The sequence below is a fragment of the Argopecten irradians genome, chromosome 15 (assembly GCF_041381155.1).
Source record: "Argopecten irradians isolate NY chromosome 15, Ai_NY, whole genome shotgun sequence".
In the NCBI taxonomy this organism is placed as follows: Eukaryota; Metazoa; Mollusca; class Bivalvia; order Pectinida; family Pectinidae; genus Argopecten; species Argopecten irradians.
The window spans coordinates 7,146,604-7,218,692 of record NC_091148.1 but is presented as its reverse complement, the minus strand read 5'-3'; the positions used below and the strand labels follow the sequence as shown (position 1 = coordinate 7,218,692).

General features: G+C 33.9%; 5 protein-coding genes and 1 long non-coding RNA gene across 8 annotated transcripts in view; 4 read left to right on the top strand and 2 right to left on the bottom strand.

Moving 5' to 3' along the window:
- The window catches only part of LOC138309217 (streptococcal surface protein A-like), a 5,340-nt gene extending 4,896 nt beyond the window's left edge, over positions 1-444 (top strand). Inside the window, exon 4 of the mRNA XM_069250372.1 lies at positions 1-444. This exon is cut by the window's left edge and continues 915 nt beyond it. The gene's annotated coding sequence lies outside the window, so the exon portion shown is untranslated.
- A 17,580-nt stretch (positions 445-18,024) lies between these two features.
- Positions 18,025-25,995, top strand: LOC138309084 (uncharacterized). The gene is made up of 6 exons (XR_011206194.1): positions 18,025-20,094; positions 21,279-21,323; positions 21,845-21,910; positions 24,249-24,362; positions 25,248-25,342; positions 25,780-25,995. It is a non-coding gene; the product is annotated as an uncharacterized lncRNA (long non-coding RNA).
- Positions 25,996-26,101: 106 nt separating this feature from the next.
- On the bottom strand, positions 26,102-30,994 carry LOC138309673 (uncharacterized). The gene is made up of 4 exons (XM_069250886.1): positions 30,952-30,994; positions 27,985-28,920; positions 26,274-27,575; positions 26,102-26,139 (listed from the first exon to the last, which is right to left on the bottom strand). Exons 1-4 carry the CDS (start codon positions 30,992-30,994, stop codon positions 26,102-26,104), a joined length of 2,319 nt encoding a protein of 772 aa, XP_069106987.1.
- Positions 30,995-42,372: 11,378 nt separating this feature from the next.
- On the top strand, positions 42,373-47,391 carry LOC138308987 (low affinity immunoglobulin epsilon Fc receptor-like). Its single transcript, XM_069250073.1, has 4 exons — positions 42,373-42,998; positions 45,311-45,432; positions 46,320-46,410; positions 47,034-47,391. The coding sequence occupies exons 1-4, from the start codon at positions 42,641-42,643 to the stop codon at positions 47,258-47,260; spliced, it is 798 nt and encodes a 265-aa protein (XP_069106174.1). The 5' UTR covers positions 42,373-42,640; the 3' UTR covers positions 47,261-47,391.
- Positions 47,392-49,844: 2,453 nt separating this feature from the next.
- On the top strand, positions 49,845-55,086 carry LOC138308986 (C-type lectin domain family 4 member M-like). Its single transcript, XM_069250072.1, has 4 exons — positions 49,845-51,500; positions 52,532-52,662; positions 53,924-54,014; positions 54,680-55,086. Exons 1-4 carry the CDS (start codon positions 51,140-51,142, stop codon positions 54,907-54,909), a joined length of 813 nt encoding a protein of 270 aa, XP_069106173.1. The 5' UTR covers positions 49,845-51,139; the 3' UTR covers positions 54,910-55,086.
- Positions 55,087-63,297: 8,211 nt separating this feature from the next.
- LOC138308980 (snaclec mamushigin subunit alpha-like) lies at positions 63,298-71,807 on the bottom strand. 3 transcript variants are annotated; one of them, XM_069250064.1, is made up of 4 exons: positions 71,474-71,807; positions 65,118-65,251; positions 63,999-64,089; positions 63,298-63,738 (listed from the first exon to the last, which is right to left on the bottom strand). In XM_069250064.1, exons 1-4 carry the CDS (start codon positions 71,736-71,738, stop codon positions 63,515-63,517), a joined length of 714 nt encoding a protein of 237 aa, XP_069106165.1. In that variant the 5' UTR covers positions 71,739-71,807; the 3' UTR covers positions 63,298-63,514. The 3 variants fall into 3 exon arrangements, with proteins under 3 accessions (XP_069106165.1, XP_069106164.1, XP_069106166.1); XM_069250063.1 differs by lacking the exons at positions 63,298-63,738; positions 63,999-64,089; positions 65,118-65,251 and adding exons at positions 68,431-68,776; positions 69,039-69,129; positions 70,132-70,265; XM_069250065.1 differs by lacking the exons at positions 63,298-63,738; positions 63,999-64,089; positions 65,118-65,251 and adding exons at positions 68,636-68,776; positions 69,043-69,129; positions 70,132-70,265.
- Between the last annotated feature and the right edge of the window lie 282 nt (positions 71,808-72,089).

Sequence of the window (72,089 nt, the reverse complement as noted above, 5' to 3'; positions counted from 1 at the left end):
TTACTATTGGCCATGTGTAGGACCTGTATGTAACAATACTTTATCACCAGTATTTACTTACTATTGGCCATGTGTAGACTGTATGTAACAATACTTTATCACCAGTATTTACTTACTATTGGCCATGTGTAGGAACTGTATGTAACAATACTTTATCACCAGTATTTACTTACTATTGGCCATGTGTAGACACTGTATGTAACAATACTTTATCACCAGTATTTACTTACTATTGGCCATGTGTAGACACTGTATGTAACAATACTTTATCACCAGTATTTACTTACTATTGACCATGTGTAGACACTGTATGTAACAATACTTTATCACCAGTATTTACTTACTATTGACCATGTGTAGACACTGTATGTAACAATACTTTATCACCAGTATTTACTTACTATTGGCCATGTGTAGACACTGTATGTAACAATACTTTATCACCAGTATTTACTTACTATTGGCCATGTGTAGACACTGTATGTAACAATACTTTATCACCAGTATTTACTTACTATTGGCCATGTGTAGACACTGTATGTAACAATACTTTATCACCAGTATTTACTTACTATTGGCCATGTGTAGACACTGTATGTAACAATACTTTATCACCAGTATTTACTTACTATTGGCCATGTGTAGACACTGTATGTAACAATACTTTATCACCAGTATTTACTTACTATTGGCCATGTGTAGACACTGTATGTAACAATACTTTATCACCAGTATTTACTTACTATTGGCCATGTGTAGAAACTGTATGTATACAATACTTTATCACCAGTATTTACTTACTATTGGCCATGTGTAGACACTGTATGTAACAATACTTTATCACCAGTATTTACTTACTATTGGCCATGTGTAGAACTGTATGTAACAATACTTTATCACCAGTATTTACTTACTATTGGCCATGTGTAGAACTGTATGATACAATACTTTATCACCAGTATTTACTTACTATTGGCCATGTGTAGACACTGTATGTAACAATACTTTATCACCAGTATTTACTTACTATTGGCCATGTGTAGACACTGTATGTAACAATACTTTATCACCAGTATTTACTTACTATTGGCCATGTGTAGACACTGTATGTAACAATACTTTATCACCAGTATTTACTTACTATTGGCCATGTGTAGACACTGTATGTAACAATACTTTATCACCAGTATTTACTTACTATTGGCCATGTGTAGACACTGTATGTAACAATACTTTATCACCAGTATTTACTTACTATTGGCCATGTGTAGAAACTGTATGTAACAATACTTTATCACCAGTATTTACTTACTATTGGCCATGTGTAGACACTGTATGTAACAATACTTTATCACCAGTATTTACTTACTATTGGCCATGTGTAGACTGTATGTAACAATACTTTATCACCAGTATTTACTTACTATTGGCCATGTGTAGACACTGTATGTAACAATACTTTATCACCAGTATTTACTTACTATTGGCCATGTGTAGACACTGTATGTAACAATACTTTATCACCAGTATTTACTTACTATTGGCCATGTGTAGAAACTGTATGTAACAATACTTATGTATTTACTTACTATTGACCATGTGTAGACACTGTATGTAACAATACTTTATCACCAGTATTTACTTACTATTGGCCATGTGTAGGAACTGTATGTAACAATACTTTATCACCAGTATTTACTTACTATTGGCCATGTGTAGGAACTGTATGTAACAATACTTTATCACCAGTATTTACTTACTATTGGCCATGTGTAGAACTGTATGTAACAATACTTTATCACCAGTATTTACTTACTATTGGCCATGTGTAGACACTGTATGTAACAATACTTTATCACCAGTATTTACTTACTATTGGCCATGTGTAGAACTGTATGTAACAATACTTTATCACCAGTATTTACTTACTATTGGCCATGTGTAGACACTGTATGTAACAATACTTTATCACCAGTATTTACTTACTATTGGCCATGTGTAGGAACTGTATGTAACAATACTTTATCACCAGTATTTACTTACTATTGGCCATGTGTAGACACTGTATGTAACAATACTTTATCACCAGTATTTACTTACTATTGGCCATGTGTAGACACTGTATGTAACAATACTTTATCACCAGTATTTACTTACTATTGGCCATGTGTAGACACTGTATGTAACAATACTTTATCACCAGTATTTACTTACTATTGGCCATGTGTAGACACTGTATGTAACAATACTTTATCACCAGTATTTACTTACTATTGGCCATGTGTAGACACTGTATGTAACAATACAATCACTTTTATCACCAGTATTTACTTACTATTGGCCATGTGTAGACACTGTATGTAACAATACTTTATCACCAGTATTTACTTACTATTGGCCATGTGTAGACACTGTATGTAACAATACTTTATCACCAGTATTTACTTACTATTGGCCATGTGTAGAACACTGTATGTAACAATACTTTATCACCAGTATTTACTTACTATTGGCCATGTGTAGACACTGTATGTAACAATACTTTATCACCAGTATTTACTTACTATTGGCCATGTGTAGGAACTGTATGTAACAATACTTTATCACCAGTATTTACTTACTATTGGCCATGTGTAGACACTGTATGTAACAATACTTTATCACCAGTATTTACTTACTATTGGCCATGTGTAGACACTGTATGTAACAATACTTTATCACCAGTATTTACTTACTATTGGCCATGTGTAGGAACTGTATGTAACAATACTTTATCACCAGTATTTACTTACTATTGGCCATGTGTAGACACTGTATGTAACAATACTTTATCACCAGTATTTACTTACTATTGGCCATGTGTAGGAACTGTATGTAACAATACTTTATCACCAGTATTTACTTACTATTGGCCATGTGTAGACACTGTATGTAACAATACTTTATCACCAGTATTTACTTACTATTGGCCATGTGTAGACACTGTATGTAACAATACTTTATCACCAGTATTTACTTACTATTGGCCATGTGTAGACACTGTATGTAACAATACTTTATCACCAGTATTTACTTACTATTGGCCATGTGTAGACACTGTATGTAACAATACTTTATCACCAGTATTTACTTACTATTGGCCATGTGTAGAACTGTATGTAACAATACTTTATCACCAGTATTTACTTACTATTGGCCATGTGTAGACACTGTATGTAACAATACTTTATCACCAGTATTTACTTACTATTGGCCATGTGTAGACACTGTATGTAACAATACTTTATCACCAGTATTTACTTACTATTGGCCATGTGTAGACACTGTATGTAACAATACTTTATCACCAGTATTTACTTACTATTGGCCATGTGTAGACACTGTATGTAACAATACTTTATCACCAGTATTTACTTACTATTGGCCATGTGTAGACACTGTATGTAACAATACTTTATCACCAGTATTTACTTACTATTGGCCATGTGTAGAACTGTATGTAACAATACTTTATCACCAGTATTTACTTACTATTGGCCATGTGTAGACACTGTATGTAACAATACTTTATCACCAGTATTTACTTACTATTGGCCATGTGTAGACACTGTATGTAACAATACTTTATCACCAGTATTTACTTACTATTGGCCATGTGTAGACACTGTATGTAACAATACTTTATCACCAGTATTTACTTACTATTGGCCATGTGTAGACACTGTATGTAACAATACTTTATCACCAGTATTTACTTACTATTGGCCATGTGTAGACACTGTATGTAACAATACTTTATCACCAGTATTTACTTACTATTGGCCATGTGTAGACACTGTATGTAACAATACTTTATCACCAGTATTTACTTACTATTGGCCATGTGTAGGAACTGTATGTAACAATACTTTATCACCAGTATTTACTTACTATTGGCCATGTGTAGAACTGTATGTAACAATACTTTATCACCAGTATTTACTTACTATTGGCCATGTGTAGACACTGTATGTAACAATACTTTATCACCAGTATTTACTTACTATTGGCCATGTGTAGACACTGTATGTAACAATACTTTATCACCAGTATTTACTTACTATTGGCCATGTGTAGGAACTGTATGTAACAATACTTTATCACCAGTATTTACTTACTATTGGCCATGTGTAGGAACTGTATGTAACAATACTTTATCACCAGTATTTACTTACTATTGGCCATGTGTAGAAACTGTATGTAACAATACTTTATCACCAGTATTTACTTACTATTGGCCATGTGTAGACACTGTATGTAACAATACTTTATCACCAGTATTTACTTACTATTGGCCATGTGTAGACACTGTATGTAACAATACTTTATCACCAGTATTTACTTACTATTGGCCATGTGTAGACACTGTATGTAACAATACTTTATCACCAGTATTTACTTACTATTGGCCATGTGTAGGAACTGTATGTAACAATACTTTATCACCAGTATTTACTTACTATTGGCCATGTGTAGACACTGTATGTAACAATACTTTATCACCAGTATTTACTTACTATTGGCCATGTGTAGACACTGTATGTAACAATACTTTATCACCAGTATTTACTTACTATTGGCCATGTGTAGACACTGTATGTAACAATACTTTATCACCAGTATTTACTTACTATTGGCCATGTGTAGACACTGTATGTAACAATACTTTATCACCAGTATTTACTTACTATTGGCCATGTGTAGAACTGTATGTAACAATACTTTATCACCAGTATTTACTTACTATTGGCCATGTGTAGACACTGTATGTAACAATACTTTATCACCAGTATTTACTTACTATTGGCCATGTGTAGGACTGTATGTAACAATACTTTATCACCAGTATTTACTTACTATTGGCCATGTGTAGACACTGTATGTAACAATACTTTATCACCAGTATTTACTTACTATTGGCCATGTGTAGAAACTGTATGTAACAATACTTTATCACCAGTATTTACTTACTATTGGCCATGTGTAGACACTGTATGTAACAATACTTTATCACCAGTATTTACTTACTATTGGCCATGTGTAGACACTGTATGTAACAATACTTTATCACCAGTATTTACTTACTATTGGCCATGTGTAGACACTGTATGTAACAATACTTTATCACCAGTATTTACTTACTATTGGCCATGTGTAGACACTGTATGTAACAATACTTTATCACCAGTATTTACTTACTATTGGCCATGTGTAGGACTGTATGTAACAATACTTTATCACCAGTATTTACTTACTATTGGCCATGTGTAGAAACTGTATGTAACAATACTTTATCACCAGTATTTACTTACTATTGGCCATGTGTAGACACTGTATGTAACAATACTTTATCACCAGTATTTACTTACTATTGGCCATGTGTAGACACTGTATGTAACAATACTTTATCACCAGTATTTACTTACTATTGGCCATGTGTAGACACTGTATGTAACAATACTTTATCACCAGTATTTACTTACTATTGGCCATGTGTAGACACTGTATGTAACAATACTTTATCACCAGTATTTACTTACTATTGGCCATGTGTAGACACTGTATGTAACAATACTTTATCACCAGTATTTACTTACTATTGGCCATGTGTAGACACTGTATGTAACAATACTTTATCACCAGTATTTACTTACTATTGGCCATGTGTAGAACACTGTATGTAACAATACTTTATCACCAGTATTTACTTACTATTGGCCATGTGTAGACACTGTATGTAACAATACTTTATCACCAGTACTTACTATTGCCATGTGTAGAACTGTATGTAACAATACTTTATCACCAGTATTTACTTACTATTGGCCATGTGTAGACACTGTATGTAACAATACTTTATCACCAGTATTTACTACATCCATTAGAACTGTATTAACAATACTTTATCACCAGTATTTACTTACTATTGGCCATGTGTAGAAACTGTATGTAACAATACTTTATCACCAGTATTTACTTACTATTGGCCATGTGTAGACACTGTATGTAACAATACTTTATCACCAGTATTTACTTACTATTGGCCATGTGTAGAACTGTATGTAACAATACTTTATCACCAGTATTTACTTACTATTGGCCATGTGTAGACACTGTATGTAACAATACTTTATCACCAGTATTTACTTACTATTGGCCATGTGTAGACACTGTATGTAACAATACTTTATCACCAGTATTTACTTACTATTGGCCATGTGTAGACACTGTATGTAACAATACTTTATCACCAGTATTTACTTACTATTGGCCATGTGTAAGACACTGTATGTAACAATACTTTATCACCAGTATTTACTTACTATTGGCCATGTGTAGACACTGTATGTAACAATACTTTATCACCAGTATTTACTTACTATTGGCCATGTGTAGACACTGTATGTAACAATACTTTATCACCAGTAACACTATTGGCCATGTGTAGACTGTATATACTTTATCACCAGTATTTACTTACTATTGGCCATGTGTAGACACTGTATGTAACAATACTTTATCACCAGTATTTACTTACTATTGGCCATGTGTAGAACTGTATGTAACAATACTTTATCACCAGTATTTACTTACTATTGGCCATGTGTAGACACTGTATGTAACAATACTTTATCACCAGTATTTACTTACTATTGGCCATGTGTAGAACTGTATGTAACAATACTTTATCACCAGTATTTACTTACTATTGGCCATGTGTAGAACTGTATGTAACAATACTTTATCACCAGTATTTACTTACTATTGGCCATGTGTAGAACTGTATGTAACAATACTTTATCACCAGTATTTACTTACTATTGGCCATGTGTAACAATACTTATCACATATTACTTACTGTATGTAACAATACTTTATCACCAGTATTTACTTACTATTGGCCATGTGTAGAAACTGTATGTAACAATACTTTATCACCAGTATTTACTTACTATTGGCCATGTGTAGACACTGTATGTAACAATACTTTATCACCAGTATTTACTTACTATTGGCCATGTGTAGAAACTGTATGTAACAATACTTTATCACCAGTATTTACTTACTATTGGCCATGTGTAGACACTGTATGTAACAATACTTTATCACCAGTATTTACTTACTTACTATTGGCCATGTGTAGACACTGTATGTAACAATACTTTATCACCAGTATTTACTTACTATTGGCCATGTGTAGAAACTGTATGTAACAATACTTTATCACCAGTATTTACTTACTATTGGCCATGTGTAGACACTGTATGTAACAATACTTTATCACCAGTGTTTACTTACTATTGGCCATGTGTAGGAACTGTATGTAACAATACTTTATCACCAGTATTTACTTACTATTGGCCATGTGTAGGAACTGTATGTAACAATACTTTATCACCAGTATTTACTTACTATTGGCCATGTGTAGACACTGTATGTAACAATACTTTATCACCAGTATTTACTTACTATTGGCCATGTGTAGACACTGTATGTAACAATACTTTATCACCAGTATTTACTTACTATTAGTGGCCATGTGTAGACACTGTATGTAACAATACTTTATCACCAGTATTTACTTACTATTGGCCATGTGTAGGAACTGTATGTAACAATACTTTATCACCAGTATTTACTTACTATTGGCCATGTGTAGGAACTGTATGTAACAATACTTTATCACCAGTATTTACTTACTATTGGCCATGTGTAGACACTGTATGTAACAATACTTTATCACCAGTATTTACTTACTATTGGCCATGTGTAGAACTGTATGTAACAATACTTTATCACCAGTATTTACTTACTATTGGCCATGTGTAGACACTGTATGTAACAATACTTTATCACCAGTATTTACTTACTATTGGCCATGTGTAGACACTGTATGTAACAATACTTTATCACCAGTATTTACTTACTATTGGCCATGTGTAGGACTGTATGTAACAATACTTTATCACCAGTATTTACTTACTATTGGCCATGTGTAGACACTGTATGTAACAATACTTTATCACCAGTATTTACTTACTATTGGCCATGTGTAGACACTGTATGTAACAATACTTTATCACCAGTATTTACTTACTATTGGCCATGTGTAGACACTGTATGTAACAATACTTTATCACCAGTATTTACTTACTATTGGCCATGTGTAGACACTGTATGTAACAATACTTTATCACCAGTATTTACTTACTATTGGCCATGTGTAGACACTGTATGTAACAATACTTTATCACCAGTATTTACTTACTATTGGCCATGTGTAGACACTGTATGTAACAATACTTTATCACCAGTATTTACTTACTATTGGCCATGTGTAGACACTGTATGTAACAATACTTTATCACCAGTATTTACTTACTATTGGCCATGTGTAGAACTGTATGTAACAATACTTTATCACCAGTATTTACTTACTATTGGCCATGTGTAGACACTGTATGTAACAATACTTTATCACCAGTATTTACTTACTATTGGCCATGTGTAGAACTGTATGTAACAATACTTTATCACCAGTATTTACTTACTATTGGCCATGTGTAGACACTGTATGTAACAATACTTTATCACCAGTATTTACTTACTATTGGCCATGTGTAGACACTGTATGTAACAATACTTTATCACCAGTATTTACTTACTATTGGCCATGTGTAGGAACTGTATGTAACAATACTTTATCACCAGTATTTACTTACTATTGGCCATGTGTAGACACTGTATGTAACAATACTTTATCACCAGTATTTACTTACTATTGGCCATGTGTAGGAACTGTATGTAACAATACTTTATCACCAGTATTTACTTACTATTGGCCATGTGTAGAACTGTATGTAACAATACTTTATCACCAGTATTTACTTACTATTGGCCATGTGTAGACACTGTATGTAACAATACTTTATCACCAGTATTTACTTACTATTGGCCATGTGTAGACACTGTATGTAACAATACTTTATCACCAGTATTTACTTACTATTGGCCATGTGTAGACACTGTATGTAACAATACTTTATCACCAGTATTTACTTACTATTGGCCATGTGTAGACACTGTATGTAACAATACTTTATCACCAGTATTTACTTACTATTGGCCATGTGTAGACACTGTATGTAACAATACTTTATCACCAGTATTTACTTACTATTGGCCATGTGTAGACACTGTATGTAACAATACTTTATCACCAGTATTTACTTACTATTGGCCATGTGTAGACACTGTATGTAACAATACTTTATCACCAGTATTTACTTACTATTGGCCATGTGTAAGAACTGTATGTAACAATACTTTATCACCAGTATTTACTTACTATTGGCCATGTGTAGACACTGTATGTAACAATACTTTATCACCAGTATTTACTTACTATTGGCCATGTGTAGACACTGTATGTAACAATACTTTATCACCAGTATTTACTTACTATTGGCCATGTGTAGACACTGTATGTAACAATACTTTATCACCAGTATTTACTTACTATTGGCCATGTGTAGACACTGTATGTAACAATACTTTATCACCAGTATTTACTTACTATTGGCCATGTGTAGGAACTGTATGTAACAATACTTTATCACCAGTATTTACTTACTATTGGCCATGTGTAGGACACTGTATGTAACAATACTTTATCACCAGTATTTACTTACTATTGGCCATGTGTAGAGAACTGTATGTAACACATACTTTATCACCAGTATTTACTTACTATTGGCCATGTGTAGACACTGTATGTAACAATACTTTATCACCAGTATTTACTTACTATTGGCCATGTGTAGAACTGTATGTAACAATACTTTATCACCAGTATTTACTTACTATTGGCCATGTGTAGAACTGTATGTAACAATACTTTATCACCAGTATTTACTTACTATTGGCCATGTGTAGACACTGTATGTAACAATACTTTATCACCAGTATTTTACTTACTATTTGGCCATGTGTAGAACTGTATGTAACAATACTTTATCACCAGTATTTACTTACTACTTGGCCATGTGTAGAACTGTATGTAACAATACTTTATCACCAGTATTTACTTACTATTGGCCATGTTAGAAACTGTATGTAACAATACTTATCACCAGTATTTACTTACTATTGGCCATGTGTAGCACTGTATGTAACAATACTTTATCACCAGTATTTACTTACTATTGGCCATGTGTATGAACTGTATGTAACAATACTTTATCACCAGTATTTACTTACTATTGGCCATGTGTAGAACTGTATGTAACAATACTTTATCACAGTATTTACTTACTATTGGCCATGTGTAGACCACTGTATGTAACAATACTTTAAACACCAGTATTTACTTACTATTGGCCATGTGTAGAAACTGTATGTAACAATACTTTATCACAAAATCACCTTGTTATTTATTACTTACGTAATAGACTGTATGTAGGACAAGTGTATCACCTTTTTTTTCTTCTTTTTTTCATTTAAAAAATACTGGTTGCCACTTTACGTTCCCGCGAAGTCATGCGTCAGCTACTGGTTTACAAAAATGATTTTCAGTATTATCAAATACTATAATACATTTGCTTGGCACTTTGTGTCTGTCTGTACCCGCTAATTGCAGGAAATTATACGAAGTTCATATATAAAAATCTGTAAAGTAACCGTGTGTTATTAGCAGTATTTCACTCCTCTGTTGATTACGATATTTTTGCTTAAGTGTTCAATTAAAAAAGTATGAAGAAATGAGCCTTTTATGTTTTGTTTTATTTCTTAATTTTGAAACTACCGGTTACAAAGACCCAGTAAGCACTTTTTGAGACCGATTAAATAAAATATGATATACAACTCAACACCCATCAATATATAATTCACACATAACAATATATGACCTACCATTTAAATGAACATGATTTCGTAGTCCCAACACGTCTAGGTCAACGAGAACTACTCGATTGTAACATGTCAAAATGTTCGAAGTCACATTGTTTACTGTTGGCTTGTTGTGATTTTTATGCCTTTCGTATTTGGACAACGACAAAGATAAATTTTTTTTTCAATTTCACAGAAAAAGAAATTAAAAGTAATAAGAAGTTTCAAACAATAAAAACAAGCAAAACAACTGTTTGTTATAATTTGCTTCGTAAACTAATTAGCAGGGGAATATATAATTGTATATGTATATGATAAATTTAAAGAAAAATCCTTACGGACGAAATCTATAAGAAATAAAAAACAATAACGACTGACTAGTGAGCGCTTTCGCCCCATCAAGGGAGCTCTTCAGACTGTTTATTGAAGACGTATTATGACGTCATAATTCATGACGTCATTTTGCTAAGAGACATGATATAAACAAACAATGAGGAAGAATACAAAGAATACAATGTCGGATTACATAAAAGACAAAACATGAAAAATATAAAAATATTTCCTGTGCTCGGTAGGATTCGAACACGCTAAGTGCTGAGCAAAAGACAGGGCATTACCGATTGAGCTACATCTACATATAAAATACTGCATTCTCGAAAAAAAGTACCATCAAGTATATATACTTATAAGGATCTTGCGAAGGTACATGTTTAAAAAAATCTGTATATATATATATATTTAGTGACCACTTTACGCATAAGAAAGTATGTACTTTAAAATAACATACCAATTTCAAATGTTAAAAAATTGTTTTAAAATTGAAATGGATGACCATAACAAAAGTTCCCCTAACGCTCTAACAGTCGTACTATTGCGTTCCATATTCCACGAAATCACTATGTATACTTCTGCAAATCTACAAGTCTAGATATCTAGATTTTGACAATTCGGAAATTCTTGGTTTTTTAAGTGAAGCAACAGTGGATTAAAATGTCATATGTACCTTTTTTTCTGAATCCAAATGATATATCAAATGTGACAAATTAAAAGTAAGGAATGACGATCATGTTGTTGACGATTGAGGACAATATTATGTTATATTGTTTGAACGATTATAACAAATTACAGATGACGAACTCATTATACATTTTTGTATTGCTTAACAGAATCAAAGTTGCTTTATAAAAAACCAGTATTCAGAATTAAACAATAAGTGGTCAGTGTGCTAGTTTTTCTGTTGAGTTTCAAGTTTTATTTTTTCGAATTTCTTTAAAAACATTCAACATGTCTCAACTACACTAAATTGTTAAAATAAAGGTAGAAAAGAAATGTAATATTTTGATACTCGAAAACGTAATATTGTCATCAGAGTTACAAAGATTTTCAGCAGAAATTAACTAAATATAGCTAAAACGCCGTCATAATAGCGATTTTATTGGCAATACTGAAGTAAAACTGGTTATTTCTCACAAAAAAAGCAAATTGGCCGTCAAATAGGGCATTTTCGAATATAAACAGTACAAACGGTTACCTTAAAGGAGACATTTTTATATGAACACTTGTTACGAATAAAGCATAAATGAAAATGGTTACATGTTTTTGTCACCTGGAAAGTGTCAGCAAAGTAAACATTTATCATGGGGTAAAGCTTGCCAGCCAATTATATAGACACTCTAATATTTATATCTTATATAATGGTTTTGCAATGCGCATTATGATTGGTCGACATCATTAAAAACATAAATCTCAACCATTACCTCTGTCAATGAGACTGCTTGTCACAAAACATATATATACTAAGAACTTGGTACGTACCCCTAACCAACAAAATATCAGTCTATAGTTCTGTTTACAGGTTTAATAAATGACGTCTTAGTCATTAACTCTTGTCCGCCGTCAATATGAAGGGAGAATAAGTCAAGAGACGTCAGACGGATGAAGTCAACGCTAAACTTAGAGTTGTATAGGCGGAGCTGAAAACAACAAAACGACGACATGACTTTTTTCTAGGAGTTGATAAAATAATGTTAACATCAGTAAAGACCTTTTACATTTAGTTACAAATAATAAACATCTCCTAAACATGTCACGGGCTATCATCAGGTTACAAATTTGTCAGGTCATTGTTTTTTTAATCAAATATACTTTGTAATTTCATCTAATAAAGTGAAAACAGCTCAATTATAATGTATATACAATGCGATAGTAACACGGAATCTGAAGTTTTTTTTTTTTTTGTCCAGTTTTTAATCTTTTACAATTAACGTTACTGAAGCATAGATCATTTAGAGTCCTCTTATATACTCTTTAAGTTATACGCTCTTCTCCAGTACGGTAACATACTATCGTGGCTATCATCAGGTTAATGTTTATTTATTAAAAAAGTTCTCATCAGCTAATATTTTCATTCGAATATTTCTAAACATTTAATATACGAGATATGTAAACATAAACTTATATTGAATCACATACTGAAATAGATATGTTTTGTGTCAATGATTTAGGATTAGCTGTAATTAATAGATTTTTAATGCTATTGAGATATAGCAAAGAATAATTAGTATATTTAAAAAAAACAGCGAAGCTGTGCATGATGAAAGTACACTCGCAATTTTGTGTTTTATCACCATGGAATAAATAATGCATCCAAGTTAAGAATATGTGTAGTTCTCGTGGTAAAGAGTGAGGCAGTATGTTGATTTTTTTCATAGACAGACGCTTCGTGAGTTTGGACAGTCGGAACCGGTCAAGCTCTTCTCAGAAGCATTTATAATGACACAGCGGATTCTTGATTAATTACACCCCCATCTATTTCTGAAGTATCCAAGTTAAACCTTATAATGCAATTTACTAAAGAAAGTCTCGTCGAATTATTTTTCTTTTTCAGTTGAACCATAACGCCATCATCTCAATGGAAATCAATGGTGCAAACTGCGACGGCAATTTTCCATATTAAACTATTTTTTACGCCAATGAAAATTCTCGTTGCAAGCTAAGTTTAATTATTAACACAGATATTTAAAATTGAAACATATTGGTTCAGTACTCTTTATAATTTGTTCCATTATAAGGAGAATTCATTAAAACCATTACATATTGTTCCGGGTGAGATACATTGCTAGAAATTTCATATTTTTCTTTTTACTCTATGCTAAGTATTAATCTAGTTTAGAATAAGATATAAATGTGCGCCTCAGCTTTCTGGATTCATGTACGATGTTAAACGAGATCTGACTAATAAGATGAACATGGAATTTCCGACTTTCAAGCACTTCAACTTACAACGCTGTTCAACGCTCGTCGGTCTCACGATATAATAGAGAGCAACCAACTAAATGATTTTACATAGACCACTGTGTTAAACTTTGTTAAAGTTTTGTACTGTATTATTAAAACAAAGAAATATTAGTTAGGTATTGTGTTCTATAATTAAAGTCTAGGTTCTCATATAACACTAGATAGAAAAAAAAGTTTGGGTCCTTCTGCTCAAACTCCAACCAGGGTAGCTTTATATTGAAATCAGGCGCATTTTGCACTAAAATATCCGGAAATTCTAATGTTTTTACCTATTCATTATCAAAATTGATATTTTGAACCTAAATCTCAATACGAATTTCCAAATTGATATTATGGTTATCTAGGATTAATTACCTTTTAGAAAACATTTTTTACTTTTGAAATCCATAATTAGCCAGCCAATCAGCGGCCGGGTTAAAATCCTATCCTGGGCTCAATCTTGTATACACAGGGGCCATTTCAAAGGTCTTTTTTATTTAGTTGGTTGATCCTAATAGCCTTGAAGTGTTTCTCTATGCTCAGATTCAGCATTTGTAGAACATGTTATGTATCGTTTAAGGAATAATTGTATATTTTTGTGTAATATTAAGCCCGAGATATTCTGGCCCCGAAACCAGACTTAGATAATATGACAGATAGATATCTGATCTGTCATGATGGCTAAGTCTGGTATCAGGGTCAGAGTATCTCGGGCTATTTACTAGTGTGTAAACTGCATTTGTTGGACAAATATTTAAATGACGCGCGTCAGCAACAAAAATGCAAATAATTCCTTACATTTACATTTCAACCGGCTAATTCTTTTAAATGTAATGTTCCGATAAAATAAAACGTCGAGTTTTCAACGTTATCCGAGTGATGTAACAGTCGCTTAATTAATGAAATCTCTTTTTAAGAGGTCTTGATAGATCTAAGTTTACCTTTAGTTTGTCTTGTCATTTGTGTTAAGTGAAATACCACAAAACTTTTTTAATATTTTGTTTTATCAAGAGATACCTATTTGTGTTAGTTCTACACTGTCAATGCTATGAAGGGAAATACCTATTGGTAGATTAGAATCATTGTTTAAAAAAACCATCTACCCCATCACATGTAAGTGGTCAGTATTTATGTTTATTTTTACGTTAACACGATATATATCTGAGTGCAATGATTTATGTGTTTTAAGATAATTAGTCAAATTAGTCCAACGTGTCTCTCTAAGATCGCATGTGCATATTGTGTTGTTTATAATATTTAAAAAATGAATCGAAATCAATGAAAAATACAAATTATACTGATAAGGATAGAAGTAAGAGATGTATAGGCGGAGCTGTAGACAACAAAACGACAGAACGACGACATGAACGTTTCCTCGAATGTTGATATAACTAAAATGTTGATATAACTATACAACAAAGAAGAAATATTGCGTTAAGTTACAAATATTCATTATTTTATTAATATATCTCTTTCAGCAATATCCATTTCCTCATTATTTTTAAATTCAAACATAAAAGAATACTTTGATATCAAAGTGTTAAAACCAGTGACAACTCAATTATTATATACATACATCGTGAAGTGATGGGATTGAAGTTCAAGTTTTACATAAACATTACTTAACTGAAGATAGAACAATTAAATGCCTCTTGTTAAACAATGGTAGATGGAGGAATGAGGACGAGATTTTTGTTTCTTTACATAAGTATACCACTTATCCAGTACATCCTTTATACTGTTTAATGACAGATCGCGTTACATATTGTATACACTAAAAGGCTTGCCGATTGGTGAAGTATTACTTTGGTTTTCGATTAAATGAAATCATATAAGTGTTCATTGTCTGCAGTTTTATCATATATAAACGTTAAGAATATAGAAGTGACATCACACGAGAATTAAAGTAAGACACATTAAGGAAACTACGACATCAACAGTAATTTATAGCTTATCAGAGCAATGTATCCGATGTACACATTGATAGTGGTAATCCTACTGATCAATATCACTTACCAACAGAGTGTCAGCCAAGAACGTAAAAAGGAGTTTTGTAAATCGATACAGACTAATGACGTGTTAGAGAAGGCATTGCCTTTGATTCGGCGTCACGTTGAGGCCGAGACCCAAATATGCAGACAGCGAATGGATGGAGTCAATGTTTAACTCAGCGTTCTGGAAGCAGAGCTGGAAAGTACGAAAATCCAGATTCAAGAGCTGAAAGAAGGTATTGCCTCTATTACCCCATACGGTTAGCATTCATTTGGAAATGACATTATTTCACCGAACTACTGTCAGCGGTTTGAAATGTCTCTATTTTCCCGTAATATCGTCAGTGGGTTTGGAATGTCTATTTTCTTGTACTATTGTCCATGGTTTCTGGAACGTCTCTATTGTCTCATACTATTTACAGTGGGATTGACATGTCTCTATTTTCTATACTAATGTCTGTTGTTGAAATGTCTCTTTTTCCCCGTACTATTGTCAATGGCTTATGGAACGTTGCGATGCACCGTACTACTATCTGTGAGTTTAACATATGTCTGTTATCACGTACTATTGTCATTGATTGTCTTCAATTTCATTACAAGTAGCTTGTCTACACATATACATGCATGTTTATATGAAATTATGTTAAAGCGACATGAACTTTAAATAAGTTATTCTGTATGCTTATATATGGTTTTCAGATGTTTATTGAATATTTTATTACAACGATTGGTTATCTAAATCGACAGGAAAACATGGGTGATTTCTACCTCAAAAATGATAAAAATAGACCGTCATATACTATTTTTGGAACACAAAACCAAAGCTGGCTGAATGCGAGGTTATAATGAACAACAAACTTGCTGACATGACAAGGGATATTTGTTTTCCACATTTTAAGATTATTTTCTAATTTACGATGGTTGACAAATGAAGCTTAAGCCATATTTGTTATAAAACCATTTGTATTTAGCGTAAGAATGATAAGTCAAAAGTCAAACGAGACTTTTCATTCGACAGGGCACAGCGAAGTGAGGTTCCTGACTTATTGCACATATGTACATCGCGCAAGTATAAAGTGGGGAGTTGCTCCCGTCTCTTGCATTTCAGCGATCCATTTACATTTACCTACTTTCCAAATCGCGCACGTAACTGACTATTGACGTACACTGTTTTCTATCAGAATTCGTTTGTGTTCGCTTCACCCACGTTTTTGACCCACCATTTTGTTAACATTTGTGCAGTGCACTGTGGGAGGTCACTGAAGTTGAACACTACTATAATATGGTTACAAAATTCGACCGGGCAAATTGATGATGATAAACAATTTACGAGCCAGTAAAATTACGAGCGTTAGCGCCCCATATTGAATATATTCTTAGAGGAATTGCTCCATACAAGCATTGTTAACATAAAAACGAAATCCAATCCCTATATTTACACTCACACGACTTTTTATTAATATTTCATGGAATAAAATTGTCATTTGAAAGTGACGTTATTATTCAATAAAAGTCGGTCAAAAGTGGGAGGAGCTTACTCAATTGAACAGTGAAAGATGACGCTTCACGTAAGGTAGAATTATTCATCCGCGACGACAAAAAAGTTCAATATTTTAGTGTAAAATAAACATGACAAACAAAGTAAATTTCAGAGATAATTTTATTTAATCAGATCAGAACTTTAAATAGGTATTCAATTTTGCTAAAAGTTCATATATAGCGTAATAACATAAAGTATTTGTTCACGGCCACATATGTGAACTCGGTGACCGTTATTGTGCAGCGAGGCGAGGCTGACGCACGCTTACACACTGGAGTTTTCCGAAGTTGCCAAAACACCAGTGTTCAAGTAGCTAAATTTGTTTGAGATTGTCGTCTGACTTGACGATATTACATCCTTCGGAGCCATGTGATTATATAATCTACGCTTAGATTCATCGCCATCTATGGAACAACTTCACTTGTATGTATTTGTGGTGACGCGGAACTGTCAACACGTGGATTACTAGCGGTGCATGTTTTATAATACACATGATTAAATTCTCAAAGAACAAAGACAAGAGGATATGTTTATAACTGACCTCTATCAGAGGGTCTAACGCCCGTCCACAACAAAGACTCGATCGTAGGACGAACATAGGCACAGAGGTAATGTTTACATTTGACACCCATCATTTTTAACAAAAATGAAAGCACGTCGGCCCGGTCGGGATATTTTTCCGTTTCTTTATACAATTGTTAATTTAACAATTGTTTGAATCATATATAAATATAAAACATGTATATATTTGTAACGTTCGCTCGACCCAGCTACTCCTGTGGGCGAGTTGTCCGTTATCATAAATTTATAAGGTCCGTTCCCAGCCTAGCACTCGTGACCAAAAGTAAAACCAGCAACAAACAAGATAAAGTTCAACATTTTATTTACAATTGTCAAAGTATTCAACAATACAGTTACATAAATGAGGGGAGCTAAAAAAACTCCATGTACAAAGAATGATTATCTATCTTAACTCGTTCCCAAATATGGGAACGCCTATCCTGTTCCCGTATGTGGAGCAAACCGTACTTGTTCCCAAATGTGGAGCAACTATCTTTGTTCCCAGATATGGAGAACTATATTTTTCCAGATATGGAAATTATGAAACTTTATAAAAGTTAGATTTGTATGACACTTGACCAAATATAGTTAGTATAATGAAAAATACTCTTAAATGACTATAGCAAAAATTGCTTTACATCAACGGTGACACTTGGAACATTCAAACATTCCCGCCCTGGGGAATTTCTCCAGTGGGTTAAATCCGTAATACATATAGAAAAATGTATTTCCCCACTATAAGCTTGTTCAATATGTGTACACCGGGTCATCCGCCCCAATTTACTCTGCTATAAAGCTTACCAAAGTTTCCATTATGGCAATTGGGTTGAAGGGTCAGTGGCCTCCGGACGTTATGTATAACGAATGACGACATTTGTGAGATTTTCAGGGTTTATATAGTATTCGGAACAGGAGCGCGTGCAGACATCTCTACTGAGAATGAATCTGCGCCGCGCTTCTATCCGCCTTCGGCATATTAACCAATCAGCGCCGTGCTTACAAACGTAATGCTTTGTTATAGCCGATGTCGAAAGCTGTGCAACATGCTGTCAACACAGACTAAATATATTCATTTCTAGCGTAAATAATCATGGATTATACCTAAATATAACACGATTGACAACTAAAGAGACTACATAGATGAGGTAAATACTCTATCGTTCATGTTAACCGTGAATTATACCGTTATTTTTGTAATATTGACATCGATGATTTGATCGTGTTACAAATATGGCGAACATCTGTTGAATCCAGTCCAGTGGGTCTGGTCGTCTGCTCTTCTCTTCTGTCTTCTATCTTCATAAAGAATCCCGGTATAGATTTATTTATCAATACCTTAGCTTGTAAATCGAGCATATGTCCAGCTCGTAACATTACCCCCTTCCACGTAAAGCATTTCGTCCCGAATGCTAATTAATTAATCTCGAATTTACAAGATAACAGGTGCGTGTCACGTGCTCCGCGCCGCGTGACTATAGTAATCCGAGAAAGTATTTTTGGGTTCGCTAGGCCCGTATACTGACTCTGCAAATTCTTCCTTGAGATTATTAATAACCGAATATAAGATGGGAAGTATCCTTGGAATTTTATTCCAATATACTATTTTCCCGTTGGTGTGGTCCATACCGGATTCAACATGATTAAACATATTGTTTACTGAAGTTGACTCAGCCATCCAGCTGGGTTCCCGCCATCCCAACAATTTAGTAACGTTGAAGTTAATAATGATATGCATGTTGTACAAGCTTCGTGAAGTATTTCCATCATCTCGAGCCATCCCCAGTTGGAACTGGATTTGAGGTACCGTATGTATTTTTTTTCAATGAAGGAACAAACAACTTTGTAAAGTTAAATTCAGAGTTTATATATTATCATATTGGAATTTTATCATCACATCATTTTTATCAGATACACAGTTTGTAACTATTAATAAAATTTTAAGACAAATTATTATGTAAAATTATTTCATCTTCACAATCAATGTATTACAACAGTTTCTATAATTGAGCCTCGTGTAATATTTTAAAATGGATAACTTCTTAGAAATTCTACAATTTGTCAAACAATATGATTGAATGTAGTTAATAATTTACACAGCGTAGTTTTCGATTTGATGTACAAAACAAGAGTCTTCACATTATTTTTTTTTTTCTGAATATTAACAATATATTGAACAATTTAAGAACTTGTAATAAAACTGTATCAATTCGAATCTTGATAATATTAACTTGTACCTTCTCATTTATAGAGAAAAATTATTTACATATACACAGTAGTATTGGTAATACAGTGTACAGCTGTACAACTGCAGTTTGAGCACAAAAATGCTGTCTATCAATATAAAGACAGGTACAATTATAAAAAATAGTTATGCAGTTTAGTTATAAACTCCAAGTACAGCAGTACCTAATGTCAATTCACACACAAATGTGCTTACTATTTACAATATTTAAATAATTAGGATAATTGATCCTTCCCATGTACAGCGGTACAAAATGGGTAATCCATACACAAGTGTTTTCCATATTTACAATATTTAAATAATTTGGATAATTAATCCTTCCCATGTACAGCGGTACAAAATGGGTAATCCATACACACAAGTGTTTTCCATATTTACAATATTTAAATAATTAGGATAATTAATCCTTCCCATGTACAGCGGTACAAAATGGGTAATCCATACACAAGTGTGTTCCATATTTACAATATTTAAATAATTAGATAATTAATCCTTCCCATGTACAGCGGTACAAAATGGGTAATCCATACACAAGTGTTTTCCATATTACATTAACAGTATGATTTAACTTCATTAAATAATTAGGATAATTAATCCTTCCCATGTACAGCGGTACAAAATGGGTAATCCATACACAAGTGTGTTCCATATTTACAATATTTAAATAATTAGGATAATTAATCCTTCCCATGTACAGCGGTACAAAATGGGTAATCCTTATCAATTTCTATTTCCATTTCAGTATACACTCCTGCTGAAAGTGTTTTTGATACAGTGAAGATTACAGGTAAGTATAATTATTTCCAGGTAAGTATAACAATACAGAAATAATTGTTCCCACAATATGTAATGAAGATACTATAAGATAACGTAAATTTTGAAATTTGTAAAAAATCAATATATTACTTGTGTACATACACAAACTCTCACTTGTAGGACCATGTTCAATTTGTACTCCTTGAATAAGATTAAAAGTATTGGCATTTCAGATTCATCTATTAATATTAAAATACTAGATCCTTATTGACCAATAGGTAGGCAATATATATATTCTATTCTATATTATTGAGCTACAATGCTCTTAAATTTTGTAACATTTGAAAATCCTCAAGACCTGACTATTAAAAATGGAGAGTTATCTCCCTTAGACTACACAGGTCTCTTCTGATAATATTGGTGAGGATAATACTTGTAAAAATATTTTAAAAAATTTTGGAATGGTCTTGATTATGATACTCTATACCTTGTACTTTACCCCCTTCCACGTAAGAATTTGTCCCGAATTATGTTTTCTTAATTAAATTTCAGCATGGGTCCACGAAGGCAGTATGAATCTGAATAATGTCCAGCCTTCTTATGTCGAGCCTTCTTAAGGTATGTATTTCCCACTATTCTGACAATGAACATTTCCATGTCAAAATTAATAATATTATCATTATTATTTTTAACTATAAAGAAGACCATTCTGGTTATATTACTTTTTAGGATATACAATATCCAAAGTTATCTGATTAAAACAAACATGTAACATTAATAAACAATACATAGGATTACCCTTTTCACGTATTACAGTATACATATATAGATTTAAGGGTTATGTGTGCCCCTAGGGTAAAACACTAACTACATATATTATGTCCACCCCCCATCCCCTTTAATTCTAAACCTAATAGTTCCCCAGTTTTTCTTCAACAATCTTAACTAATCCTGTTAACTCATAATACTTTGATTCTATCAACAGCTCTTCAAGCTCACGAAATCCATTTGGCAAGGTCCTATGTGAAGGTGCCCCGGTCTTGTTTCGTAGATAGTTGAGGATGGTCCTGAAATGTTTTCCATCTCGGTCGAGAAAGTAAGCGAACTTACTGGCCGTCTCGTATGGTTGGTGAGGGGAATCTTTCTGTACCATTCGACAAAGGAGTCCATCCTCGGCCATAAGGGTGGCCGCGCAAGTCGCAAATCTCTCACCTCCGAGATTGAGAATTAGCCTCTGTGACTGGTTTATGGCATTTTGGAGGAGTTTCTTGTCTGATGGATGGTAAGTGACTGGAGTGGAACTGACACTGTATCCATCGTCAGTTTCGGGTTGGCTAGGCTCAATGACTTGAGAACCTGCTGTTGTCTGGCCCTCCGGTTCCTGGTGAACATTGGTCTCTGGCTCCAACGGTGGAATGTCCTCAGTCTCCCCTTGGGACTTAACCTCTGATTGACCCTCCGGTTCCTGGTGAACATTGGTCTCTGGCTCCAACGGTGGAATGACCTCAGTCTCCCCTTGGGACTTGCTTTCTCAAGGTAGGGCTCAGGTGTTACCAGATCCTCTGTATTATCCCCTTTGGCAGTCACCTCTGTTTGGCCCTCAGTTCCCTTTGGCGTTGGACCCTCAGTTTTTCCCAGTAATTCCTCCTCATCAGTTAAGTGAACGGAGTCATCAGAGAGGATCAGGTCTTCTGCTATGTTTTCAGAGAACTCCCGCTCTGATTCCTCAGAGTTGTCCTCCGAGGAGGAGGTAAACAGACGAGGCCGTTTCGGAGCCCAGCTCCTTTTGGGTTGGTGCGGCTTCGAAGGTTGAGTTCTCTTCCTTCTAGGAGCCTGCTCCTGGGTTCTGCTAGCAGAACTTGAACTTGGGACGACCTTCCGCACCACTGAAGCTAGTTTTGGTGGGCGTGCCTTAACTGTGGGTCTGGGAGATGGTTGTACAACTGCAGGTCTCGCCCGTAGTTCTGCCTCCCTCCGGGCCTCCTGCCGTTCCTGCGGAGTCTTTGGTTCCCGGGAGATTTTCTTAATAAACTCCCTTCTCCCTCTCTGAAATCTGGTAAATTCCTCCTGCTCAGCAGGGGTGAAAGTCATGGTATTTCTTTTTACAGTTTCCATAGTGCCCCCTACACATTTTGCATGACGTGTGTCTACCCGGTTCGCCAATGCTCTGCAAGTTGAGCAACGGAAAATGAACCCTGAATGAGCTGCAGTCAGATGGCGCTCCGCAAAGTATAGCTTTGCATAATCTGTTCTACACATCTGGCACTCGAACCTTGTAATCTCCTGCAAAAGATACAAAATTTATTTTTACTAATATTTCATATTAAATTACACATCATGAAAGTTGATTTACTAATCTTAATTTTCCTTTAAAGGAATTTCCTCAGTTGCTCCAGAGATATTTGTACCTCAATTTTTTAAGTGTGAATATGGTGAACAAGCTTAGGTTTGCTCCTTGGGATTTCTCAACCCAATAAATAGTATCACTGATTACTACTAGATCCAATAGGTCTCTCCCAGTGACAATGGCTTTTAAATCCTTTGGATCGAAAGTTATAATACTGAATATAACTTTAGTATGAAGGGTGTTTTATACAATGCCCCTACTGACTATTGCTCTCTGATCCATTATAGGCCTTAAGTAAATTATGATGAACAACTTTTGCTTTGCTCCTGTGATTCTTCCTAATCCGATATAACAGATCATTTAATTTATTTATCACTTGGTAAGGACCTTCCCAATGACAATGTAATTTTGATCCCACCCCTTTATGTTGGGGGTTGTATAACCATACAGAGCTTTCAGGTTCAAACTGGTTGAGTTGTATATTCCTGTCATGTTCTTTTTTCATGTGGTCATGCGTTAATTTCAGTCTTTTCCTTGCAAAGTCATGTATGACCTCTATTCTGTCAGATAGTTCATTAACATAATCTGTCTTTATGTTTGTATTTCCAGTTGGAAGCCTCCCAAGAACTAAATCAACAGGAAGACTAACGTTTCGTCCAAATGTCATTTCACAAGGTGATACTCCAGTTGACTCATGTACAGACGACCGATAAGCCAACATAAGTAAGTAGATGTGTTCGTCCCAATCCTTTTTATTATCAGATACAAAAGCAGATAGCATAGACTCTATAGTTCTATTTGCTCTCTCTACCATACCATCAGACTGAGGTCTGTATGGAGTGGTACGAGTCTTTTCGATACCTAAAAGTTTACACATTTCCTGGAACACTTCAGACTCAAAGTTAGTTCCTTGATCGGAATGTAGTTGCATTGGAACACCAAAAACTGTAACTACTCTTTCAACGAATTTCCTAGCTACAGTGACCGCTTTCTGATTCCGTATTGGGATAGCCTCCACCCATTTTGTGAAATAGTCAGCAGCTACTAATAAGTACATGTTTCCACTATTGCTTAAAGGAAGGGGTCCAAGGACATCTATAGCCCATCTCTCCATAGGTCCACCAACTTGGTAAGTTTGGAGAGGGGCTTTGGCATGCTTGGTTGGTGATTTCCTAGCTCCACATTGATTACAGGTCTTGCACCATCTCTCAACGTCTGTTTTCATCTTGTACCAGAAGTACCTCTCTTTTATTTTAAGAAGAGTTTTCTTTATTCCTAAATGTCCTCCACTAATTCCATTATGTAAATGTTTCAACACTAGATGAACAAGCGATTGAGGAAGTAAGGTTTGGAAAATTGGTTGTCTCCCCTCAGTCTGCTCCCATTTGTGACAAAGAATTTCATTATGAATTTCCAAAGATTTGAAAATCATCCAATAATACTTAGTTTTGTCATTTGTATGAGAGATTCCTGACCAATCTGGTCTTTTCCCATCCTTTACCCATTGGGTAATTTGGTTTATGATAGGATCTTGATCCTGCATATGTTTTAAGTAGGCTAGGTTATCCATTTCTGAATTACTTTTATATGCGTTCTTCTCATCAGCAGACTCCTGAGATATGTTCCCTGATGGAGCTCCCGTTCCTGCAGAACTTGGGTTGTTGCTGTCCGTAGAAGATTCCTCCTTCGAAGCTTGGCTCCGGGTATATACATGCGAACATAGGGTATCCTCCTCAGGGCTCATTACTCTTGACTCTTGGGGATCAATACTAGTGTTATGGGTATATTTTTGTTCAGCCCGTGTACAATGATTGCATTGCTCGTCAACACAAGGTCTGCGGGACAAGGCATCTGCATTCCCATGTGACTTTCCTGCCCTGTGTTCAATTTTAAATTGATAAGTTGACAAAAATTCAAACCAACGGGCTAACTGCCCTTCTGGGTTTTTAAAGTTAATCAACCAAGTTAAAGCCCCGTGGTCTGTCCTTACTCTGAAGAATTGACCATACAAATAGTGGTGAAATTGTTTGATTGAGCTGATTATAGCTAGTAATTCTCTCCGAGTAACGCAGTATTTCCGTTCTGTCTTACTAAATGCCTTGCTATAATAGCAAATGACTTTTTCTTCTCCATTTTGTAGTTGTGACAGAACCGCTCCCAAACCAACGTTTGACGCATCGGTATCCAGGATATACAATCCTTCAGCCATGGGGTAGGAGAGAATTGGAGAACTGGTAAGAGCCCGTTTCAACTTGTCAAAAGCTTCCTGACAATCTTTCCCCCAAGAAAAGGTTTGATATAGTTCAGTTTGTTTATGTAAAGGTCTTGCTATATCCGCAAACCTTGGGACAAATCTTCTATAGTAGGAACATAGACCTAAAAACATCCTTATTTCCTTCACACAGGTAGGAATAGGCCAACTTTCCACAGCCTTTATTTTATCCGGGTCAGTGGATACACCTTCACTGCTGACCACATGTCCCAAAAATGAAACTTTCGTCTGGAATAGTTTACATTTTTTCGGGCTCATCTTTAGACAAGCTTCTCTTAATCTTTGAAAAACTGTCTCCAAATTTGCTACATGTTCCTCAAACGTTTTGGAAAATACTATAATATCGTCCAGATATACCATACAAATCTGCCACGAAAGTTTAGCTAGCACCTTTTCCATTAGCCGCTCAAAAGTGGCTGGTGCATTGCACAATCCAAATGGCATTGTTACGAATTGCCATAACCCTCCTCCTTGAACGGAGAAAGCTGTTTTTGGCCTATCCTCGGGAGCTACCCGAACTTGCCAGTACCCACTCTTTAAGTCCAGAGTGGAAAACCATTGAGATCCAGAGAGTGCATCTATTGTGCTATCTATCCGGGGTAAAGGATGACTATCTTTAATTGTTACATCATTAACTTTCCGGTAATCAATACAGAACCTAAGGGAATTGTCTTTCTTTCTAACCAAAACCACTGGTGAGCACCATGGACTGTCTGATTTTTCTATGACCCCTTTCTCTATCATATCCTCTATTTCCTGTTCTACTTCTTTTCTGTTTGCTATTGGTATGCGTCTAGGGTATTGGCGAATGGGAAGAGATGACCCGGTATTTATTGTGTGCTCTACTAAAGTAGTTAACCCCAAATCATTAGATGAGTTTGAGAATGTATCTTGATACTCTAATAGTAAACCTTTAAAGGCATTGCTCTGTGAATCTGTAAGATCTGTCCGAGATTCATCAAAGAGTTTTTCTAAATGTTCAGGCAAGCTAGTTTCCGTGTTATGAGTAGGAATCTCCTTTTTAACCTCATTAACACTAAGTTCCTCAGGGGGTAGGTCCTGACAAAAATCCACCACATCTATTGTGGCAACAATAGAATCCTTGTGTAACTTATACACTGTATCACAAGTATTAAGAAACCTTAAAGGCACACAGCCTAAAGTAGGATTTACAACACTTTTAGCCAGCATCACCTCGTGGCTTTGCACGAATCCTGGTGTGGGCTCTAATATAGCTGTTGTATCCCGACAAATAGGATCCACAAACCTCCCTGGGACAATAATTTCACTATTTGGAGGAATATTTACATCCTCAGAAATACACACTCTGCTACAAGTAAACTCAGTTCCATCTTGGAATCTGAAGCACTGAACATGTTTCCCTTTGATTGTTAGACAGTTCTTATTTAGTAAGATATCAACGGAATGAGCTGCCATAAAATCTAAGCCTATAATACCATTCTGCTTAATATCTGCTATCAGGAATTCCTGCTCTAATTCCATGTCACCGAGTTCTATGTTAAGCTTACATTTCCCTAAAAATGGCTTTCTTTCTCCGGTGGCAGTAACTAAGTTTAATTTAATAGGGCTTATTTCAACTTTTTCTTTTGAACTAAAGCTTTCAATGAAAGATTGACTTAAAATAGATACATTTGCTCCGGTATCTATAAGTAAAGTGACATATTTATCCTGAATCTTACAACGTGTGAAAAGTCCTATCTTATCATTGTTCATACTGTTCACAAAAATATCCATGGGTCTGTTCCCATTCTCCACCGATTTCCGACCCTTGAAATCGGCCTCTAAAAGTTTCCCTGGGTGCTTTGTGTATTTTGGTTCCCTGCTGGAGAGCTATTAGCTCCTCCACTGCAGTTTTCTTGTCTAGCATAATTGCTGTTTGGATGGGTCCGACTAGGCCTATTCTGATAATTTGGGTGATTATCTCCCCTAGTATGGAAATTCTTTGAGGAATTATCAATATGAGATTGCTTAGTCTGATAATGGTTATGAGACCTATTTCCATGGGAATTTAAATTGGTTTTATTCCCATTCTGGTTGTCTATCTCTGCATACCTGGGCTGGGACTTTTTATGGTCTGGGTTAATTGTTTGGTGGCTCTCTCCAAACCCAATATACTCCTGGTCAAAGTACCAATATCCACTTGTTCTCCCTCGGTATGATCTGCATCCCTGAACTGAACCTGATTTACAGGTATATTCAGTAGTTCCTCCTGACAGACCTGATGTACGGTTTTACCTCTTTGTCTGTCTGCTAATCTGTGGGCCTCCAGTCTAATAGCGTGTGTCTCCGCCTCATTTATAGTCTTAGGCCGAAGTTCTCTAACCCTAAGTCTCATTTCTGAGTCTTGCAAAGCGTCAATGAAATGATCTAATGCCAGTATACTAGTTAAGTTTTCATCAGCTGTCGGATAAGCCTGTCTGGTTAGTTTTCTAATAGACTGAGCCACTTCTGATAATGACTCGTTCTTCCCTCGAACTCTGGTTTGAAGCCTAGCCCTATACATCTCCGAACGCTCTATAGATCCATAGCGAACTTGAAGCAAGGCAACTAAAGAGTCAAAGTCTTGTCTTTCATGAGTACTTAGCTCTGTCAAAACTGTCCGTGCACTACTCCCTAAACTACTGGCTAGATATAAAGACTTCTCTTGATAATCCCATTTGTTAATTTGAGCTATAATTTCGAATTGAGTCAAATATTCCTCAAAATCTTCCTCTCCATTATACCTTGGAGGTTTAACAACAGTAGAATGTCTAGCAGTCACTGTCTGTCTAGATTGTCTGAAGTGTGGTGGGGATCCTGCACGGTTATCATTCCTATCTATGAATTGAACTGTGCTCTCAGGTCTACGAGTCCCCCTAAACCTTGACTCTATCCCCCTCCTCTCAGGTGAGTGATAACCTACATTCTGCTGGGAGTTTTCATCTCCTCTTCCTGAGTTACTATATATTGTTTCTGTCTCTATCCTACTTGAGCAAGAATTATCTCCCCCTTATACAACCATAACCTGGGATATTTGCTCCATTCCCTTGGACCCATTTTTCCCTTTCAGTATTACCTCCACTATTTCTTAACATGTTTGGATTTCTACTATCCTGGGATAAGATATGTCTTATCTCCTGATCATTGCTATGTACCAAATCTTCTAATTTAGTAAATTTGTCCTGTAAACCTTGTATTTCCCTGTTTACACTGTATACTGCATCATGTAATTCTTGTTTCATTTGTCTGTTTTCCTGTCTGATAATGTCCTGATTTAAGTTTATTTATCACTTGGTAAGGACCATCCCAATGACAATGTAATTTTGATCCCTACCCGCTTTATGTTGGGGTTGTATAACCATAACAGCAAGCTTTCAGGTTCAAACTGGATTGAGTTGTTTATTCCTTCATGGTTCTTTTTTCATGTGGTTTCCAAGCTTAATTTACAGTCTTTCCTTTCATAGTCATGTATGACCTCTATTCTGTCAGATATGTTCATTTACATAATCTGTCTTCTATGTATGTGTAATTTCCGTGGAAGCCCCCAAGACTAAATCAACAGGAAGACAAACTTTCGTCCAAAAGTCATTTCACCAAGGTGATACTCCAGTTGAATCATGTACAGACGTTCGATAAGCCAGCTACTAAGTAGATGGGTTCGAATTGTCCTTTATCATTAATCAGATACAAAAGGTAGCATAGACTCTATAGTTCCCAGCTCTCTCTAGCATACCATCGACTGACCTGTATGGTAGTAAAACCAGTCAACAATACAAGATAAAGTTTACACATTTCCTGGAACAATTGTCAAAGTATTCCAATGATCAGGAATAAGTTGCATTGGAACACTAAAACTGTAACTACTCATTTACAAAGAATTTCCCGTATCTACAGTGACCGCTTTCTGATTCCGTATTGTAGCCTCCACCCATTACTTGAAATTCCCAGCTACTAATAAGTACATGTTTCCACTATTGCTTAAAGGAAGGGGTCCCAGACATATGGAGCCCATCTCTCCATTTTTCCACCAACTTGGTAAGTTTGGAGAGGGGCTTTATAAAAGTTGATTTCCTAGCTATGATTACAGGTCTTGACCATCTCTCAACGTTGTTTTATATCTTGTACCAAAATACCTCTCTTTTATTTTAAGAAGAGTTTTTCTTTATTCCTAAATGTCCTCCACTAATTCCATTATGTAAATGTTTCAACACTTCCCAAGCGATGGGGAAGTTTTCCAGTTGGTTAAATCCCCTCAGTCTGCTCCCATTTTGTGACAAAGTATTTTCATTATAAGCTTTTCCAAAGATTGTGAACAATCGGGTCATCCGCCCCAAGTTTTGTCATTTGTATGAGAGATTCCTGACCAATCTGGTCTTTTCCATCCTTTACCCATTGGGTAATTTGGTGGGTTAAATAGGATCTTGATCCTGCAATGTTTTAAAGTAGCCTCCGACTAAAACGAATGACCATTTCTGAATTACTTTTATATGTGTATTCTCAAAGCAGATTCCTGAGCCTGTGGAGCAGTTCCTCCTGATAGAACTACTGAGAATGAATGCTGCGTAGAAGCTTCTCCTTCGAAGCTTGGCATATATTAACATAGGGTATCCTCAGGGCTCATTACCTTGACTCTTGGGGATCAAACTAGTGTTATGGGTTTGTTATAGCCCGTCGTAAATGCTGTTGCATTGCTGTCAACACAAGACTGCGGACAAGGCATCTGCATTCCCTGTGACGTTAATCCTGCCCTGTGTTCAATTTTAAATTGATAACGTTGACAAAAATTCAAACCAAACGGGCTAACTGCCCTTCTGGGTTTTTAAAGTATCAACCAAGTTAAAAGCCCCGTGGTCTGTCCTTACTCTGAAGAATTGACCATACATAGTGGTGAAATTGTTTGATTGACTGATTATAGCTAATAATCTCCTCTCCGAGTAACGCAGTATTTCCGTTCTGTCTTACTAAATGCCTTGCTATAATAAAGCAAATGACTTTTTCTTCTCCATTTTTTAGTTTGACAGAACCGCTCCCCAAACCAACTTTGACGAGCATCGGTATCCAGGATATACAATCCTTCAGCCATGGGGTAGGAGAGAATTGGAGAAAAAAAACAAGACCCGTTTCAACTTGTCAAAATTCCTGAAATCTTTCCCCCAAGAAATGGTTTTATATAATTCAGTTTGTTTATGTAAAGGTCTTGCTATATCCGCAAACCTTGGGACAAATCTTCTATAGTAGGAACATAGACCTAAAAATCCTTATTTCCTTCACACAGGTAGGAATAGGCCAACTTTCCACAGCCTTTATTTTATCCGGGTCAGTGGATACACCTTTGTGCTACCACATGTCCCAAAAATGAAACTTTCGTCTGGAATAAAGTTTACATTTTTTCGGGCTCATCTTTAGACAAGCTTCTCTTAATTACTTTGAAAAACTGTCTCCAAATTTGCTACATGTTCCTCAAACGTTTTGCGAAAATACTTAATAATATCGTCCAGATATACCATTTTGAAATCTGCCACGAAAGTTTAGTCACTAGCACGCTATACTAGCCGAAAAGTGGCTGGTGCATTGCACAATCCAAATGGCATTGTTACAATTGCCATAACCCTCAATCCTTTGAACTTGGTAAGAAAGCTGTTTTTTTGTGCAACGTAAAAGGACTACTTTATTTAAAAAGTGTACCCACATCTTTGTCCACAAAACCACTTGAGATCCAGAGAGTGCAACTATTGTGCTATCTATCTGGGGTAAAGGATGACTATCTTTAATTGTTTACATCATTAACTTTCCGGTAATCAATACAAACCTAAGGGAATTGTCTTTCTTTCTAACCAAAACCACTGGTGAGCACCATGGACTGTTGATTTTTCTATTTCTCTATCATATCCTCTATTTTGTTGTTCTACTTTTTTTGTTTGCTAACATGCGTCTAGTATTGGCGAAAAGAGATAATCCCGGTATTTATTTGTGCTCTACTAAAGTAGTTAACCCCAAATCATTAGATGAGTTTGAGAATGTATCTTGAACTCTAATACCTCTGTAAACCTTTAAGGCATTGCTCTGTGAATCTGTAAGATCTGTCCGAGATTCATAAAGATAATTTTTCTAAATGTTCAGGCAAGCTAGTTTCCGTGTTATGAGTAAATCTCCTTTTTAACCTCTTAACACTAAGTTCTTCAGTAGGTCCTGACAAAAATACCACATCTATTGTTTATAGAAAACCTATGTGTAAACTTGTACAAACTAATATCACAAGTATTAAGAAACTTAAAGGCACACAGCCTAAAAACACATTGGATATTACAACACTTTTAGCCAGCATCACCTCGTGGCTTTGCACGAATCCTGGTGTGGGCTCTAATATAGCTGTTGTATCCCGACAAATATGGATCCAAAAAATCCCTGGGACAATTAATTTCACTATTTGGAGGAATATTTACATCCTCAAAATACACACTCTGCTACAAGTAAACTCAGTTCCATCTTGGAATCTGAAGCACTGAACATGTTTCCCTTTGATTGTTAGACAGTTTTTTTTAGTAAGATATCAACGGAATGAGCTGCCAAAAATCTAAGCCTATAATACCATTCTGCTTAATATCAGCTTCAGGAATTCCTGCTCTAATTCCATGTCACCGAGTTCATGTAAGCTTACATTTTGCCTAAAAATGGCTTTTCTTTCTCCGGTGGCAGTAACTATCAATTTAATAGGGCTTATTTCAACTTTTTTCTTTTGAACTAAAAGCTTTCAATGAAAGATTGACTTAAAATAGATACAATTGTCCGGTATCTACAAGTAAAGTGACATATTTATCCTGAATCTTACAACGTGTGAAAAAGTCCTATCTTATCATTGTTCATACTGTTCACAAAAATATCCATGGGTCTGTTCCCATTCTCCCACCGATTTCCGACCCTTGAAATCGGCCTCTAAAAGTTTCCCTGGGTGCTTTGTGTATTTTGGTTCCCTGCTGGAGAGCTATTAGCTCCTCCACTGCAGTTTTCTTGTCTAGCATAATTGCTGTTTGGATGGGTCCGACTAGGCCTTTCTGATAATTTGGTGATTATCTCCCCTAGTATGGAAATTCTTTGAGGAATTATCATATTGATAAAATTAGTCTGATAATGGTTATGAGTATTTCCGTGGGAATTTAAATTGGTTTTATTCCCATTCCAGACGCTTGGTTCTATTCCCACTCTGCATCTTGCTACCTGGCTTGGACTTTCAAATGGTCTATTAATTGTTTGGTGGCTCTCTCAAACCCAATATACTCCTATCAAAGTACCAATATCCACTTGTTCTCCCTCGGTATGATCTGCATGCCCTGAAATAACCTGATTTAAGGTATAATCAGTAGTTCCTCCTGACAGACCTGATGTACGGTTTTTACCTCTTTGTTGTATGCTAATCTGTGGGCCTCAGTGATAATATTGTCTCCGCCTCATTTATAGTTTAGGCCGAATTCTAACCCTAAGTCTCATTTCTGATTTGCAAAGCGTCAATGAAATGATCTAATGCCAGTATACTATTTAAGTATGGTTCATCAGCTGTCGGATAAGCCTGTTCTAGTTAGTTTTTATATGGTTCAGTGATAATGACTCGTTGGGTTCAGTGCCTAGCCCCTATACATCTCCGAACGCTCTATATGATTCCATAGCGAACTTTGAAGCAAGGCAACTATTGATAAGAGTTCAAATATATTGTCTTTCATGAGTACTTAGCTCTGTCAAAACTGTCCCCGTGCACTACTCCCTAAACTACTGGCTAGTATAATAAAGACTTCTCTTGATAATCCCATTTGTTAATTTTGAGCTATAATTTCGAATTGAGTCAAATATTCCTCAAAATATTCCTCTCCATTATATGGAGGTTTAACAACAGTAGAATGTTCTAGCAGTCACTGTCTGTCTATTGTCTGAAGTGTGGTGGGGATCCTGCACGTGTTATCATTGATCTATGGTTAAACAGTGCTTCATTGTAATATGGTTCCCCCTAAATATTGACTCTATCCCTCTCCTATTCATGTGAGTGATAACCTACATTTGCTGGGAGTTTTCATCTCCTCTTCCTGAGTTACTATATATGGTTTCTGTCTCTATCCTACTTGGTTCAAGAATTATTCCCCTTATACAACATAATATATTGATATTTGCTCCATTCCCTTGGTGACCCATATTGTATTTCCTCCATATATTCTATAACAGTGATTTGGATTTCTACATCCTGTGATATAAATATGTCTTATCAGTCATTGTATTGATATGGTTCTAATTTATATTGAATTTGTTCCTGTAAACATTGTATTTCCCTGTTCAGTATATATTGCATCATGTAATTCTTGTTTCATTTGTCTGTTTTCCTGTCTGATAATGTTGATACTGGTTCAGTCTATTGATATTGATCAATGTTGAGTGATTATATTGTACATTTTGGTTCATGTGATATCCTCATCAGAAAACCCCTCTATGGTTGTGTGTCATATTGTACTATTACATTCCTGATTCATCTTGAAATGTGTTTCGTGATATATTCCCCAGAATCCATATTTCCAATAATTTATTAAAGTTTTGATAGAATTCGTATATTTGATTATGGTTCCCCAGTAGATATATTGATTTTTGTTTTATCTGAAGCCTGTATTTACTCTTGGTCCACTAGACACTGGGAAATAAAAATATTGGATAAAATTTCCAAGTGTAATATTTAATCCTGCCGACGACGCAATGTAACGTTCGCTCGACCCAGCTACTCCTGTGGGCGAGTTGTCCGTTATCATAAATTTATAAGGTCCGTTCCCAGCCTAGCACTCGTGACCATTGATAAGTAAAACCAGTGATAGATTGATAGGTTCAACATTTTATTTACAATTGTCAAAGTATTCAACAATACAGTTACATAAATGAGGTGAGCTAAAAACTATGTTCAAAGAATGATTATCTGATATGTTCCCAGTGATATTTATGTGGAGCAAACCGATATGGTTCCCAAATGTGATAACTATCTTTGTTCCCAGATATGGTTATATTTTATTATGGAAATTCAGTGAAACTTTATAAAAGTTAGATTTGTATGACACTTGACCAAATATAGTTATATAATGAAAAATACTCTTAATATGACTATAGTTCAAAAATTGATTTACATCAACGGTGACACTTGGAACATTATGAACATTCCCGCCATGGGTGTGGGTTAAATCCGTAATACATATAGAAAAATCAGTATTTTGATATAAGCTTCAGTTCCAATATGTGTACACCGGGTCATCCGCCCCAATTTACTATTGCTATATGGCTTACCAAAGTTTCCATTATGGCAATGTGGTTAATAGTGGCCCTCCGGACGTTATGTATAACGAATGACGACATTTGTGAGATTTTCAGGGTTTATATAGTATTCGGTTCGTGCAGACATATGAGAATTCTGTTATTCTATCCGCCTTCGGCATATTAACCAATCAGCGCCGTGCTTACAAACGTAATGCTTTGTTATAGCCGATGTCGAAATGTGCAACATGCTGTCAACACAGACTAAATATATTCATTAGCGTAAATAATCAGGATTATATAAATATAACACGATTGACAACTAAAGTGATATATAGATGAGGTAGAATACACTAATCGTTCATGTAAACCTGAATTATTCCGTTTTTATTTTAGTAATATTGCATCGATGATTTATCAGTGTACAATAGGCGAACATCATGTTAAATCCTGTCCAGTGGGTCTGGTCGTCCTGCCTCCTTCTCTTCTATCTTCTATCTTCAAAAGAATAAAGAATCCCGTTATAGAATTATATGTCAATACCTAAGCTTGTAAATTGATATAATGGTTAGCTCGTGATAATATGGATATTGTATTACAGTTGATATATTTGACGAAAAAAACAGTAATGGTTATATTTATAAGGTCAAGCCATAATATTCTTGATTTTATCAGTAGTCCTTTTACGGTGCAAAGATATATTTCATGTGGTTCAGTGTTTCAATGTACCCATGCAGTAAGTGATAAAATCCGCTAGTATTAGATATGTGCCAAACCTAGGCAATATAAATATACTCATATATTTACACTTGATTTAGGCATTGATATGGGCTATCAGTAGATATATTTTGATATCGTAACTGCATGTGAAATATTGAAACTTTGATCAATGATAAAATTGACTTGGTTCAGTAGATAGGATTGTAATATAGTACCGAGAAATAATTGAATGGTTCAGTAGATACAATTGATAATGTTCGAGTGGATATATTGTGTTTTTAGTTCAGAGATAAATAGAAATTGGTTCAGAGAATATATTTGACATGGTTTCAATGATATATTATAAAAGGTTCAGTTTGATATATTGGATATTTATCATTATATTTTGATATGTTTCAGTGATATATTTGAAATGGCGACGTGTTGCTATATTGATATTAATGACTAGTGTCAAATAATACATTGACATGGGTTGCAGTTGATATAACGATGATATGGGGTCAGACGGTATGAAATTGATAATGGTTCATATGTCACATTGATATGATTCACTGTTTCTTTGTTTGATTCAAGAATATTTTGATAGGTTCATTGATATTATTGAACATGGGTTCAGTAAATATTTTGACAAGGTTCATGTGTATACTGGAAATTGTTTTAAGTGATATCTTTACTAGAACATAAGAAAAATGTGATTTTTTTTCGTGTCGATGTCGATATGAACTAACGTTGAATATATAATCATTGCTCCCCATATATGTACATACCGTCAAGTGGACGATATTGATATGGTACAGTGATATATTGACTAAGGTTCAGTGATTTACAACTTGATATGGTATCAGTGAATATATTGATATGGTTCAGCATCGCCTCGATGCATATGGTTCAATGATATTTCACAAACAAGTGTCAGTGATAAATTTCTTTTATGTTCAGTGCTATATATTGAAATGGTTCAGCAAAATTGGATATATTTCAAGTGATATATCTGAATAGTGTTCAGAGAGAATAATCTCATAAATGTTCCTTTGTACCATATATGTATATGTTACAACTAGAAATATTTAACTATTTTGTCGTTCGCGGACTATAATTCTACTTAGGTGAAGCGTCATATATTGATATGAACATCAGTTGAGTATATTGATCCACTGGTGACCGACTTTATATGAGATTAATAAACGTCACTTCATATGACGATTTTATTGCATAAAAGTTATATTTTGGTATGTGTGGGATTCAGTGAAAATATTTGTGATTTGGATTCGATGCTAGTTTAACCAGTCGCTTGTATGGAGCAATTTATTTAACAAATATTCAAATATGGTGCACTATACGCGCCCCATTAGTATACATTCTTATAGGAATTTGATATTACATTCAGTGAACATATCTGATATGGTTCAGTGATGGTTCATTTGATATTCGGGTTCAGTGATATATTGATTAACTAAGTTAACGTGATAAATAGATATGGTTTCAGTTATATAATTGATATGATTCGTCGAATATAACAAGAATGATATGATTACAACAATTTTATTGAAAAAATATTTTTCAGGTGATATATTAATATGGTTCATAATGGTTCAGATATTTATTTTGCTATATAAGTGATGATATGGAGTCAGTGATATATTGATATTGTTTACATATATATTGAAATGTTCAGTGATATATAAAATAGATATGGATAGTGATATATTGGACTAGTTAAGTAAATAGATTATAAATGGTTCGTCGATGATATTTGTATGGTTCAGAGATATAAAGATAAGGTTCATATTATATTGGTTCAGCGAAATGATAAGTTCAGTAATATACTGATAAGGTACATTGATATTTGAATCAGTTATATTTATATGGTTCTGTGATATATACTAGACTCATTGATATATTAATATGGTTCAGTGATATATTGATAAATGGTTCAGTGATATATTGATATGGTGATCAGTGACATATATTATTGATATGGTTATATATGGTTCAGTTTCAGTGATAAATATTGATAATGGTTCAGTTATATTTTACAGGTGATATTATATAAATATATATTTATTGATTTTTCATGTGATATATTGATATGGTTCAGGTGATATATTGATATATGTTCAGAGTTATATTTATATGGATACTAGTGATATATTGATATGGTTCAGTTATATATACTATTTTAGTGATATATTGAGTATAATAGTTTTTTCAAGTGAAATATTGATATGATATATTGATCTGTGATACATATTGATAGTGACACATGGTTGCAGGTGATATATTGATATGGTTTCAGTGATATTGTATATTGATATGGTGGTTCAGTAAGGATTGATATTTCAGTAAATATTGCTATGGTTCAGATATATAGATACATATTGAAATGAATATGGTGTCAGTGATATATAGTTCGATAAGGTTAAGTGATATAATGATATGGTTCAGTAATATATTGATATGGTTCAGTGATAAATTGAAATGGTTCAGTGATATATATTAAATGATAGTTCAGTGATATTATTGATATGGTTTCGTCGTGATATATTGATATGGTTTCGGTGATATAATGATATGGTTCATTAAATATATTGATATGGTTTCAGTTGGTATTGTCATGTGATATACTAGAACAGTGATATTATTGATATGTTTCAGTGATATATTGATATGGTTCGGTGATATATTGATTATGTACTTTCAGTGATATATGATAAATGGATATGTGATATATTTACTAGATCAGCTTGGTGATATAATGATATGTTCGGTTCAGTGATAAATTGATATGGTTCGGTATATGAATATTGAAATGGTTCAGAGATATTGATATGGATTTTTACTAGTGTGACATATTGACATGGTTCGGAGATATATTGATATATTTGATTCAGTTCATTGATATATTGATATGTTCAGTGATAACTTGATAAGGTTCAGTGATATATGGTTCAGTGATATATTGATGATATATATGGTTCAGTTTAATAACTTTTGATATGTGTTCAGTGGGATATTGAGTGAGTATTTTTATAGGTCTCGGTGATATATATATTGATATGGGTTCAGTGTTAAATTTGGTTCAGATATGGTTTAGTGATATAATACCTAGTTCAGTATATGGTTTCAGTGATATATTGATTGTGTTTTTCAAGTGACCACATTGAATATGATTCAGTGGTTACAGTTATATTGATATGGTTTCATGAAATAATTGAATATGGTTCAGTAATGATATGGGTTCAATGGATATTGGTCAGATATGATATTTAACAAGATCAGTGATGATAAATGATATGGTTCATATGACACATGTTCAGTGATAACTATTGATATTGTTCAATGTATATTATTGATAGGGTTCAGTGATTTGTCATGTTCGGTAATATATTAATATGGTTCAGTGATTATACTCAGGATTTTATCAGTGATGGTTCTGGATATAGTACTTTAGCTTCAGTGGATATATTGATATGGTTAAGGGATATATTGATATGTTCAGTGATAAATTGATATGGATATGGTTTCAGTGAAGATATGGTTCATATATTACTATATGATTTATCATGGTTCATGTAATTATTGATTGAAACAGTATATGGTTCAGTGATATATTGATATATGGTTCAGTTGATAAAAATATTGGTTCGATATTGATATTGTCATCTTGATATTAATTCAGTGATATATTACTAGATATGGTTCAGTGGTTCATATATTGATATGGTTCAGTGATATTTTGATATGGATCGGTTATATTGATATGGTTCCGTGATATAGTTGAAATACTTTCGATATGTACTAGTATCAGTGATTATATTGATATGGTTCAGATGATATATTCAGTGATAAAATTGCTCTGTTCAGTAATATAATTGATTATGGTTCAGTGAATATATTGATAGTGATTCATGATATATATTGAATTTGTTCAGTGATATATGATATGGTTCTGTGATATATGTACTATAGTGATATATTGATATGAAATTAGATGAAATATTGATATTGGTTCGGAGATATATTGATATGATTCAGTATATGGTTCAGGATATATTGATATGGTTCAGTGATATCTTTAACTATGTTCAGTGATATTTGATCATGGTTCAGTGATATATTGATAGTGGTTTAGTGATATATTTGATATGGTTCAGCTGATATATTGACTAATGGATCAGTGATATATTGATATGGTTCAGAGTGATATATTATTGATATGGTCAGGTCGATTTTGATATGTTTAGTGATATATTGGATATGGTTCAGTGATATATTGATATGACATGGTTCAGTGTGATATATTGATATAGTTCAGTGAAGTATATTGATATGGTTCAGTGATAAATTGATATGGTTCAGTGATATATTGATATGTTCAGTGATATATTGATATAGTTCAGTGATATATGGATATGGGTTCAGTGATATATTATATGGTTCAGAGTGATATATTGATATGGTTTCAGTGATATATATTGATATGGTTCAGTGATATATTGATATGGTTCAGTGATATATTTGATATGGTTCAGTGATATATTGATATGGTTCAGTGATATATTGATATAGTTCAGTGATATATTGATATGGTTTTTACAGTGATATATTGATATGGTTCAGTGATATATTGATATGGTTCAGTGATATATTGATAGTTCAGTGATATATTGATATGGTTCAGTGATATATTGATATGGTTCAGTGATATATTTTACTATTTCAGTGATATATTGATACTGGTTCAGTGATAATTGATATGGTTCAGTGATATATTGATATGGTCAGTGAATATGATATGGTTATCAGTGATATATTTGAGTGTGATATATTGATATGGTTCAGTGATATATTGATATCTTTCGTTCATGATATTCATTGATATGGTTTCAGTGATATATTGATATGGTTCAGTGATTATTTGATATGGTTCAATGATATTTGATATGGTTCAGTGATATATTTACTGGTTCAGTGATATATTGATATGGTTCAGTGATATATTGATATGGTTCAGTGATATATTGATATGGTTCAGTGATATATTGATATGGTTCAGTGATATATTGATATGGTTCAGTGATATATGATATGGTTCAGTGATATATTGATATGGTTCAGTGATATATTGATATGGTTCAGTATATATTGATATGGTTCAGTGATATATTGATATGGTTCAGTGATATATTGATATGGTTCAGTGATATATATTGATATGGTTCAGTGATATATTGATATGGTTCAGTGATATATTGATATGGTTCAGTGATATATTGATATGGTTCAGTGATATATTGATATGGTTCAGTGATATATTGATATGGTTCAGTGATATATTGATATGGTTCAGTGATATATTGATATGGTTCAGTGATATATTGATATGGTTCAGTGATATATTGATATGGTTGTTATAGTTCAGTGATATATTTACTAGTTCAGTGATATATTGATATGGTTCAGTGATATATTGATATGGTTCAGTGATATATTGATATGGTTCAGTGATATATTTGATATGGTTCAGTGATATTATTGATATGGTTCAGTGATATATTGATATGGTTCGGTGATATATTGATATGGTTTAGTGATATATTGATATGGTTCAGTGATATATTGATATGGTTCAGTGATATATGGATATTGTCAGTCATATATTTAATCTAGTTAGTGATATATATTGATATGGTTCAGTGATATATGGATATTGTCAATGATATATTTACTAGTTCAGTGATATATTGATATGGTTCAGAGACATATTGACATGGTTCGGTGATATATTGATATGGTTCAGTGATATATTGATATGGTTCAGTGATATATTGATATGGTTCAGTGATATATTGATATGGTTCGGTGATATATTTACTACTAGTTCAGTGGTATATTGATATGGTTCAGTTATATATTGATATGGTTCAGTGATATATTGATATGGTTCAGTGATATATTGATATGGTTCGGTGATATATTTACTAGTTCAGTGATATATTTTTATGGTTCAGTGATATATTGATATGGTTCGTCGATATATTGATATAGTTCAGTGATATATTGATATGGTTCAGTGATATATTGATATGGTTCAGTGATATATTGATATGGTTCTGTGATATATTTATATGGTTCGATGATCTATTCATATAGTTCAGTCATATATATACTAGTTCAGTGATATAATGATATGTTTCAGTGATATATTGACATGGCTCAGTGACTCTGATTTACGTCGGCGTATTAGGGCCACTATATAATTATATTTATCTTTTGCGTACAAGTTAGTATCTTGCGTAGAAAGATTAAGGACTAGTTGATCTTTTTTGTATTGTTTATGAATAAATAATATATCAAAATCTATAAACGATAAACATAAATATTTTAATACGAATACTTAACAAGAATAAACGATATTTGTTTTTGAACTCTGAAATGTCACTTATGGCAGCATATTTACAACATTTGATATCAATGCGATTCTTAGTTACTTTCCACATTACTATTTTTAATGAGACCTTTGAACAATTACGTGCTTAAACTGTTCCCATCAAGTGGTGATGACATTTTCAAGTCGATGATAATTCATAACGGAAACAATTTTAATCCTAGGTTGTTTAAACACCAACCACTGTTACCAATTATATAGAAAAAACAACAACACGTGACTGAAATTTACTTGCTATTTACTGCGGCCGGACATTTTCCCAGTCAACACCTCGACAGTAACGTTAAAAGGATGAAGCCATATATACTGTTGATAGTTATTGTCTTTCTCCTAAGGTCTTATGGTGCGTCCTCCTCAGAGGATGGGGATGGAACCTCCTTGACAAGTGAAATTGTAGGTCTTTTAAATGGAACCTACCACAGCCTGGACCAGAAGATATGTGAGTTACAAAAAAGAGTCGACGCCATGAATGGGAGTAGTGGAAACCAGTGTGGATGTAATACAACGGAAATTCAGGAGTTCAAGCGTTTAATATCTAACGAAGTGCGCGATTTATCAAAAGTCCTGTCTGGAGTTGAAAACGATATTCGCATTTTGAAGAAAGGGCAAGCGGAGCTGTATGAATTTTTCGACAGAAATGGCAGTGATGGTAAGATGGCTTTCTACCGCAATACGTTGTGTTATTCCACTGTCATGCCATGGTATAAATGTACTGGTTGTTGGATAAATATATTGATATTCCACTAGTTGAATAACACTTACCGCTTTGTTGGTTGGTCGGGATTCTAAATGAGCTGAAAGCTTATGTCTTTTGTAACTTTTAAAATATAACTCACTCGTGTGAAATAAATTCCATACCTAACAACCACTTGTTTGTAAATTCTCTGTATATAATTTGAAGACAATATGGCGTTTATTAACTTGGTCAAAAAATGTTCAAACCGCAAAAGGGTGTATTGATTTGTTTTTGTTTTTGGCATTATAGAAGAGGCGTCGGTTGATTCTATCGAAGAAAAAAATGTTTTAGTAGACTTTGATGTGAATAGAAATATATTCATACAGATTAATACAAAAATCATAATTCGAATGACGAAAGGGTGTTCAAAATCATTGGGCACTAAAAGAAAACACAGCAAAACAATAAAATTAATGTCATCGAAATGTATCTTACCATTACTATGGACTTGTTTGTTTGAAGTGTATACATTTCTCTTTTTGATTTAACCCTAACCCAAGATTAAGTACCGGAAAAGCCTTGTAGCATACCGCATGATAAATGGGATATGATTACAATGTCCGTATGAATTCTAATTTCCCCTTCACATGACCTTTAAATGTTGCATCAGTCAGATTAGCTGCTACGAACAAAATTGACACACTATCAGTTTATATGTAATGTTGATAAGCACAGTGCCATACTTCGATTTCGACTTCTTCTTTGTCGCTGTAAAATTTAAAACTTTAAAGAGTCGCTATCTTTCGAAAAAGGTCTTTCATTTTTTAAAGGGCATTCAGAAAAGGAATTGGGAATTTTGAAGAGCCGCAATTTTTCAATAAGATTAAAATAATTAATTTTTATTTCTTTCCGTACTGAATCCATCTTTTTGATTAGCAGATACTTTTTCTCCATACTACTATGAAGAATGTATCCGAGAAAGGCGCAAAAACACGCGGATTTTCACAGTTTACAAACCCATTTCTTTCATACCCCGATGAAGTTGAAAACTAGTGATATCAATGCTTAAATAAATATTTATTTGTATGTTTCCCGCTGTTGTTCGAATAGCCGAAACATTAGCTAACTATCACTGCGTAAGATAGCCAAAAAAGCCAAATAAATCTTCACTGTTGATATAGATTATAAGGAAATATTGCATTAATATGGTGTTGTTGCATCATTTATAGAAGCAATATCGATTTTCTTTTGATATTGACATTTAAAAGTTTAGTTAGGAAAGATAGTGAGCATCAAAAACCTCTTTGTAAATAACGTTTGTTGCAGACTAAAAAATTACAAATTTCTAATTAAAATATTTAGTGGGGCAAGATTTCTGATTTCTTTCACACTTATGAAAATCTCACCGAGAAGAATGTCTCTTAAAATGTGTTTTTTCCCCATTATTTATTGATATGTTCATTTTAGACAAAAAAATGAAAGTGGTTTATTGTAAGAGATGACAAGGTTATGTGAATACTTAACAATCTGTGAAATGTTTTTATCGAAATCACTTTGGTATAGAAACCTTTCTTTTATATAGAAATCTCACAGCTGATGTCCATATGTCCAGTTTCGAGGTGTGTATTTTAAGTTCACAACTTATATATCTAAAAATCACTTGTAATTTAGAAACTGACAGCTGATGTATTTTTCGTTTTCGCGAGGAAACTACTTTGTGTTGAATTAGAAGGTCACATATGGAAGTCATTGCCTGGTTGAAATTTACACTCTCAAAAGCCATACGAACATTTCAAACACTCATATTATTTTTGTACGCTGTTTTGTGTGAGAAAATAAAATTCTATAGAAACAACGTTTTTGACCATTTGATTGTTTTTGTAGATAGGTTCCACTGTATACAATTTAAAACCTTATATCCTTATATTTTTAATTATTTGATGATTTTAATGTTTATTTGTTTCATATTTCATGATTTTACAAATTTAACAAATATAATCATTTCAGATGTTAGTAAGTTCTTATTTTCAACTTAGTTACTTAATTGTAATTGTTTTTGTTTCATTTCCACATTACCGAATATGAAATATGTATATAATATAGATATTTTTTCCTAACTTCATATAGGAATTGAACGGTGTTTTTATTGCACTAAACGTGGTATGAACGCAATAAGATACAGACATATTCACTTTAACGCATTTGCAATTAGGGTAAATTTTCCTTTTACAACACATCGATTTCCATTGGTTTATTGATGCAATCAATTTTGTTTTCATTTTTAGCCAATACAACACCCGATCCGACAAATGCGCCACTGGAATGTGACAGCGGCTGGATTTCCTCTCCTGAGAAGTGTTACTATGTTTCGTCATCCTCAGAGAAAACAGAGTGGGCTATAGCAAGGGTTAGCATCGTCTAAACATTTAGGTGGGAGGTTATGATTTATGTAATCTGGTAATTGTTGTATATGTGTGACGATTCTATGATTAGTACGATGGATATCATGACACTTTCTCAGACAAATGACCAGGCAGTAGAAGTACACAGAGGTGTAAAAGACTTGTCTTCGAAAAGAAAGTCGAAGATAAAGGTATAAGTCGACACTGCTGAGTATACCATGCTATGATGTAATATTGTATTGAGCCGAAATGACTCTATCTCACAACTATTGATCTTAAACCTGGTCATATATGTGCAATAGGTTATGTACCCATTCACAAAAGTAGCATCATATAATAAAAGCTTTTAATATCGCAAAACTCAAATAGTTAGGCTTAGCAACTTACCAGTATATAATGTTAACCTTTCTGTTCTTGCCGTTAATGGTGATTTAGAAGCGATATTGTGTAGCAAGATGTTTTTACTCGTCCCAAACAATATACCACAGTGTTACAACGTTTTATCGAACTCCTCAACTAACTTTTCTTCTACTTTATTTTAACATCCAAAATCTTAGTTCTCATGTAACGTGTTGGAAAAAAACCTTGATCTCGAACTCTCTTCAGGGTAGCAAATTTTGAAATAAGTTCCATATTGCACTGACAATCCTGAAACTCTTATATCTTTTACCATATCATCTAAATTGATATTCGAACATTTGCACTGTGACATTCCTAATTTAAATCGTTACCTATTCGAATTTTAGAAAGTAATCAGCAAACCTGTTTTGCGAACACTGTTACATCTTAGATTAAGATTCACATTCACATCGGCTATTTCGGAGGGACATTTTTCAGGAATTATTTTTTTTCATTCGGTTATTCTCTGAAAATTTCTTTTATACAATATTAGGATCGATGCATCGCCATTAATGCAAGGCTTGCTGAAATCAAGACGGATGAGGAAGCTAGCTTCATCATGAACTCTCTCCCAGATTATGTTGGTAATGTTTGTTTTTATTCTCTTGTTTAACGAAACCAGTTTAACAATCATCGCATTTTTTCTTTATGACATTGATATTTCCAAGGGAAACATCTGAATTACCTTCAACGCCCATGAGAACGCTGACCGAATCACAGAAAAAAACGTCTAAAAGAAAAACGAAATATTTTCAACTTGTATTGCCAGCTTTAATACGATTCCAAAAGTATATTTTACCAAATAAGTATCTTTGGTGGGCGATTGCTATATGATCTTTGGACATGGTCGACTAAAGCTGAATTGTAAAAGATCCCCCCTAGATGTAATCGAGAGGGGGATCAGCCAGCCAATAGCTTTCCTTTAACAGAATCATGAGGGGAAAGAATCAGCAAGATAAATCTTTCCCCGAGGAAAAAAAAACAAGAGGCAATAATCAGCTAGTCTATTCTTTTCCCTGGATGAAATCAATTAGCCAATTCTTTCCCAATGGAAGTTATCAATGAAGGGATAAATGACTACTATACAAGGACCCTTCGAGCACTAACCGAATGGTCCCAAATGAGCTACCTGCTCACCTGATATTAGCTATATCCATATTCGTTTACATCATCAATTAAAATGTAACCCCTTTAATGTATTTTTCAGGGTCTAATGACTTATTTTATACTGGACGGATGAGGAATGACAACAATGACTGGGTGTTTCTCAGTAATAATGAGGTGGTGGATACGTTTGTGAGAACATGGGAGAGCGGAGAGCCGGACGGGGGCGCTCAGGGATGTGGATGTACCCAGAAAGCAGACGATTTCAATATGCACGATTGCTTCTGCACAGAGTTTAACCTTTTCTACATCTGCGAAATCATGCGTTAGCCATTTGCAACTGAAAATCATGCCCAGTGTTTCCAATCAATGTTATCCGTGAAATAAACAATAATCATTTGCATAATATAAATGTTCTTGATTTTTGCAGGCAAGATAACGCAAAGTAAGGCAAAAACAGTTACAATGTTTGTATAACAGTATTTCAGTGCTTTTGGTACTGGAATTATATTCATTGTTTTCGAAGAATGTATTTCATTAAATCACAAATAATATATTGCATGCAATAAATGCATTATTCGCTTTCTTGAGAACATATTGTTTGTTACTTGCTAATTTGACGTAAGATGATACTAAGTCATATGTTGAAACTGTAAAGTGAAACGGTAAGAATTCTTAAAGATGCTCAATCGTCGAGGGAGTATAAACGTTACTCATCATTTGGATAATAATTGGTGTTTAATTCTGTATATATATGAATATTTAACTTAAAAAATATATATTTCAAATAATTTGATTTGATGTTGGTGCATGCGAAAATCAGTAATTCATTCCATATAGGACATAATACACGCATTGTTTCGTGATACAATTAATTATTTTTCATATTTCTATCTTGAAGTAAAATTGGAAGCTCACACTTTCAATAGTTATAATGGTGTAAAGTAGCCAACTTTTGTAACAGAAGAAAAGTACTAAATCATCCACTGATTTTGATAGAGAAAAATACCATTTGTCAGCGGTGGAGCACCTTTAGCAGAATATCGTTCCTTTACTAAAACAATCGATTAGATAAGGTCGAAATACCAAGATTGATATGATTTTATTTATTTTGGCAATCCCTGTTGTCCCTTTTAGAGACCAGTTAGTCGAGTCCAAGCACAATAATAATATCTGTTAGGAAACCGTGGGTTTCACCACGCGACGTGTTGATGAAATGTGAACGACTTTTTTTCTACACCCACCCTCCGAATATTTGAATGTTTGCAACAATGACACAAAATTCAGCAGAAATGTAATCATACGTATATTTGGTAATAATATCTGACGTATGTAGGCTATTTCTTGACTCACTAGGCTCATTGAGTTTGTAAGCTTACCTTCTAGTTTCTGGTCATGTCCCTCGACTTCCTGACTGGCAGACATTTTTGGTGTGCTTGTGCTGGCCTAATTAACACGTGAATCCCGACAGTGATATTGTATATCATAAAAATTAAAACACATGTAAGGAATGTTTTACTAAAACTTAATGCTTAAGTCCATGCAGTCTTTTTCATGTTTTGTAAGCAAGTACCTTTGAATGCTGATATCTAACACGTTTTAAATTTTAAAAATTATGACTTTGTTATGACCTCCTGAAACGTCTAAGTCAGCAAAAGTTGATGTTACTTTTATACAATGACTTGTAATATTATTTTTCTAACCGTGTGGAACGTTGATTATGAGTTTGAAAAATGAATAAGTTTGTATCATTTCGCGGAAGAAAACGTTGAGTAATAAGTTGTTTTCGATAATAAAACAAGAAAAAAATCTTTTGAAAATGCGTAATAATACCAATTAACAATAGAGATACATTTGCATACTGACCCCTTAAACAACATGAAAATGTATTCTCCTATGCTAGAAGAATTCACCAAATGCATATGTAAATTAAAATGTACACTATAGTTATAGTAAAACTAGCAATTATGATATTGAACAACTATAACAGAAGTACCCCAAACGAGGAGTAGGAGAAGAGAGAGTATAGGAGTAGAAGGAGTAGGACAACGACGAGAAGGGAGAAGGTGCGGATAGGCAGGAACAGGAAAAGAGTGAGGATAGGAGGAGGCTGAAACCAGTGAGAATAGGAGTAGAAAAGAGAGGATAGGAGGGGTTGAAGGAGGATACGCAAGGAGGATAGGGGAAATGTAAGATAGAAGGAGGAGAATGCAGGAGAAAGAGAAGGGGAGAGCGGGAGGAGGAGAACAGAGAGGATATGAGGAGGAGAAGAGAGAGGATAGGAGGAGGAGAAGAGCGAAGATGGGAGGAGGAAAAGAGATAGGAGAGGAGGAGGAGAAGGAGGAGCGCATGAGAAGTAGAAGGGAAAGGATAGAAGGAGGAGAAGGGAGAGGATAGGAGGAGGAGAAGAGAGGGGATATGAGAAGGAGGAGGGAGAGGATAGGAGGAGGATAAATGAGGGATAGGAAGAGCAGTTAGAGGATAGTATGAGAAGGGCGAATATAGGAGGATAAGAGAGTAGATAGGAGAAGAAGGGAGAGGATAGAAGGAGAAAAATGGATAGAATAGGAGGAAGAGAAGGAGGGGATATGAGGAGGAGAAATGAGAAGAAAAGGAAGAGGAGAAGGAGGAGCGCAAGAAGAGAAGGACGAGGATAGAAAGAGAAGGGGGAGTGTATGAGGAGAAGAAGGAAGAGGATAGGAGAAGGTTGGGATATGTGGAAAAAGGAGAGGATAGGTGAAGGAGAAAGTGCGGATAGCTGGTGGAGGAAGGGGTTAGGAGGAAAAGAATAGAGAGGATAGGAATAGGAGGGAGATGGGTGGAGAAGGGGGGGTAGGAGGAGGAGGAGGTGCGAAAAGATGGAGAAGGAGGAGAAGGAGGAGGAGAATGGTGAAGATAGGAGGAGGAAAGAAGAAGTATTAGAGATAAGATGGATTCCTACAGTTTTCAATATGTTATCTGTTATAACAGTAGGGAATAAGTGTGGTACATGCTTTAATGCAGCAGAAGAAAACACCCTAGGTAAATAAATCCCATTAGTGTTTGAAGTAAAAACTCATATTCAGAAATAAATGTTGTGTAAAGGGGTTCATGTAGCCGGATGGTGTATTGCAGCTGGTACCCATTGGGGTTATAACTGTGATATATGACATCCTTGTGACCTATAAGGATATTCTGGAAATCTCGTTCATTGCAAATGTAGTCCAAATTTCTAATATGACGATCTAAAGACAATTAATTATATGATCTATTTTTTTTTAATTTTAACAAAGATTGAAATGAAACTTCCAGAAGATCCTTAAAAGTCACATGGGTGTTATATATCACTGCGGTAACCCCTATGGGTACCAGTTGCAATACACAATTAGACTAGAGAAAACTTCTCTTTACATCTATCGGTTGAGTGTTCGAGTCGAAATATAAAGATTCATAGTTCGATTCTCGGTAGAGTCAGAGATGATATTTATATGAAATCATACGCTATGTTGCATTGAATTGATATTAAAAGCCCAATTATATATATAAAAAAGTACGACTAAGATGCAGCATCGCTGACGAATAGTATTTTTTCTCTACCAAAAACAAGATTAGATGAATAAGTATTTTTCTTCGGCACACAAAAGGCAACATGCCCTGTATGAAATGAAGTACTGCGTCAAATGCAAAATGAATTATTGAATATATATTTTTTGTGTTCATAGATGGATATATACACGATTTAACTTCAGTATTTGTTCAACTGATGAGTATCGTTTTGTGCTCTTTCGGAGGTAAGGCATCTTTACCATATCATAAGGGTTAAAGCAATATGTTATTTTCGAACTAAATTTTTGTATCAAAATAACGCATTATGTCACAATATTGAATGGGTTGAATACAAATCAATACGCTAAACACGTGTAATAACTTCAAATGAATTTCCAACTTGATCATTTGGATGCTAAAGACTGTTAATTTTGGATCTCTTCATGATATCCGCGCATTATTGTATTACATTTTAAACAAGTACTAGTATTTGAATTCGCGCTCGCGTTTTATCGCGTCATTTACGTCAAACTAAATCTACGCAAAAATAAGGTGGTTTATAGCAGAAAACGATCCCCATCGAGTTTGTTTCTAGACTGGCAAGGTTGTGTGTAATAAATATAAAACGATATCTCAAAACATCACGTGATAAGAAATACAATCAAAGCCATATGGTCATCAAGTATGCCAACAGTGCTGTTCATGATGACGATGTATTTAGTTTTTGCGGTGTTGATTTTAATATTCCACCAGAAAGGGATAAATGCAGACAACAATGGTAGTTCAGAGGAAAAGGATAGTTTTACCATCGTCGACCTTTTAAATGTAACATACATTCACATCGATCACAAAATACATCATCTTCAGGGTGACATAGATCTACTGGAACAGACTACATGTAAATGTAACGATACAGAACTCAGCACGGCTAAAGAAGAAATCATTATAGAGCTGAATGGCTTCTCAAAACCAATATTTGGATTGGAAAATGAAATCAGACTCGTGCAAAAGGAGCAGGCAGAATTACGAGATCTCATAACAGCAGGTAAGATCTTAAGATATTATTTAAATTGTGTGAGTTTGTTATTAACGCAATCACAATAAAACATATTTATTTCACGCACATACATATGTTAAAAATTATCCTAGCATACACATACACATAAAGCAACTGGATATTAGTGTTGCATATTGTGTTCTATAAGTAAAGACTACATTCAAACATGGAGATTATTTAGCATTTGTCCTATATAACTAAAGCCTACATTAAACAATGAATGTTAGTTAGCTATTGTGCTCTATAAATACAGACTACAATAACATAGCTGAATTTAGTAAGCTGTTATGTTTTATTACTAAAAACTACATTACTAATTACTATTATTAAAAAAATACATTAAAACAGCTGGATATAAGTTAGCTATTTTGTTTTATTACTAAAAACTACATTAAAACAGCTGAATATTGGTTAGCTATTATGTTCTTTAACTACAGACTACATTAAAACAGACGAATATTGTATAATGTATTAACCTATAATACACAATATATATACAATAATATATGTACAATCTATAATTGTGTTCTATAGCTAAAGACTACATTTAAAAAAGTTCTAGTAAGCTATTGTGGTCTAAAACTAAAATCTACTCCCATTCTCCTAACTCACGAAATCTTATGATAAATACATTAAGATAACATGATATGGAGGGGATAAACTATTACCATATGTTTGTCAGATGTCGTTCTGGGGAAACCAGGGCTATATTTTGCATTTTTAGTATAGGAAGGAACAATAACGTTGTTCCAACATCAGCCGTATTTTATTATCATACCTTGGTATTACATAATGCAAAACAGAGGATCTCCACAGGGGAGACCACTCATCAACTGATATTGACGCGTTATAGGTAGAATGTCAACATTACATACTGTGGACAATAGTACCACAAGATATACTGTTCACCACCTTATATTCGTGGTGACTTAATTTCGTGGTCTAGAATTCTAGAGTTCTACTTTACCGCGAAACTTAATCACGCTCAGATATTAATAACGACCTTTGTTTATATTTAGCAACCACAACTACGACCGTCACGTCCACTACAGCAGCGCCACGAGCTTGTGAAACGTTCTGGATCACAACACCAGAGAAATGTTTATACTTCTCGTGGGATTCGGAAAGATCTGAATGGGCCGAAGCTGTGGTATGCTACAAGGAAATTGTTGCATGTTATGTTTTCAGAAAATATTTATGAAATTATGAGTAGGAATATGCTTTTCTTAACATATGTTGATTCTCAAGAATAAGGCATTTTTTTGTAATTAGAAAAATGCGTAGTATTGGATTTAAAGATAAATCGAATATATACATTGTATTTAACTCCTTGTAGTTTTCGTTGACCTTTGTCAATCACGGAAAGACCATATTGACTTTGTAATTAAGAAAGTCTCAAAAACTTTTTTTTCTGAAAAAGATAAAAGCTATCTATGTCAAATCATGTTCTGAAAAGCGTTTAACAAAATTTCCAAATCTTACTTACCGTTCTTTAGTCTCGAGTGAGGGCAGTGACAAATCGTACATTCAGATAATGTTTAAGAAAAAAACGTTTTACTTAATGTTGTTTTAACAACACCAAAAGTGCTTTTTAATTCGCTGAATTAGCTGCCATTCAAATAATATTTTGATTTTAGGAAAACTGTTCATGCATGGAATACTCCAAATATGTACAGTAACATATTTACCTATATAAGAAATACCAGATCTTCAATAAAGGTATTAGAAAATGATGACTGAGTATCTCATAACATAGTGTATGTAACATGTCAGTGATATCAAGTTCGTTCTCGTCGAAAGATACAGCATTTATCTTAACTTGTTTAGTTACTCCACAATGTGTTAAAGTTACATGTGCCGTAACTGGGCGAAACATTTGACATGTTAATTTTTCATCATTAATCTATTGAAAATCATAAGGTTTGATAATTAAAGCCGTGATAATTATTCAAATGGCTTCAGATGCCATATAAACTTTACTTACAACACAGATATTCTGTACGGTACAATTGTTGTTTTTATGCTTTATTTAGGTTTTGATGGAAACTTTCCGGCAGAAATCAATTTACAATTACTAAAAACACTGTACAAATATGAAATAAAATTGTAGACCACAATTTTGCTTCATGGTAAGACCGTATGTACTCATTTCGCTTCACTATAGATGTAAAAAATAATGATTTTTGGCAGTACTGTCAAAACATTTTCTGTTCTTATTTGTATTTGTACAATTAAAACCAATGCAATGAAAGTTCTGTAATTTTAAAAATATTGGTAACTTTTGATGATGAATAACATATTGAAAGCTTATCTTGGTTCGTGACTATGAAAAATACGGCACATATAACTTTAGTTTTAAAAAGTTTATGTTTTGGTCAAACCGTTCCTTATGATTTGTATTACATCATCAGGAACGGTGTAGATCGAAGGGAGCTAATTTAGTTGAGGTCAAAACGGACGAAGAAGCTCGAATCCTCGTTGATAATTTTGGGAGTGGTATTCGTGAGTATATTTTTTATTTTATTTTTATTTATTTCATCCTCCTTTTTTGATAATTTTATTAGCATTCGCCTTTTTAATGACCCTAATTTTATTAGCATACGTCTTTTTAGATTGTCCTATTCATATCATTCTTTATGAATCCATTGGTGTTATGCTTCATTATTCTTTTAAATGGATTTATCAATGTCATTATTCTTCGTGATAACCCCGTTGCCTTTTGATGACCCTATTGATACCATAATGAATTAAAGATTCCATTAATATCATATTTCTTTTCAATAACCCTTTTCTTGCCACACTTCTTATTAATGTCAAACGTCTTTTAATTACCATTTATATATCATACTTATTCAATTACTTATGTTTAGTATATATGTCTGGTCTGTTATGATTCAACAACAAGATTTACTTTATTTCGCAAATATGGTGTTTGACTACGTTTTAGTAAACAACAACACATATGACAATATACTAATAATAAATAAATAGGAATACAAAAACATAAATAAATAAAAATACAATCGAATATCGCCAGTCTATATTTTCAAATAACCCTTGATATCTAAATAAAATATTTAGTTATAAAATACAAAAAGAAAAATGAAACTTCGTTCAAACGTTTCTTTAACTTATACGAGTTCGAGTTAAAAAGTTTGATTTTCCAGGTGATTACGACCTTCTATATACTGGACGGAGGAGGAATGAAGAAGGTGTCTGGGTGTTCTTAAGTAACGACGAACCTGTTGATATGTCGCTCAGATCCTGGGCGAGCACTGAACCTACTGGAGGCTCCTTGGAAACGTGTGGATGCGCAAAAAAGGCAGATGGCTTTCTGATGAACGATTGTTTATGCGACGGATATGATCTGCATTTTATCTGCGAAATTTTGCGATAGGTGACTATTGAAGTGAACTTTGAGTAAGGCGTCCCTTGTACTTGTGACATTTACCTTCGTATCGTATCCCGCTTTTCTGTACAACAAAAATGTGACTTGAAATAGCTACGCATCGCAATATAATGAGGAATATGCATAGTTAAAGAATATTTGCAAGAACTGCAGTATAATATGTTATTTGCTTAAGATTTGTTGTTAACAATAAACTATTATGTCATTTGTTAAATAACCTTAGTTAAATAATGAAAACCGAATCATCTTTGAATTGATGAAGTGAAACAAAGGGAAGTAACGTATTGCGTTCAAAACCGTTTGAGACAAGCAAGCAATTGGTCTTTTTCGTATTTCTCTTCTGCTTCATCGACTAATATGATATAATCTTATCCAATCAATAATGCAAGTTATAAAACGACTCTTTGGATCACACATGACTGAATCTTAAACTTACAAATAATCGTATGTCCGTTTGTCAATTTAGTTCATATGTCACACTAATTCCCATAGAAAGTTCCCAGATAAATCTTTTTGCGGCACATATTTTTACCAATAGTTTTATTCATTAATAGTCCATGCCACGATCCGTCTTTCTAGTGTATATTAGTATACACCTACATTTGTTCTAAATGGTGTCGATAAATCAGAATTCGCAGGACAAAATAATTATCAACAGCTTTACCATAATAGTTGGATCATTAAATGTTTGTAAGAGACTTTTAAATATGATACATTTTTTTTTAAATTTCCGTATACTGAGTCATTTTGTAATGATACGGACTATCGAACATTTCAAAAGCGAATAAAGGGAAATAACTCTTTCAGAATTCCATGTCAGTGGTCATGTAAAAATTGTTGCTAGACATATTTTCGAAAATGTCCTGCATGACAGCCGATTTGCTTCTATACAAAAATAACCAGTTTTCCTTCAACATAGTGAATCAAATCGCGACATGCTTAGCTTTATTTAATTCATTTCTGCTGTAAATCGTTTGTGAGTTAACTGTGATCACATTTTTATGCGTTTTAAAGTGAAATTATAAATGAATTGTTTTATCGTCATTTGTACATTTTAGTTAATCATTAAACTGCCTACTTGGGGGATTTATGGTCCTGTAATTCTCTAAGGATTGTAGACAAATGAAATAATGCACATCAGCGCGTTTTGATTAATCTATTTACAATCCTGGGAAATTAAATCACCATAAACCATCCCGTTGTCTGTAAAAAAATCAATTCAATCTGTAATGTATACTGTTATCGCGATTGCCTTATCAAATTCCTTGTTGGCCCCGTCAGTGAAGCTTCTTCTTGTGACATAAAAAATAAGTCCATTGGAATAAATATAAAATTATTATTACACTTCCAACATTTTAATCATTGACAATATATTTAATATTTAGGATATTCGACAATTTAAAATCGTAACTACATATATTGTTACAAATAACATAGATCAATCATGACATTGGTCAGAACAACGTCACAAAACGAATCACTTAAGTTATACAGTGTCCATCTAGAGCAAATAGAGATTTGTAGTTCATAATTTGGTGAGTTTTTTGATACCACAACTCTGTCACTGTTAAGTAATATAAAGAGTTCGTCATCGGAAATTATGATAATAATAAGCTTTCAAATAATAAACAACATGAACAATGAGGGTGTTTTGGTCTTCAAACTTTAGGCCGGAGGGGTACAATGGTTTGCTTATATGTTACAAGTTGTTATCAAAGCAGACACTGGCTTTCCTATTATATTTATATTCTGAGTCTTTCGTCACAATATGAATCAACCAACTGACGAAAACAAACACTTGCCTATAAAAACACTATTAATACAACGATTATCGTGCATCGATAAGCTGATTTCAAACAATGCACCTGTTTCATATCAATAAAAAAATAGTACCTCACAATATTTTAATATATAATCTTTAATGTGTTATTTCTTCATATAAAATCAAATAAGGTTTACTGTAATAAGTCAACCGAATCTTATTTTAACTATATTCCTTGTGTATCATTTGTCATTTGCAAAACAAAAGTCGACCGGAAGGCGGTAACTTGAAAATGTTATGTTGTTGAACGACTTTGTCTGCCAGCTGTTCCATTAATCTCGTTTCTGGTCGTATATTAGTGTCATTATTTTAGATATGATATAACAACTTGTCAATATTTTTTTTATTTTCATAAATAATTCTAATGTAAATATATGGATTGAATGTATTTTTCTAATTTTCATTGCGGTATGAATAGCAGAAGCTATCTTCATAGCTAACGCGATACGCGGGATATGTAGAGCCCTGCTGATAGGGCGTTAGAATTGTACCTGCTGCCCCGATTGCATGATCGTAAGAGGCGACTAAATTTAGGATCTTATCTTTTCTGTTCTTCCTAACTGACTTTATCTTTCCTAATGCCTCCCTTGGCACCGCCTCACTTTTGGCCTTGAGATGAGCGTTCGCCCCTGTGAGGAAGGCTCTGGGTTCTGTCCCCTGGCTGAGACACACCTAAGTCTATAAAAGTGGTAGTTTCTGCTCCTGCTTAGCGCTCAGCATACAGGGAGTGGGACGACTGGTTCACCCGTTGTCAGTATAATATGACCGGGTGGGGTTTGTTGCTTGGTGTCTTCGGCGGCATGCTTCAGTGATATAGCACTATAAAAAGGGCAACAGTTCCACTATACAAGAAGACACAACATGAATATACCGCAGTCTCCCAAAACACGCACCTCACACAACATACACGCAACACACCGCATACATGGGAGGCCGTCCTTACATGAACATAGCTGTTAATAGGACGTTAATTAATCAAACAAACAAACAAGTAGATAGCTACTGCTATTCATAGCCGCTATGAAAATTAGAAAAAATACATTCAATCCCTATATATAATCAATCATACTTATCAGAGAACATATTTTATTTGGGAGATTCTGTTAACGTTCTTATTTAAGCAAAGCTCCCCGTCCGCCCAGGTCCTTACAGATGTATCCACCTCCTCATCATTACTGAGAAACACCCATTGGTTGTTATCATCCATCCTCCGGCCAGTATAAAATACGTCATTTCTTTCTGAAATATACACTATAGTGATTTCATTTTAAATTATGATGCAACGGTTCTAGATCCTGCCGATAACATACGACAATGCAGCTCAATTGAAAGATTATCGGTTATTTATCGGATGATCCTGGGTTCAAAAGTGACCAAGATTGAATAATACCTCGATAAAGGTTATCACTTTTCTCTTTCTTTCACTTTCTAACCCCCTTCCCACCCGTCTCTCGGTCTCTCTCTGTATCTCTCTCTGTGTCTCTGTCTGTCTGTCTCTCTCTCTTTCTGTCTCTCTCTCTCTACATTATGTATCTTTCTCTCTCTCTCTCTCTCTCTGTGTCTGTCTCTCTCTCTCCTTCTCTCCCCTCCCATTCTTCCTCTATCTCTTAAATTGAACAATGTTTGTATGTTTGATAGGGTTCCCGCTGGCCGTGTGGTTAAAATATCCCGACATATTACCTCAAGTCCTTACCGCTGGGTCGCAAATTCGAATCCCAAGTGGGGCAGTTGCCAGGTACTGACCGCTGGTGGGTGGTTTTTCTCCGGGTCCTCCACTATCACACTTGGCACGTCCCAGGCTGTTAATAAAGCGTTAAACTAACAACTTTTAGCTATTGGCCTTCAATAGTTTTGAGTTTTAATGACCTCGTTGATAAAACAATAGTAAATACTAATAAGGGCTGACAGGAAGTTTGACGTACTATTAATAATTCTTGCTGAACTGCTCGAGTCTCATTTGTCCAGACAAGAGTTTCTCGATTTCGTAAAAACTTGTTACACGATGGATACATGACGTGTTATTAATATAATTATATGTATTATATACATATAATTATATCAAATCTTCTGTACGTTCTAGTAAATCTAATTATGAATGTTGCAAAAGACTTTGTGGTTTTACTGACATTTTGACTTACTTTAGACACGGTGTTGTGAAATTTGAGCCGATTTGGTTGAGTTTAAGTCTGACAAAGAAGCCTCATTTGTAATGGACAATTTACCAAGTCATGTTGGTAAGGGACTGATTATCTAGTTAATACATCGCTTCAATATGAACTTTGCTGAATGTCTCGAATGCAAAGCAATGCACTCGCAATTATGATAGGTTTGACAGCATCAGTGCATATGGTATAGTTTTCGAAAAAATACGAGTTAACTTGGGCTCAAAACATATTTATTAGCCAAACGTATCTCCTTAATGCTGCTAAATGTGAAAAAAATCGTTACACTCATACAAAATAATTGAAATGTATCAAAAACAGTATTTTTTGTTAAATAAATATGTACAAATTCATGATCTGATACAAAAATGACACTATTCCATATGAAATAATAAATGTATGTGTTATTTGTGTGTAGGATACAGAGATATATTATATACCGGAAGAAAGAGGAATAATGACGATATATGGGTGTTTATCAGCGACAATCAGGTCATTGAAACAAATAAGAGGGCGTGGGTAGATGGTGAGCCCGATGGCGGAACACAGAGATGTGGCTGTACAAGACAATCGAAAGACTTCCTTATGTCGGACTGTTTTTGTACTGGATACAACCTGTTCTATATCTGTGAAATTTCGCGATAATCAATTGTACAACTAACATTCATGTGTGAATATCGCGATTCAAGTTAATTTGAGAAGATTTATTTCATTTATGTTACTATAATCAATAAATCGATATCCATCATTTATACTGATATCAATCTTCATTTCTTTATTTTTTTCACAAATGTTAATATTTCGAATTCGCTTTCAAATGGAGATGGCAATATTAAGTATACGTGACAGAAAGTTTGTTTATAGAAGTTCCGTTCAAGTAGCAATTGAGACAAACTTCATAAGTTTCAGTATTGATGTTCAATGGAATACTTTGAATACTTCTATTGCTACATTGTACAATATTTTGAATTCTCATCATGGTTCTAGTGATTATTTAACTGCAATATTCTGCGAAGAAAAATCGAAGATTTACATTTTTTATTATTATTCGATCATAATCGTTAAAGATTACAAATCGATGAATAAAATGGTATGTAAAATAAATCAATCAATGGAAGATAAAGGGAAACTAATATATTAATGTTCTAGGTGAACCGCATTTTGTCATGGGAAAATTTGATACTTGCCTTAGACAGTTCCCACTTCACTTAGCATGTATGTCAGATGTCTAAGATTTACACTCTAAATTCCAGCAGTTGTATTTCCTTGTATCAGGAACTACCATGTTTAGTAACTGATAACAATATACAAAACAAGACAGAAGTATACATAACCTCTTGTCTTTGGTATATTTACGTCCAATTAACAGCCAGGGTCATATAAGGACGTGCAAGGTTTTCATGATGGAGAAAAACCGGAGTATCCAGAGGAAAGAAAATATCGACCAGTGGTCAATACCTGGCAACGAGTAACGTATGGAACAAGGTGGATAAATCAACGAAGAACATCTTCTCTTAAATTTATACCTGAAATACTTCTTTGCGAGTTTCCCGATTAGCAAACGCTTCCTTATGTAATCAAATTCACGGTAAATACATCAGTCTTTTCTCTTTTGCAATAAAGCTTCATATTTATACAATACATAACATGTTCTACAAACGATGAATATGATGAAAATACTCCAAGGGTTTTTTAACACGACAGTGAAAAGGACACACTTTATATGTGGCTAATTTTACTAGTACTTTAGCACATATTTTACAATAACTTGTTACCTTGTAAAAATGAAGAATAAAACTGTAGACCACATCATTGCTTCATATCATAATCTTTTGTATAATAATTCTGGCAGTACTGCCAAAACAATTCAGTTGTGTTTGTACTTGTAAAATGAAAATCTACACATTGTAAACAATGGAATTCTTAACAAGGTGGTGAACGAAATATCAAAAACTCTTCTTCATTGGTGTGTATGAATATTACGGCACTTATAACTTAACATTCAATAGGCTTACTAACTGGTGCATATTTTATGTAAGTGCAATCCTCATAAATACTTATTTACTTGTTAACTTCTTGTGAAATTACACTCTTGCAATAGGCATACAGATTAAACCCGCTGATATAACTAAACACATGTACACCTACGCTGGTCGATGAGTTTTTTCTGTGGTACTCCGGTTTTCCTTCACCAACAAATCTAGCACGTCCTTACATGACCCTGGCGATTAATAAGAAATTAAACTAATAAAGCCACAACTAATTACTATCCTGCATTAAATAGGTGTTGGATCACTATTAGAGTGAAAACATAATTGACTGCCATGCATAAAACCTGATCAATGTTTACATTGCTGACATTTTCCAGGTGATAAAATAACGTACCCATTTTTAATTATAAGTCTCTGTTTGTAGCAAGTAGCTATGTTAAAAATATCTTTAGACGTCTACTCTTTATACTAGATTTATATTTGAAAATGCTCTATTTGGCGGCCAATTTGATTCTTTGTGAAAATAACCAGTTTTTCTTCAGAATTGTCAACGAAATCACTATTATGACGCCGTTTTAGCTATTTGAAGTTAATTTCTACACTGTAAATATTTTGTGTGTTGACTGTGATGACCATAATACGCGTATAAGTGTAAAATTATAACTGATCTGTTCTATATTTGTTTTAACGATTAAGTGTAGTTTAGATGAGTTGATTTTAAAAAAGAAATTCGAAAAAAAATTGAAACTCAACAGAAAACTAGCACACTGACCCCTAATTATTTAATTCTAGTGTTTCACTTAAAAAACCAAGACTTTCTAAATTGTCGAAAGGTAGATATCAAGACTTGTAGATATGCTGACTTATAATAGTTATTTCGTGGAATAAGGAATGCAATAGTATGACTGTTCGAGCGTTTTAGGGGAAATTCTGTTATGGCCATTCATTACAATTTTGATACACTAGTATAAAATTATTATTAACATTTGAAATTGGTATGCTCTTCTAGGGTACATACTTTGTTATGCGTAAAGTGGTAACGAAATATTATACACACATATCTTCTTTTTATATATATATAATTATGTACATGTACCTTTGCAAGATCCATTGTTTTTTTTATATAAGGAACGATATTTATTTTTTATTGTGAACTGATGTGTAAACTGCATTTGGGACAGATATTTTAAATGACGCGCGTTAGCACGTCATGTTGAAATATCTGTACAAAAACGCAGTTTACACACTAGTAAGCAACAAAAAATAAGTATCATTCCTTATAATGACATTTCGACTGATTATTTCGTTTAAATTTAGTATTCCGGTAAATAAAACTTTTTGTTTCGTTTTGTTTCAACGTAATATGATTGATGGAACAGTCGGTCAATTGATGAAATCCAGGAACAGCTGACTTCAATTTAGCGGGAAATGTTATCAATTCAGAAAGTACACAAAATATAGTTCCACAATAACTTTATCTTTTTTCATTCCATTTATACCATATTTCTTAAATATTTTATTTCCTGATATATAGTTCAAGATTTCTATTACATTCATACATTCATTGTATGAAATATATGTCAAAAACAATAAGCCTAACCGGATGCGGATTCACATTATTACGGAAGTCAGCGTTTCCGTGTGTGCATTCTTGCGTGGCAACCTTTGCGTTTACGCAAGTGTAAACAATTTCCCAGATGGTAAGGTTATATAGCAAGGAGAAAACAGAAATGTAAATATGTGTACATGTATATATATGTATACAGATAAATAAAAAAGAACAATGTCCATGTGATGGTTTCGATATACATAAAAAATAATAAATTGTTATAACAAAATGATGGTAACATGTATGCATGTTGATTTTTATATGATATTTTTATATGATATTTTTATGTATATGGAAACCATCACATGGACATTGTTCTTTTTTATTTATGTATACAGATATATTCTCCTGTTAATTAGTTTACGAAGCAATTATAATAAGCAGTTGTTTCATCTGTTTTTATTGCTTTTAACCTCTTATTACTTTTAATTTCTTTCTTTCTGTGAAATCATATATATTTCTTCGTCGTTTTCCAAATCACGAATCATAATCAAATCTCGATACGGTGAGACGAAAGACAAAAAAAATCATAACCAGCCATATTAAGCAAGTGACTTTGAATATTTGACATGTTACAATTGAGTAGTTCTCGTTGAACTCGCCGTTTTGGGAGATCATTACGGAATAATTATCTTTTGGGCGGTATGTCATAAATTGTTATAACAAAATGATGGTAACATGTATGCATGTTGATTTTTATATGATATTTTATTTAATTAGTCTCAAAACGTGACAACCGGTATTGTAACCGGTATTGTCAAAATAAAGAAATAAACAAAACAAAAAGTCCCATTTCTTAATACTTCATTTAATTGAACACTACAGCAAACTATTTTATTGATAAAGGCGTGAAATACTGTTAATATCACATAAGTACTTTTTTGTACGTAACAGTTTCTATGTATAACATTGTATCAGCTTGCCTGCAATTAGCGAGTAAAAAACATCAAGCTCCATGCGAATGGATAACATTCTATGATGATACTGGAAATACTTCTGTAAACAATAGCTAACGTATAATTTCGCAAATGTAGAGAAGTTTCTTATCACAGTACCAGTCAGACATTTTGAAGTCAAGGTACATGGAAGTAATTCCGCATCTCTGAGAACCACCTTCAGGCTCCCTGTCGTTCCAGGTCCTTACAGACGTATCCACCTCCTCATCATTACTGAGAAACACCCATCTATTGTTATCATTCATCCTCCGGCCAGTATAAATTACGTCATTTCTTCCTGAAATATACACTATAGTGATTACATTTTAATTGATGATGCAACGGTTCTAGATCTGGCCGATAACATACGACAAGGCAGATCAATTGGAAGAACATTCGGTAAGTGATCGGAGGGCCCCGGGTTCAAAAGTGAAATAAATCACTAGATACATCTCAATATCATTAAATGGTATAAAAGGCACGATGTATGTCATTGTTAAACCGGTTTCGTGTTTTAATCAAATGCAACGATACAAAAACAAAAACTTAAAATATTACCAACGTAGCCAGGGAGAGAGTTTATGATGAAGCTAGCTTCCTCATCCGTCTTGATTTCAACAAGTCTTGCACCAAGGTCAATGCACCGAACCTAATATGGTATCAAATAACAACCGTATACATGTGATAGTAAAGCTAATGTTAAGGGAGCAAACGATTAAAAATATAGCAACTGGAAAATATCCCGCCGAAATAGCCAATGTGAACAGAAGATATAGCCAAGAATAGATATGGGTTTAAAAAAGTGTTATGACATGAAAGTATCCCGAGGTAAAAATAATATATATTAGGAAGGTTAGATTGAAAGGTTCAAATATCAATTAAGAGAATTACAAGTATATGGAACCGATATTTTGAATTTTAGGAATTTATAGGGTAAAATTCAACCTATGTCATAATTACTATCCTGTGAAGTTTTGCGATTAAAAAAACTGATTTTTTCTATTTTATTACAGGAGAACTTAGATATTGGTTTTGAAAAAAGAGCACGAGAAAATGTGATTTAGCAGTTCCCTACAAATCATTAACACTGTCGTAATTTTTTCGACATGCTGGTTGCTATAAAATACATCGTCATAAAGTACAGGAACAGAAAACTTTGTTTTTGTATTCAATTGTGTATGTTGCTTAGTCTGAACATGAACTTTTTTTTGCGTTTTTGCGGCTCAGAGAAGGTCAGAGGTAAACCGAGAAAAGGGGAAAATAATAAAAAGATGTATTTTTTTACACAACAAGAAACTAAAACAAAAAGTTTATGTATGACTAGTGCGATGCTCCGTATTGGGCTAGTATTAAACCAAGACGAAGGGATACATTGATTCTCGCAAAGAGGTGACCAGGTATTGAACAAAAGATTCTATCACCCGGCCATTTCGGCCCATAATATTACTGTGGCATATTGTAGTATATTCAGCAGTGCGGAAAACGACTTCAAGCGTCGATCTTCGACTTTCGCTTCGTTAACAACTATTTTACACCTGTATATCTACTGACTAGTTATGTGTCTGATGGAGGTGACATTAAACAAATTGTACTGGTGATATAAACACCACACTTATACAACAATTACTAGATTACATAAATTGTACTTCCGTAACTGAATGCTTAAACGATGCGTACAATTGCTGAATCCCAGCCTGTTTTCTCTGAGGATGACGACACATAGTAACACTTTTCAGGAGAAGAAATCCAGCCGCTGTCACATTCCAGTGGTCCATTGGATGTTGTTGTGGTCAGCGCTGGAGTGGTAGTAGCTACAAAGATTATAAAAAAATTGATTATATCAATACATCGTTGAAAATGGATGAACTGTGAACGTGGAAAAGTACATGAGAGAAGTTGACATTAATTGCGCGAAGGGCGTTTTAGAGCGAAACCCCCTACTCCCTAGAACGGGATTACAAGATTTCAAGATTTTAATTGTTTCTCTCAGACATGAAAATGTGTTACATGAGGACATAATTATATACATAAACATTTACATAACAAGATAGATACAAAGTTTATATGTATACGGTATATAAATACAGAAAGTTATAATTGTATAGGGCTTAATTTAAAGTAATATCATTACCTTTCTTAGAAAAATAGCAAATTTGTTCATAACTTGGATACCACACAAACACTCAATAGACGCTCCAATTTCAAAAAAGTAGTACTGAGCAAGATATTCTTTCCGAATAGTTTAATTTTCTTTTTTTCACATTTGATAGTGAAATTCATCTCCGATATCAACATGACATAAATTACATGTTTTATTCTCCTTTGGGATACCAAGTCAAAGCCTAGTTTCATTAGGGAACTTTATATTTGAGGTACGAAATTTTGTAATAGTAATTATGTTTTGTTCCGATAACTTTATAAAAACCTTTCGAAAATGAGATCTTTTTAAAATTTTGAATAAAATCGACATTTGGACGAAGATACTGTGTCAGCAAATCATTTTTGTATAAAACCGTCACGCAGATGTTGTGCAACTTCATGCTTATACAAATGTGCATTCATAGATATTTCACTATCAAATATACATTTCAATCCTGTATCATTAAAGATCCGTTCAACACGATCCAACCATTTAAACTGTATGTGTCAATTGCGACTTAAACTTGACATTAGCCTATATAAACTATTACTTAACAAAAGATTGTTCTAAAAATTTAACATTCTCGCCTTTACTTTTATTTTGAACGAATATCTTCCCATTTCACCATAAATCATATTCCCAGGCGTACTAGCTTTAAATTTTTAATTCTATTGCAAAATTTAAATTGGGTTTTTTTTTTCTAAAAGCTTTAAATCTTCATAACCCAATATTTCTGACCCATATAACAGAATCGGTTAAATTAATCAGTCAAATAGCTTAAGTTGTAGATCTACTAGTATTGCCTGATTTCGGGTTTATCTTTTTAAAGATTGAAAATAACGACGATATTACGAGGATATAAAGAAATTTCAAAACCGCTGAAAACAGTTCGGTGAAATAAAGGCATTTCAAATGAATGGTAAGACGTTGTAAGTTGAAGTGCTTGAGATTCGGAAATCCCAAGCTTATCTTATTATGTCAGATATCATTTAACATCTTTTAAGTTCATGGGTACAGAAAAAAGGAAAATCTATGTAATTTCGGGCATCATACATTAAAACATATGCATCTTACTGTGATCAATATATAATGGTTTGAATGAAATATATCAATGAAGCGTGTACTTATGATGGAAAAATATTAAAAAAAAATATAAAAGTACTGAAACCAGTCTGTTTCAATTTTAAGTATATGTTTTAAAATTTTAAAAACTGTGTACATGGGATTCAAGGCTCTCATAAGCTACAAGCATCTGTTGACAGTAGGACCACGTCGTACTATCCTTAATTTGACTTATTTTAATATGATGTTACTTCTATATTCCTAATGCTTAGACATCAATAATCCCCATGTGATGCACCTTTGATAGTCCTGATACTCATATGTATAAAGATGCTCCATCGCACTCTTTCAAAATAATTAATATAAATTCCACAACTGCAGGTTCAAACAGACTCCTAACACATGTGTGCATATAAATAAACAAAACTATATTGAAAACAATACTAAAAAATAACACCGTACAATATACACCTGTCGAATGCCATTCGTTAGGTTGAGTGGCCGCGATTGCCGTGTGGTTAAGATGTCTCGACATATTACAACAACCTCTCCACCTCTGGGTCGCGAGGTCGTTTCCCATGTGGGGCGATTACCAGGTACTGGCAGCGGGTCGATGGTTTTTCTCCGGTGCTCGGCTTTCCTCCAACAACAAACCTGACACGTCCTAAAATTACTACCCTACATTAAAATAGGTATTGCATCACTATAGGAAATAGCCAATTTTCCTTCAGAATTGTTAATGAAATCGCTATTATGACGGCGATATATCTATATTTAGTTAATGTTTGCTGTGAATTGTTTATGGGTTAACTGTGCTGACAATGTTACGCGTTTAAGTGTGAAATTAAAAATTGAAATTTAAAATGTTTGATTACGTTAAATTTCGTAAAAGAAAATGCGAAAAATATGAAAATTAAAACTCAACAGAAAACAAGCTGATTGTTCAATTCTGAATATTTGTTTTTGATACCGCAGCTCTGTTTCTGTTAAGTAACATAAAGAGTTCTTCATCGTTAATTGTATATAATCTTTCGAGCAATAAAACATATTATTCATGTCGCCATATCGTCAACAACACGACCGTCATTCCCAACTTCTTTTTGGTCACATTTAATATATTGTTTGGATTCAGACAAAAAGTACATGTGTCGTTCAAAAACATAATGGTTTTCATATGTAAAGGCATGTGTTGCCATGGTAACGGAATATGAATTTCAGAAATGTCGAAATGTAGATATTCTCCGATTTCGTTGAAATGATATACTTGTACTTGTACAAAGTAAATGGAAGGCAATAGTACGACTGTTCAGCTTCTGTTATGGTCATCTATTACAATTTTAAAACACTAGTATAAAATTATAATTATAATTTGAAATTGGCATATTCTTCTACAGTTCTAAAACTTGCAATGAGCGAATTATGATGTTTTACTCATCGTCCGTCAATTTTCACAATCGGAAGGGGAGATAACTACATCTGCAAGACGGGCGGTCACCATAGGGACACGCGTCCTATTGAAATTTGCTAATTTATTTTTCCCGATAGAAATACGACGTTTTATTTCCCTGTTATGTGATGTGTTTCAACTTATCACATACACTGTTATAAACATAAGGTATAATATTTAATTTAATAAAACACTTAGGTAAAATATTGTATCAATAGAGTTATATAGTGTTAATAAAACATATCAATTTATAAGATATTTTATTTAATTGGTCTCAAAAAGTGCCAACCGGTATTGTAACCGGTATTGTCAAAATAAAGAAATAAACCAAACAAAAAGGCTCATTCTTCATACTTCATTTTATTGAACACTAAAGCAATATATGTATTGATAAAAGCGTGAAATGCTTTATAGATTACATTGTTTGGAAACACTGGGCATGATTTTCAGTAGCAAATGGCTAACGCGTGATTTCGCAGATGTAGAAATAGTTAAACCCTGTACAATAACAATCATGCATGTTGAAGTCGTCTGATTTCAGAGTACATCCACATCTCTGACTGCCACTTTCAGGCTGTCCACTCCCCCAGGTCCTGACAGATGTATCCACCTCCTCATCATTACTGAGAAACACCCATTTATTGTCATCAGTCTTCCTCCGTCCAGTATAAATTAATTCATCGCTTTCTGAAATATACATTATGGTGGTTACATTTTAATTGATGATGCAACGGTTCTAGATTTGGCCGATAACATACGACAAGGCAGATCAATTGGAAGAACATTCGGTAAGTGGTCCGAGGGCCCCGGGTTCAAAAGTGAAATAAATCACTAGATCTACATCTCAATATCATTAAATGGTATAAAATGCGCGATACATGTATTTGTTAAACCGGTTTCGTGTTTAAATCAAATGCAACGATACGGAAAGAAAAACCTAAACTATTACCAACATAGCCAGGGAGTAAGTTCATGATGGAGCTAGCTTCCTCATCCGTCTTGATCTCAACAAGTTTTGCACCAAGGTCAATGCACCGAACCTAATATGGTATAAAATAAAAACAGTATACATGTGATAGTAAAGCTGATGTTAAAGGGAGCAAACAATTAAAAATATAGTAACTGGAAAATAACCCGCCGAAATAGCCGATGTGAACAGAAGATTGAGCCAAGAATAAATATGGGTTTACAAAAGTGTTATGACATGAAAGTATCCCGAGGTAAAAATAATATATATTAGGAAGGTTAGATTGAAAGGTTCAAATATCAATTAAGAGAATTACATGTATATGGAACCGATATTTTGAATTTTAGGAATTTATAGGGTAAAATTCAACCTATGTCATAATTACTATCCTGTGAAGTTTTGCGATTAAAAAAACTGATTTTTTCTATTTTATTGCATGAGAACTTCAATAATGGTTTTAAAAAAAGAGCACGAGAAAATGTTATTCAGCAGTTCACTACGAATCCATAACACTGTCGTAATTTTTTCGACATGCTGGTTGCTATAAAATACATCGTCATAAAGTACAGGAACAGAAAACTTTGTTTTTGTATTCAATTGTGTATGTTGCTTAGTCTGAACATGAACTTTTTTTGCGTTTTTGCGGCTCAGAGAAGGTCAGAGGTAAACCGAGAAAAGGGGAAAATAATATAAAGATGTATTTTTTACACAACAAGAAACTAAAACAAAAAGTTTATGTATGACTAGTGCGATGCTCCGTATTGGGCTAGTATTAAACCAAGACGAAGGGATACATTGATTCTCGCAAAGAGATGACCAGGTATTGAACAAAAGATTCTATCACCCGGCCATTTCGGCCCATAATATTACTGTGGCATATTGTGGCACATGCGTCGATCTTCGACTTTCGCTTCGTTAACACCTCTTTTACACCTGTATATCTACTGCCTAGTTATGTGTCTGATGGAGGTGACATTAAACAAATTGTACTGATCATATAAACGCCACACTTATACAACAATTACTAGATTACATAAATTGTACTTCCGTAACTGAATGCTTAAACGATGCGTACAATTGCTGAATCCCAGCCTGTTTTCTCTGAGGATGAAGACACATAGTAACACTTTTCAGGAGAAGAAATCCAGCCGCTGTCACATTCCAGTGGTCCATTGGATGTTGTCGTGGTCAGCGCTGGAGTGGTAGTAGCTACAAAGATTATAACAAAATTGATTATATCAATACATCGTTGAAAAAGGATGAACTGTGAACGTGGAAAAGTACATGAAAGAAGTTGACAATAATTGCGCGAAGGACGTTTTAGCTCGAAACCCCCCTACTCCCTAGAACGGGATTACAAGATTTCAAGATTTTAATTGTTTCTCTCAGACATGAAGATGTATTACATGAGTACATAATAATATATATAAACATTTACACGACAAGATAGATACAAAATTTACATGTACAAGGTATAGAAATACAGAAAGTTGTACTTGTATAGTGTTTCATTTAAAGTAATATCATTACCTTTCTTCGAAATATAGCAAATTTTTTCATGACTTGGATACAACACAAACATTCAATAGACGCTCCAATTTCAAAAAAGTAGTACTGAGCAAGATATTCTTCCCGAATAGTTTTAATTTCCTTTTTTTCACATTTGATAGTGAAATTCATTTCCGATATCAACATGACATAAATTACATGTTCTATTCTCCTTTGGGATACCAAGTCAAAGCCTAGTTTCATTAGGGAACTTTATATTTGAGGTACGAAATTTTTGTAATAGTAATTCTGTTTTGTTCCGATAACTTTGTAAAAACCTCTCGAAAATGATATTTTTTTTTAAATTTTTGAATAAAACGTATGAAACTTCATGCTTATAATAAATCGGCATTTATAGGTATTTCACTATCAAATATATATTTAAATCCTGTATCATTAAAGATCTGTTTAACACGATCCAACCATTTAAACTGTATGTGTCAATTGCGACTTAATCTTGCCATTAGTCTATATAAACTATTACTTAACAAAAGATTGTTCCAAAATTTAACATTCCCAGCTTTACTTTTATTTCCAACGAATATCTTCCCTATTCACCATAAATCATATTCCCAGGCGTTCTAGCTCTAACATTTAAAATTCGATTGCAAAAATTGGGTTTGTTCTAAAAGCTTTAAATCTTCATAACCCAATATTTCTGACCCATATAACATAATCGGTTAAATTAATCAGTCAAATAGCTTAAGATGTAGATCTGCTGGTATTGCCTGATTTCGGATTTTTTTTAAAGATTAAAAATAACGACGATATTACGAGGATATAGAGACATTTCAAACCGCTGAAAACAGTTCGGTGAAATAAAGGCATTTCAAATGAATGGTAATCATACGGGGTAATAGATACAATACCTTCTTTCAGCTCTTTAATGTGGATTTTCGTAGCTTCCAGCTCCGTCTCTAGAGCTCCGAGTTTAGCGTTGACTCCATCCATTCGCTGTCTGCATATTTCGGACTCGGTCTCTAAGTAACGCCGAATCAACGGCAATACCTCCTCTAATACGTCATTGGTTTGTGCCGCTTTACAGAACTCCTGTTTACGTTCTTGGCTGACACTCTGTTGGTAAGTGATATTGATTAGTAGGAATACCACTATGAATGTGTAGATGGGATACATTGCTCTGATAAGGTATACGTTACTGTTGGCAATAAGTCCACGTCGTACTATCCTTAATGTGTCTTACTTTTAAATGATGTCACTTCTATATTCTTAACGTTTATATACGATTAAATTGCAGGCAATGGACACTTACATGATTTCATTTAATCTAAAGCCAAAGTAATACTTCACCAATCGCCAAGCCTTTTACTGTATGCAATATGTAACGCGATCTGTCATTGGACAACATAAGTAATGTACTGTATACGTGATATTGCTACAAAACAAGGAACTGTTCCTCGTTCCTCCATCTACCATTACTAAACAAGAGGTTTTTAAATGTTCTATCTTCAGTCAAGTATATTTTAT

Coding starts and splice junctions, on each gene's coding strand:
- LOC138308987 (XM_069250073.1), top strand. CDS start 42,641: ATGAAGCCATATATACTGTTGATAGTTATTGTCTTTCTCCTAAGGTCT. Junction 42,999..45,310: donor CGACAGAAATGGCAGTGATG/GTAAGATGGCTT, acceptor TTTCATTTTTAG/CCAATACAACACCCGATCCG. Junction 46,411..47,033: donor CTCTCTCCCAGATTATGTTG/GTAATGTTTGTT, acceptor TGTATTTTTCAG/GGTCTAATGACTTATTTTAT.
- LOC138308986 (XM_069250072.1), top strand. CDS start 51,140: ATGCCAACAGTGCTGTTCATGATGACGATGTATTTAGTTTTTGCGGTG. Junction 51,501..52,531: donor ACGAGATCTCATAACAGCAG/GTAAGATCTTAA, acceptor GTTTATATTTAG/CAACCACAACTACGACCGTC. Junction 52,663..53,923: donor CTGAATGGGCCGAAGCTGTG/GTATGCTACAAG, acceptor TTACATCATCAG/GAACGGTGTAGATCGAAGGG.
- LOC138309673 (XM_069250886.1), bottom strand. CDS start 30,994: ATGGCTGAAGGATTGTATATCCTGGATACCGATGCTCGTCAAA. Junction 28,921..30,951: donor GGATACCGATGCTCGTCAAA/GTTGGTTTGGGG, acceptor TGGTTGTATAAG/GGGGAGATAATTCTTGCTCA. Junction 26,140..26,273: donor TAAACTTTCGTGGCAGATTT/GTATGGTATATC, acceptor AAACTATTCCAG/ACGAAAGTTTCATTTTTGGG.
- LOC138308980 (XM_069250063.1), bottom strand. CDS start 71,738: ATGTATCCCATCTACACATTCATAGTGGTATTCCTACTAATCAATATC. Junction 69,130..70,131: donor CAGGCTGGGATTCAGCAATT/GTACGCATCGTT, acceptor ATACCATATTAG/GTTCGGTGCATTGACCTTGG. Junction 68,777..69,038: donor CTTACTCCCTGGCTATGTTG/GTAATAGTTTAG, acceptor TGTATATTTCAG/AAAGCGATGAATTAATTTAT.